The 72,089-nt window shown below is 40.3% G+C and overlaps 3 protein-coding genes across 3 annotated transcripts in view; all 3 read right to left on the bottom strand.

The window, feature by feature from the left end:
• Positions 1-44,384: 44,384 nt before the first annotated feature.
• Positions 44,385-53,293, bottom strand: LOC111234574. Its single transcript, XM_022762767.1, has 9 exons — positions 52,952-53,293; positions 52,055-52,207; positions 51,608-51,713; positions 51,250-51,373; positions 48,160-50,658; positions 47,558-47,726; positions 46,868-47,030; positions 46,630-46,762; positions 44,385-45,633 (listed from the first exon to the last, which is right to left on the bottom strand). Exons 1-9 carry the CDS (start codon positions 53,014-53,016, stop codon positions 45,467-45,469), a joined length of 3,579 nt encoding a protein of 1,192 aa, XP_022618488.1. The 5' UTR covers positions 53,017-53,293; the 3' UTR covers positions 44,385-45,466.
• An 892-nt stretch (positions 53,294-54,185) lies between these two features.
• On the bottom strand, positions 54,186-60,878 carry LOC111226801 (alkaline phosphatase-like). The gene is made up of 11 exons (XM_022752134.1): positions 60,771-60,878; positions 60,110-60,226; positions 58,547-58,662; positions 57,975-58,149; positions 57,446-57,618; positions 56,925-57,050; positions 56,745-56,814; positions 56,221-56,355; positions 55,621-55,812; positions 55,375-55,491; positions 54,186-54,724 (listed from the first exon to the last, which is right to left on the bottom strand). The coding sequence occupies exons 1-11, from the start codon at positions 60,844-60,846 to the stop codon at positions 54,453-54,455; spliced, it is 1,569 nt and encodes a 522-aa protein (XP_022607855.1). The 5' UTR covers positions 60,847-60,878; the 3' UTR covers positions 54,186-54,452.
• A 3,155-nt stretch (positions 60,879-64,033) lies between these two features.
• LOC111234489 (alkaline phosphatase-like) overlaps positions 64,034-72,089 on the bottom strand; it is a 9,427-nt gene continuing 1,371 nt past the window's right edge. Inside the window, exons 3-11 of the mRNA XM_022762652.1 lie at positions 70,709-70,824; positions 69,470-69,644; positions 68,319-68,491; positions 67,018-67,152; positions 66,857-66,932; positions 66,265-66,399; positions 65,918-66,109; positions 65,534-65,650; positions 64,034-64,308 (exon numbers count right to left, since the gene is read on the bottom strand). Coding sequence (XP_022618373.1) covers positions 64,034-64,308; positions 65,534-65,650; positions 65,918-66,109; positions 66,265-66,399; positions 66,857-66,932; positions 67,018-67,152; positions 68,319-68,491; positions 69,470-69,644; positions 70,709-70,824 — 1,394 coding nt within the window. The remainder of the gene's footprint in view (positions 64,309-65,533; positions 65,651-65,917; positions 66,110-66,264; positions 66,400-66,856; positions 66,933-67,017; positions 67,153-68,318; positions 68,492-69,469; positions 69,645-70,708; positions 70,825-72,089) is intronic.

Here is a 72,089-nt window from a genome sequence, read left to right as displayed (position 1 = left end):
CATAACAGCAGCTTACCTTTGTGTCAGCCCAAGGCACTGAGCACTTTCTCCCTCCCTACACCTCCACTTTGTAGCCCATGCCAAACACTGTCACCCCAAATCTCCTACTAACCTGCCTCCTTATGGCAGCAGTGCTCAGAAGGCGACCGCGGTGGCATGGCGGAGCCACATGGCACCATCTGCTTCAGCAGGGCTCATGGTAGGAGGAGAGGGACGGGCTTCCTCCCTGCCTCACCCACCCTCTCCCCTTTACCTTCTTCATCCAAATCCTTCATCCTATGTCCCGTAGATCACCCCCCCCTACACTCCCCAGCACCACTCCCCTTCCCCCCCAAAAATAATCCTCCTGATAATTTTCAAGGAATGAAAAAGTCCCTCTGCGCTTGGATTTATGAACTCCTGCGGTAGCCATAGCAACCCACTGGCAACTTTGTATTTGGGGAGGGCAATAAGGGGGGTGATGAGGGTGTTTGGGTGGGGAGGATGGTACTAAGATGTGTGTGTGTGTGTGTGTGTGTGTGTGTGTGTGTGTGTGTGTGTGTGTGTGTGTGTGTGTGTGTGTGTTTGGAGGTGGTGGGAGGGTGGGGGTGTCTTGCAGAGAAAGAAGAGGCATTGTTGTATTGGTATTCAGGGTGTCAGCAAACCAGAGTAATTGCTGGGTCTTTATAAAGGGGAAGAGGTAAAGGCTTGTCGGGGGGTGGGGGGGGGCAACTCTCTAAATGCTCCCAGCACATGTCCGGGGGGAATGAACACTCACTCTGTTTATATTGCCTGTTGACGGAAATTATTTTTATAATTTTTTTTGGCACAACAGTGATAGAAGGGTCAATTCAATTTGTCTGGGAGCAAAATAAGACATGGCACCTTCTCTTTTTTTCTTTTGCTAAAATTTATCCTTGCAAGCACTTATGATCCCTTCACTCTGCTTTTAGGTGCCAAGATAGAAGTTAGCCAGCCTTTTACAATCACCCTATGCTAAAACCTCTGTATCATATGCCACACGTAAATCCTAGAAACATAATGTATGTGATCTGTTTACTGTCTCCCTGACTGTGTATCTGCAGCTCACTCCAGGATGTATATATCTGCTTTCAGCTTCTTATCAGGCGCTCACAGCGTTCCCTGTAAAGTACAGACTCAACCACTATAGAGATGTACTTGCTGTGAAAAGACAGAGTGAGAGAGAGAGGGAAAAAGTGTGTGTGTGAGAGAGAGAGGGAGAGAGAGAGGGGGAGATGGAAAAAAAAAACTCCTGACACCTCAGACTCCACTTCACAGCCAGTGAAGGAAGAAAGTGAGCGAGCCGCTAAGCCTCCCCTCCCCGCAGCCGCCTGCAAGGTGGAGATATTACCGTTCACATTTGGACAGATGCGAGGATCCCACTGTGGTGTGTGTGAGTGTGTCTGTGTATGTGTGTGGTTATGCAAGGTTAAGGCCTTCAGCTGTCACTGAGATTTCCACATACGCTAAATATCTATCACTGTTTGATTTTGCTAAGTAAGATTTCTTTTTATTTGATACGAAAGTGATTTTAGAATTGATTCAAAGCGCATCTGTAAACATGTCCTTTATCCTAAACTTTGGGAAGCATGTCAATTTCTGTGCGGTTGTGGTTGAGGTAATTGTTTGCATCTACCTCCGGGAGAGTTGGAGACTTGCTGGGAACAATAGACGGATGCTGGGTTTTATGTATCCCAAATGGTCAATCTAGGGAGCCTGTAAAGGGTTTTGTTATGGTCATATTTCTAAATGCACAGCAGGATTATTTCTGAGTGTGAGCTTTGAAAGGCTTTATGATTGAACTGCTAAGGGGAACAAAACAAATATACTGCAAAAGACAGGAGCCCTATTGGGTGTAATACTGTGTACTTAGAGAACAGCGAGACAATAATAGCATAATCAAACATGACATGATCTTATTGCCCTCCAAATGTCAACTGCTGATAGCAAACATTCAAGACCACTTACTCAGAGAGTAGCCAAGCAAAGGAGAGAAAAAAACAGACTACAGTGCGCACAAGGCTGAAAAAGCATGCAAAATAAATACTCAAAAATAAAAACAGCTGCAGTCAGCATATGAACCCACACAAAATGGATAACCAGGAGGAAGTCTGAGTGACTTGTCCAAACCCTAGTCTCATGTCTTATGCACTTTCATGTTGCATTATATTTAATTATAGATCATACTGGGGCAGCCCTTAACAGGGCCTGCTTGCCTCACAGGTACAAACAGTTGAATAATTCAGTAGCCGGCGTGTAGGATAGGATGTGGTGTGAGTGCAGCAGGAGAATAAGCTTACTGTTATTCAACCCTCGACTCCATCTTGCTGCGGGACAAAATGGAGATTCAGTGAGGTTAAATGGCAGATTTTTACAAGCTTGTCCCTTGCAGCATAAACTAACCAGGACATCTTTCAGGTATCTGATGGAAAAATACCAATGTTATGGTTTACGAGACACTGACAGCAGCTAGTGGCTGCTGTTTTATTTTTAATGCCAGGACAAGTTATTGGCAAGCCATTTATCCGAAAATCAATTGTAACACAGAACAAGCTTTAGAGCATTAAACCATGTCCAGGTTTTTTATACTACACAGTTTATTACAGGTTGACAGTTCACTGCTATCATTTTCAGCCAAACCCATTACTGTTATCTTTCTTTTATCCCGTGTAACCAATATCTTTTTACACATTCTAGTCTCATTCTATTATGAGAAAGCAAATTGCAGGTGGAACTATAAATAAAAAAATGGGAGTCGCATTATGGCTACAAGGAGGGAGAGAGAACACTCATTTTTTGCATTTCTGTTTATAGCAGGAATTAATGGGTTCTGGGATGACCTGAAAGGGATGTTAAATCAGGTGGCATGCACAAGTGATATAATTCCTGGGCTTCCTCAGTAAATAATAAGCATGTGTTTGCTGCTCATGTTTCTCAAAAATTACACACCATGTGTTGTGAAATGAAACCATGAATGACTGAATATTACTAAAAATGAGGAATAACCACTGAAAAGGATTGAATGTAATAAAAACCCAGTGTTTTTGTACAGAGTGGCCGCATTTACAGAGCTCCCTTTTGAATAAAAAATTAGTGCTTGAGCGGAATATAATGTATAATTGAAGAGTAATTTGAGATGACTTGTGTTGTGTACCAAAAGTGGGACCAGACAGAAAACTGCTTCTTTCATTTACACAAAACTTGTGGCCATCTTGACTGGATTAAGGATCTACAATGACGTAAACAGAGCTGCTCTTCGTCGAGACCGTCACTGTAATGTTTTGGTCATTTGACTGAACCCTAATTTTATTGCTTTGCATTTCCAGAGTTAAAGCTTGTCATAAATTGCATTGTGATAAATGTTATACATGTACGTATATAAAATATTTATCACAGTGTCTGAGCTGGACTTAGTTCATGGATATGTACTGTATTATTTTGCCTTTTGGAAGAACCTTCATCAGATCTGACCTTTGACCCCAAACTTGCCTGAGTTAGACTTTTTGCTTGTTTACAATACACAACATATATGTGACTTGTGCAGTTACACACGATATACATGAAAAATATATTGTGCAGTTAAAAAGCAAAAGACAAACATTTCCATGAAACCCATTCAAATATTTTTTGTTTGCTGTAGTTCACTACCTTGAGTTCAGAAAGGGCTTGACACCAGACTGTGCTAGTGAAGTCTGAAATATATTGTGATAACATATAAGTAGAATATGTAGCTTGCAAGAAACATACAGTATATGTAGGGAATAAAGAGCCATTTTGCTTTGTCTGTACAAGACTGACATAGCACACGCAGTCAATACTGCAGGAATATCGCAGCATTGTAATTTTACAGTACAGGCACACTTTGAGAAAAATAGGCTACAGATGCAATATCGGAATAAAGAGGATGCTTGTTGTAGCATTTTAATATTCCCAGCTGCTGTCTTCACTGACTGTACTGAAAGACAGCTATAGATGCACAGCGGGAGTCGGGAGTGGTGGGAATGTGTTGTGCGCTCCTCGGTGTTTCCTGCTGAAACTTTAGAGTGAAAAGGAAAACTTATTTGTGCCATTGTCTTTCCATACAAAGGTGGCTGCTCATTTCTGCCAATCACTGACAGGAAGTGAATATGTAGCTTTTGCCTGTGGTGTGTGGGATATAGGTCCACTCCAGGCGTTTAAATCCAAGTGCAACATTGGCAGTATGACTTGTATTATACTGTTTGTGATCAATGAAAAAAAAAATCAGATACCATGTGTTTTTCTGGTATTATAACTTAAGGCATATAAATCAGACCTTGGCCGAGCCAAGATATTGCAAATTAGGTTATAGTGGTAAATGAAGCCAAAGTTTCTGAGCCTGATTTGAATAATGTCTTTAAATTAGAACTTTAAAAGGAATTTAGTTCTGTTTGCTTATTTCCAGACCAAGGGGCATAATTTAGACAAACAAATGAGAGACAAATGACAAGTTTGAGCAGATAGAGAAAGAAGAGAGAGAAAGGAGTGGATGCAATGAACAGGAAGCATCCGGAATGAATTCCCAGAGATGACCACGCATGGCTGGGCTGAACTGGCCTGGATCCGGGAGGAGGAGGCTGGGTAGGGGGGAGTGGGGGTTGAGAGGTTCCTGCACGTCCAGCTGGACAGAAAGAGAGAGAGACAGAAAGACGACAGAGAGAGAGAGACAGATAGAGAGAGAGAGAGAGAGAGGCCCCCGGGCGCTGACAGGTGTAGCCCTCCACTCCAGCTGAGGCCTCACAGCTGACCTGGATCTCTGCATATTTCTCTCTATGTCTATGTCTCTCTCTCGCTCTCTCCCTGTCAAAACACATGCTTTAACTCTGAGGGTTACACACACGACAAGCCACGGTATGTTTCAACATGTTCGCTATTCTTCATTTAATATGGCAAGTCTCCCAACCAGGCTCCAGCACAGCCACAATTCATCACACAATTGCCTAAAGTTAAAAACTAGCACCCATTGTTAAACACGAGAAAAATCTGCCCTCATGCATCCATCCTGTGTCTTATTGCAGATAATTACTTCTTGACTGATGTGCAGTCGGGGCATATAGGAGTCTACAGTGACTCTTAAGAAGTCAGTTAACTTTCCACAAGCAGGAAGTAAGTAAAACTTTGATTTTCTTTTTCCTCAAAGCAATTCCTCTTAGGATCAAACACAATGCAGCAGCAAGCATAATAAAAAGCGGGTCTACAGTGGTTAGATCTGTGTATTTCACTCTTAAAAGCAGCTGTCTGAGGAAAAGCAGAAAGACTTCTTTTAATTTTTTGTCTTGGTTGGCGATGACAAGCAACAGGAAATATTGGAACGACATGAATAATGTCTTTGGATGAATTCAGTTAAATGACCTGTACCTCCAGGCTAACTGGACCCCGCAGAATCACTAAACGTACTCAGTGAGCAGGAATTTTACTTGACGAAGTTTGAGTTGAGACATAAACCTCATAGACTGTAACACTGTCATGGTGCAAGGCTTAAAACAAAGGCCCAAAGCTGACTACATATCTCTGTATTTCTCACAGCACTGGTTTTGTTGGTGCTGATGGTTCTGAAAACCACATTTACTATAAACTCAGTTGCTTCTAAACTACAAAGAAAAAAGACCTTCCCCTTTCTTTCTTTGGTCTTGCTAAGAGGATGAATATGCTGGAAGTGACTTTTTCACTCCAAAACACAAAGCTTCCGCTGTAATTGAAAAAGAATAGAGGTGACCTTTTCCTTTTTTGTGATGGAAAGGAATCTCAAAATTTCCCACTGAATCTGACTGATAAAGCAAAATGTAACATGCAATGCAGAGGGTGCTGATTTCCACAGCAGTGGTTTTAAGTATTTATGGTTAATGATTAGATTTGCTTCTCAAAATCAATGAAATAATGATTAGCAGATGTGAAAATGATACACATTTATGAAGGCTCAGTCGGCTCTGGTCAAAGAGACCAGGTCCTCATCTTGTCCAGTATTCTAATATTAAGATATATATGTAATATAAAGAATTATCCCTTCCATTTCAAAAACTTTTTTTTTTGTACCAATTAGTGTTTCTCTCATCATCCAGACCTTTTTCTCATGCACTGTTATTTGAAACATCAACACGATTAAAAGTAGCCGAGAATTAATTTAATTTGCTTCACTGGGTTGTTACGTGAGGCGACTCTTAACATGATGAGTAAATGACTATTCCAATATGACAAGTTAAAATGATAAGGTCAGTGCTGCTGAACAAAGAGGGACCATTTTCTGTCATTCGACAAAGGACTAGATTACACTCATGTTAAATAAACAATGAATTAGAGCGAGTGAACGAGAACAGATTGATTTGCAGTTAGCAGCACAGCAATTAATCTTACACCGCAAGTGAGGCTGCAGAAAAAAAAAATACGAAGAATGAAAAAAAAAAATACAATGAGCACCATTGTTTCATGTCACTGTCAAATGTAGTGAGTGTAATGTTCTGTACTTATTACATGCTTTGTCTTTCCCTGCCTAACAGGGGTTTCATACTAAGTTGTATTAAAATTTAATTTCCTAAAAAGGAGTATGACAATCTGCAAATTGGATAATTTTATTTGTTTCTTTTGCAGGTTTTTGTGAGAATATCAACATTGAAATGAGCAGATAAGTCTATTACCATATTGTCGCTCAATTTAAGACATTTTTTCAGACAAGGTTACTTGCTTTCGAAAATAATTTTAATCACAATCAAGATGTCAGAGTTCATGTTTAGATTAGTTATCACACAGACATTTTTGCAGAATTGCAATTTAACTGTGGCTTAGTAAGATTTTTTTTTTTTTTTTTTTTTTTGCCACACCATTTATGAATCCTGAAAGCAAAGGCATTCCTCGTGAGGAAACATATCTGCACACACGTCTGTGAATATTTGGCACCAAAATGTGCAACTTTTAATACTTCAGGAGCAGGCATTTTTGTCTTAGTTGTGATATTTGACTATTTGGACAGACATGCAAGTGTGTGCATCGGTGCATGCTCACACCCACCCACACGCACACGCGTGCATCCCTTAAACCAAGCATCTCCTTCTCAACACACACCCATGCATCCAACCACACGCACATGCACACGTTACACTCATGTGGATATTATCAGTGGCGCTCAGCTGAGGCTCCAGGCCTGTCCGGTCCCCACGGCGTAGCGGTGACCAGGGGAGGAAGAGCTTATCTCGGCCCCAGGCCCCTCCCTCAGCCCCATGCCTTGGCTCCGGGAGCTGGGAGGCAGATGCCATGCAGGCCCCCAGTGTGGCGTGTTTCTGTGGCCAAAGCGTATAGCGTTTAATGCTTAAGGGACAGGCTTTTGAACCAGACAGTCCATCTTGTCTGTGTGTTTGTGTGTAAACGTGTGTGTTTGTGCAGACCACACAGCAGATGGAGGTAAAGGCTTTTAGTATGACCAACTCCCCCTGGCCCACCTGGACTCGATCAGAGCATTTGGTACTCACTCACACACACACACACACACACACACACACACACACACACACACACACACACACGACTTAAACCGGCTGTACTCCCTGGGTAATAATAAATGGCACTGAATTATAACCAGGTGTAGCGTTACTCCAGAAAAATTCCTTCCTTTAAATTCATAAGTACATGATCAGTGGGAGGGGATGTTATCATATGTTGATGGAGATGAGAATCCCGAAGATGATGACTACAACAATAAACCAGGTGACGCTGTCTGAGACAGCAAGGGCACCTTTAATACCAAAGTTCACACTATTTTTGGAATTGATTTCAGATAATACCAATTCCCTTGTGAGCAACTGAAAGAATCAGCCACCCCCTCACATTTACAATATGTTCTCACAGTCACGCTGCACCATCATCTCCATTCATAACAAACTGTCTCCTCATTGAAGTGGAGAGCATTTCACAGGACGACAAGGGTGAGAACAGGTGTTTTTGGAATGCGCAGCTGAAAAACTCCAAATTAGTCTTAAAGAGACGAGGTTAACAGCTTCCAAAAGCTCCTTTCGTCTCAGCAAATTATGCTAAGTATTCACAAAACATTGGTCTAAATATAGGGTTGGAACGCGCCGCAGATTAGCTTGCACAGTGATGGGTCTATAAGACGGCGGCATAGAGCTGTCTTCGGTCTTTGACTGGCAAGGCTTTGAACCCCACAGCTCAAATTCACTCCGCAGTGGGTAAATATCTGCAAGTGCATGTGTGTGTGTGTGTGTGTGTGTCTTCCTATTCGCCAGTCTGTGTGTCTTCATACGTGAACCATGAACGAATGGTTTTTCTGTGTTCTGAGCAAATCCTGTGTGTTCAAATGTTTGGTTCAAATTGCTGACATATAAGTCACACGGGGCACTGCAGTAGAATAAAAATGACGCCACTGGAGTTTATTTTAGAGCAAGAGCACCTTCCTCTTGGCTCTTTAAAGGTATTAAAGAGAAACTGACACTTTTGCTCTTGGGGCTAGCTATATCACAGAAGCTCGAAACGCCCTGAAAACATTGAATGGTTCGACTTGCTCAAGTCCTGTTTCAGCGAAGACACTCATGCTCTAATATTGGAGTCTTTCCTTTGATGTATAATCACACATGCGCATGTCTACCACTCACACACTCTTGCAGGCACAATACATTTGCTGAGATAAAGTGACTGCAGTGTATGACCCATTTTGCAGATGCAGGGTTTTGCTTTCATAACGATGGGGTGTGAGTGAGCGCGCGTGTGTATGAATGCATAACCAGTATCATACACCGGGATGATGCAGCACGACAGGCTTTTAAATCTTGAAAAGGAAGTGCTAGGCTGGTTTCTGGTAAAAATGCTACTGTCACACGTCCAGTCATAATGCCGTTAGCCATACTACCCCCCCCGGGGCGACAGGCAAGCCAGTACTGAAAGTATTCACAAGTGGCAAGAAAAGGGGAAGCATTATCTTGAGTAAAAAAAAAAAAAAAAATCAAAAAATCTAGCGCAGGGGGTGTTGTGAAATACATTTCATGTTCCTTAAGTGTGACAACAAGCCTCGAAACCTCTGAACATGCTCCTCAAGCAGTTAATAATCATTGTTTCACGGTTATGGAGGAGCGAGGCGGAGATAATGTTTTGTGTCGAGATAACGCGTTGCCTTATTCCTGCCGCCTCCCGTTAACGCACGAGACAAATGGAATGGGTGCATCGCCTTGGAGCCATCCAAATGAGGGTGTCTGCCATGAAGTGAAGTGAAGTGAAGGAGGAGGAGGAAGAGGGAGGAGGGGGGTGCAAGTGCCACAAAAATCAGGGAGCGGCTGCTCGACCCTCACGGCGCATCACGGCAGCAGTCAAGTGAATGTGAAAACAAGAGAAAGCTTTGCGGAATATTGATTTAATGCCGCAGCCTGAGCGAGGGGAAGATGCGCGCTCCAGATTACATGCGCTCTATTTCCCAACCATACAGAACCTTGAGTTCCTCTGTCTCCACACTCCAGAGAACCAGAGACAGAGAGAGAGAGAGAGAGAGAGTGCGTTGTTTTATGTGTTGTTGCCCTCTGTGAAGTCCAACTGTGAAGAAAATCAATGTGGAAATACAAAATAGGGTAGAACAGCATAAATATGTAAAACATATCATGCTCCTTTTGTTTCTATACATGTAACAGAGAATATCAAGAGATCTTTGCGGTGTAACCGCAGCACCTATATGTTGTATCCCTTCCTTTCAATTAGCTCCCTGACTCCTAAATAATGAATTAGACTCAGAACTTATTAGGATCAAAAAATGATTTAAAAGGTTGGTTTAGGTCTTTTCAAAGTATAGTGTGGAATCACAGGGAAAGAATGAACCCAGTGTCCTTTTTTGGAAAGTGAAGGTGAAAGTGTATAGTGCCATTCACACATTTTGTCACGTCTTTTAAAACCTCAGTGGCTATTATTTAACAGCTTGTGTTTCCTTCCCTATTGTTTTTTTTTATTTTTTTAAGGTTTTAATCATTTCCATGTGAAAAGGACTTGCATTTGAGGCCTACCTGTGATGATTGCTTTGTTAAGTATCTTATTAATACAATTCCTGATCAATGTGCATCAGTTCATCAGCCAACAAATTATCCAGGAAAACAACACTTCAACAAATCAAACTATATGAGCCACAAATGAGATGATTTATTCCTGCTCTTGTAATCAAGTATAATCCTGCTGCGATGCTTTTTAAAAATGTTATAACACTTCCAAAGCACAAACAAATATGCATGTGGGTTGAGTTCACAGAGATAGATTTCACAATAAAATATTTAAAAAAAAAAGTGATCAGTGCCATATGAACTGAAAAACCAACCACTGGAAACTCTTGCATTAACTACATTTATGGAAAGAAGGTTGATTAAGATATTATTATCAATAATATTAAACTGCCACAGTTATTGCTCTCTTGATGTATTTTAGATGCTTCCTAATAGATTTTTTTTTCTATGTTAATGTCATCTTTACTTCTACTACATCTTTAGATTATATTTTGCCTTTTTCAGATGAAAGTCTACTCATCTTCAAGTTGATAGCTATTCAAAAGTTGATAGCAGACTCACCAGACATTTTCATTCATTCCTCATTTCTATAGAGGAGGAAGCATAATGTGCACATTTCTCCCCGCTGCCCTCCGTGTAACTCTGTGCGTCGATGACAAAAAACAGAACATCTTTGGAACAATTTGTTACTTAATGCCCCCCCACCCCCACCCCCCCTCTGGCTGCTGAAAATTATGAACAGTGAGCCGCACTCACATTCTTGCGCACAGCCAAGTGAGGAGGCGCCTCCGCTCCCGTCCTGGGCCAATGGCGCACAGAGCAGCCTTATCATACTTATCCCCGGCTGGCCAATGGCGCACCTCTCCCCGGCTCACATGATGCCTTTCAGTGCGCTCCCTCTCTTCTCAGCGCTCAATCCCGGCGAGTGCGGGCATCACTGAAGACCTGACACCGGCGGAATCGGACGTCCACTGTCCACGGCAGAATTACCCAGGTGTTCTCTTATGCAAACTTTATCGCCATCTGATGAAGCTGACCATCCTGTCAAAGAGAATCACCCCGCTTCGCCGGAGGAACAGACTTTTTTCCGTCTCCAGTCGATCGGAGAGGCGCAGGGGCGAGACAATAACGCCCAGAAGTTATTGAAATGAATCGTAAGTAGGCGATATTACGCATATTTTTTCGTCTTTTAATCGCTTATTTATTGTTACCATTCCGGAAAGTAGTAGTTATATTTATCGTCTTTTTGTAACCGACTTCGGTTCTAAATTTATGATTGCATGTGTCACTTTTGCGCCGTGTGCTTTCGGTCCTTTTTTTTTTTGTTTATATTCAATTGAGAATGAACCGTTTTTAACGCACTATCTGCTTTTTTTTTATCGATAAACAGATTTGACTTCACTTGGTACTTGAATGATCTCTAAGTTCCTTTGGTCCTGTCGACATTCTTTGTGCGTCTCTGTGAATTTTCTCAGTGTGGACGTGTGGCTGTCTCCGCGCAGCGCCATAGCATGAAATATAGATAAAAAGCACACGGTAAACCCGCTGACCCCAGGCAGAGAGGCTGTGCAACCGGTCCACACGGCTCAATGAGGACAATTAGGGAGGGAGGGTGGTGGTGGTGGGGGGGGGGACAAGAGAGGGAAAAAAAAGAGCACTTGAAGTGCACTAAAAACAGGGCTGCACTTCTCTTCAACCAGCCAGACAGGATAAGGGTGGATCTTCAGCAACCTTATGTGTCATTTCCAATGCAGGATGTGACCAAAAAACGTCCCTTAAGTTTAGACTGAGGTCAGGCTCAGAGAAAGAAGGTTGAACTGAACTGCTTGATTTTTAGAAATGATGTTTTGTGTCAAATTCCAGAGAATCTGACACACTCTTTGAGGTCATGTCATTCACTGAACCCTTTTATGGATTGGAAATGAGGAGGTAGTGGGGTCAGGGGGGTGGGGGTGGGGGTTGGGGGGGGGGTTGTTGCAAAATTTATGTACATTTGGGAGTCAAAGCAAAAATGGGTGCCCTCTGATTTTCCGTGATTTCTGCACAATCAGAGGGAAAGAGCAGGGGACCGGGGCCATTTGATGTTTTGAAAGGCTTCAGATGGCTTTAATTAGGACCTATAAAATCTGTCTGCCCCATTCTCTGAGGCGGCGCTCTGGAGAAGCGAGAAGGGAGGGGAACTGATGAAAAAAAAAAAAAAGAAAGAAAGAAAAGCAAACCGACACAGAAAGTCACTTCAGCGAAGGATCGTCTAATCAAATTTTTATAACCCTCCTTTTTTCTTCTCGTTGCTCCCTCCCTTGCCTCCCACCCTCCCTTCCTTGATGCTGGTGGTATGTAGGCAGCCCTCTTATTCCCCCTTTGTCTGACTGCTGTGTTATCTACACTCACCCCCCCCTGAAATCCTTCCACCACCCTCAGCCTTAGTACCGCCTACAGTCGGCCCGACCCCAGACACCTGAAGGCTAGACATAATGATCAAGAGAAGTTCCAGTCTGTCTGGAGCAAAGCCAGTTGTTTAAGGTTTTCTTCTTCTTCTCCTCCTACTTCTTTTCTTCTTCTTCTCTTTTTTGTCCTCCTGCTGGCCTGGCTGGCCCTGCCCATGCCTCTCCCTCTTTCCTTGTCTTCCATCCACAATCAAGACACGCTATGTTGTTTGTGAGTTCGTGCGTGTGTGCATGTACGTGAGTGTGTGGTATGAGGGTTTGCAGTTCCATCGCTACTGCTACTGCTTCTGTTGCTGCCTCTGTGTAGCCTATATGGGTCTTGGATGGAGGGTGGGTGACTCACACAGCTGCAATACACACTCATGAGGAAACATCAAAGACTTCTTCTGTGTGTGTGTTTGTCAGTGTGTGTGAAAGAATGAGATTTCAGCAATGCTGCTCTGGCGAGCGTCTACAAGAATATAGGTATCGCATGGTGCCTGTAGTTATTTAATTTCTTCTATTTTGTTCAACTGCACTGTGTTAGTTGGCTCTTTTCTAAAATGTTGTATTAATTATACTGTATCACAGTTCCGAATTTCTCTGTACTACACACAGGAGACTGAAGATTGATGTTCTCCATGTTTTAAGTCTTTCCAGTGTGATGATGTTAAACCTTAGTCTTGATCTTGGAATTGAAAAGGATTATGGTGTATAAAACAACATTATCTCATTATTAATGAACAAGAGTTGTATCCTTTGTGCTTCAAGAATAAACATAAAGTCAAATCCCCGCTTGAAGATTCCATTTTTACCGAACTGGAGGTTTTAAATGAGGCCCTTGGATACTGTCTGTCGCACCTTGACTCTGATGGTGGGCGTCTTTGAGTTGGAGCTTAAAGCTTGGTGGCTTCTGAAGTAAGAAAACGCTAATTAAAGGTGGGAGTTGGTGGAAATGCTTCAATCTGAGTATCTCTTTGAATGACAAATACATCTTCAGGAGTGTTTTCCTTTTGAGGAGTATGGGTCTTTGTTTTCTTGACGTGTGTTGGTTAGGGATTACATCATTTGACTGCTGCTGGGTTAGCTAGATAATACGCTAGCTTGCTTTATGTAAAACGGTTTGGAGTGGAGTCTTTGTTGGACATCTTTGCTTGACAACAGTGGAAATCAGAAGTAGAGTCGCATGTATTGTTTTCCTGTTTCTAATTTTTGCATATTCTGAGTTGTTTTTCTGAACAGCGTCCATTTTTTGATAAACTTGTTTGTTAAAAGATTATCCCCTAACAGCTGGAACGTGTTCTCTCTGTATCCGCAGCCACGTAATCTCCTCAGATGTGATGTTTTGAAGAACAAATGTTCGTGAAAATTTGCACAGGGCTCCAGTCAAAATCCTACCACTTGTTTGTGTGTTTTCTGAAAGCTGACACTGTGTATCATGGCATCAAGGAGACGGAGGATGTCTCTTCTTCTGCCACCACCCTTTGAAGGGGGAAGTAATAAAAAGCTCAATGGGTGCAGCAAGCTGTTCTGCCCTCCTACACTTTCAGTCTTTCTACCTGGAGATGAATAGGAGGCCCCTCCATAACGAAGGGGGAGAAGAGAACATTTTATTGAAGGCTGAGGATGTGGGGGGATGCACCATAGCTTGAAGACACTTGGTGTGAAATAGTCCAGTTGTGCCAGTTTACAGGAGAGCACTGTCTACTCAGTTTGACACAAGAATAATTATTATTTTAGCTTTTATGAAAGTGTAATTTTCTAAAACAGCACTAACTCGTCAACGTGTTTGAGTTCAAATGATATAAATTTATTAGGTTTAAGTAGGTCAAAAGGGTGTTACGTAAACATTACCAAATTGTCCCGTTAAATCCCGCTTGAAGTAAAAATACTGTCTTCATAGCATGATAATACAACACCCATGATAATGACATCGGACAATCACAAAGCCACAGATTAGGATTTTCGGTAACCAGATTTATGCATGAAGGAGTGAAGTCATGGTCAGGAATGTAAATGGCGGAGTCATTCAATTACCACCGTGCCCTTTCCTGGGAAAAGTCCCCAGCCGTGAAGAGGTTAATTGTTTTTGAATCTCCATCCAAGGGGAGAAAATGGGCGAACAGGAGGGATAATTGAGCTGCTGATAGTTGAGTGGGTTATGGATTACTGCGTCTTTCCAGAGGAGAAAAGGGAAAAGGAGGTGAACAGGAGAAGGAGAGGAGGAAAGAGAAGGACGGGATGTGAACGGCCCGTGTTGTGCGATGCAGCCGCAGGGATCGTCTGGCCCGCTTAGGAAGAGGGGAGAACTTCAATCCTGACCCTTGACCTCTCGCATGCTCCTCCCTGCTCCAGGTGCAAGCCCTCACTGCTGGCAGCTCACACACACACACACAGAGACACACTACAAGCTATTTTTTCACACACTCTGCAAGCACTGGGGGGGAAACGCCGTATGAAAACGCAGATCCTTTTCACAATTTCACCCCCCTGCTTCTTTTTTTTTCATGCCGTTCTATTGTCAGGGGTTAAAGATCCAAGCCTGCTTGTTGGGTTGAGGGGACTGTTGTGATAATGTCTGGCCTCTTTTTTTCTTTTTCTTTTTTTTTTTTTCTCCCTCTGAAATATTTTCTCTGCAAGAAAATGGATGACTGTCTTTAAATGGGGGAAAAAAAGATGATCTGACACAGTGCAATAATCACAGGAGTGTTAATCAGAGGGATGTCATGTATAATTACTACAGTGTTTGATAACACCACAGCGAACCACCTCAGGCCATTAGTGAAAGTTTCTCGATGCTATTAATGCGCGTTAATAAAATTCAAGAAAACCCGGATGGAACGAGCCCTCTGCATGGCACACTGGTTAAAGCGCTGTAAGGTTAATGAACCAATTTACATACTTTCTGCTGCCATCTGGGTGGAGTGACGAGGCAGATGCTCCCTACTCCGTACTGTTGCTGTTGTGCTGTTCAACATGGAGGAATGTGACAGGTCCGCAGAGGTCGGTGAGCGCATTTACCATTAAGCCTGTTGTCAAAAACATTTGTGAATGAAGTGGAAATTTTTGCTGCTAAAAGACTGTAGAAATAAGCATCGACTTCTGCTGCTTTTGTAGCATGTGTTTGATTTTATTTAACCCTATGGGTAAAGCTTTTCTTTTGGTTTATGTTAAATGCGGTTGGTATCGAATTAGACTACAACTCTCAGGTCAGCAGCCCGAGCAATTGTTCTTCATAAAAAGTGACACTTAAGTGTGGATTATACCCTGACCCCTCCCCATGTCAGGGAGAAGGGAGTCATCTGGGCCTCAGGCAATGAGTAACTTGACTGGGGCGATCCACGAAAAATCACTATAGACGATGCTGGAGACTGTGGTAAAAAGAGGATTAGTGTCTGTCCACCTCTCTGTCATCCTCATCTGGGTGATCACATTACAAATAGAGAATTCTCGCAGCGCTTTTTTAGCAGAGGAACAAAATGAGGTCTGTCGGCGATCAATAAAGCAGTGTGAAGGCAGAGGGATATACTTAAAAAATCAAAGGCTCTGGCTGGCATGGCCATCATCTTGCCACGTCTGCTGGAATCAGATAAGGGAGCAGGGCCTTGCACGAAAGGTTGTTTGGCCCCAGGGCAGCTTGACTTGACGGATATCCCTCCTACTGGCACCCATTGCAGGCTGATTTCATCTGCAAATGGGCAAAACCAAAACGTTTCAGGATCTATCTGGTCCCTCTCTGATACTGTACATGTGAACGAACAGCTGAAGGGATAGATGGGTAAAAGGGAGCATAATATATAATCCCTGCAGCATTTACGGGGAGAAAATACGCAGCTATTTCTCTAACCCCTCTGTTGTCCTCCATAGATGACGGCTTTTACCTCATGCTTCACTTACATGATTTAAAGAATAATAAAATCACCCTGGTTTTGGTTTGACAATGTGTCAGAGCTGGTGCGAGTGTTCGTCTCAGATTAGCTCTTTGTGCCGTGAGGAGAGTGGAAAGACGGGGGGTGGGGGGGCAATACCGCTGCGATCCCAGTTGAAAGAAATCATTTGCACAATTTCATGAAAGCGGTATTTGTCCAGTCGGATGGTTCTATCAAAGCCCAACAGCCACGGTGGAACGTGAATTAAATGACGGGGCGAGCTACAAAGCCGGCAAGATGTCGGGTTAGAGTCATTTCTCAGCTGAACGCTCTCCAGGTAAATGCAGATAATGCGCTCTCGAGTTTTTCTTTCTCTTTCTTAAAGAAGTCTCATTTCCACAGACAGCTCAGAGCTGACACCAGCGCTGCCAGAGCTTCTGTTCTCAGAGCTAAGCTTGTACAACATTTATGTGGTGAAGATGAAAAGACATCATGGGTACACTTTACGCCTGTAAATTCATCCCTGAAAAACCAGCTCAGAAATGCCAGACTTTCTTGTTCTTCTTAAAGTTTTATCAGTGATTTTTTTTTTCCCCTAATGTCACACCAACTCTCAACTCTCTAAAATGCTCCCAATTCTGACTTATAAAACTTTAAATACCAGTGTAGAAAACTTGCATATGGGGAGATTTCAGGTAAGTGAACAGGAGATATAATAAGAGGTTGAGTGCAATTTCTGGGTGAAACCTGCTGTTCTCTTGCTGTGCAGATAAAAGATTTGCCTCCACCGATGTCTGTTGTTGTCTTCAGTTTCAGAACCCCCAACAGTATTTCCTGGTGACTCACTTCTTTCCGAGCCATTTATGCTTGAAAACTTCCTAAGGATGAGCCACACATATTCTGAGTTTTATCGTCGATGAGGGACCATTGGGCATAATGAAGTTCTGTCTCCCAGCATGAGTTTGTGAGGCTCATGATTACAAATGCTCCTGTCATTGTCTCCTATCATCTCCTGCCTAATTGAAGACAATATAACGAGACAATGGGGTCTCGCTCATCATTCTGCATCAGTGGCATGCTCTATGGAACGTGCCAGTCTGTTTAAAAGCAGGGTTGAAGTTGGTGTGTGTGTGTGTGTGTGTGTGTGTGTGTGTGTGTGTGTGTGTGTGTGTGTGTGTGTGTGTGTGTGTGTGTGTGTGTGTGTATGGATACTTGAATGCGCTCGAGCTTGTTTAATTTGGACCAAGAAGATGGACAATTAAACTACCGCTCCCGGGGGGGCTGTTCATTTTGGTCAGCTTCCCCACTTCATGGCCGTCCGCCCTTGTAAACGCTCCTGGATGTGTCTGGGTCATGCGTTAGGGGGTGGAGTAGGGTTTGTAGGCGGGAAGGGGATTGGGCGGGGGGTCTGCCTCTGGAGGGGTTGTCTCAGATGATTAGGACAGCCAAGTGTGGAGAGTCCCTCAGTGCCTGGCCTCCTTCACCTCCCTAATATGCTCTGAATAAGTCCCCCTCCGCTGCGCGTTTGTTGTGGGGTTTGGTGGGAGGTGGGGGGGGTGTGTGGGGGGGATTATGTCTGGCCATGGTTTAGGAGTGTTTGTCATCTGCCCCCTCGAGGCCTGCACCGGCTCCTTTGTCTGAGCGTCAGGCATCGGTACAATGTCAAATCACACAATGTGCCTATGCAATCAGGGCATCTTGGGTTAGGAACTGACACAGGATTTCATGTCTGGATTTTTATTTTTTCTGTAACTTAATTTTAGGGTCGAGAATTAAAACAGTTTTTATATTTGTAGTAACTTTGCATATTTAAGCTTATTTTTTGGTTAAAAAAAATCTACAAATCACTTAAATACTGATTTAAAACTATTTAAAAACAGCTACTGAATCACACACACATCACTCCATTCTGTAGTTACATCATGTTCTTCTTTTTTATTAGCCTGACTTGCATGACATAGATGTGGCCTAGTATGAGAATATTCTCAGAATATTATCAGGTTCAAGCCCATTTTAGCTATGAGTAATATCGGGTTTTGTTATGAGTTACTGAAAATCAAAAAGAGATCTCTGCTGGAGTTACAGTCATTCAACGAAAACTGCATCATAAAAGAGGAAGAGATGCTCATTTCTCTATTGAGGCATCAGTAAACCAGAATGCTTTGCAATCACAGCCTGCATATTTGCTAATCTATGATTGCTAGTGCGATAACTTTATCAAGCTCTTTCTAACCGTTTTATTTTTTTATTTTTTTATTTTTTGTAATTTGGACAATGAGGCACTGTGGCTTTTTGTGTGCCCCAATCTCAATATTAAATTTGAAAAAATCTGCACAATGCCATCACTACTTTGCTCTACTTTATGCGAGAGCACTTTGAGAGATACACCATATTACTTAAGGAAGCTGACCTAGATGAGGCAGGTTTATAGGAAATTACTTGACAGAAAATCTCAAAATTCATTAAACAAAATCATTGATATTAGTGTAATAGTATGTTAGAATTTACTTCAAATACTTGCTTTATATAAGTTTATATTGAGAGCCCTTGTCCCTGGTGTCTACATACATAGTCTGGAGTTCAGTTTAATGGTCTCAAAGGTGTTTCTATGGTTTCACACAGTGCATCTCTGTATGAAATTTGGAAGAATGATTCATTCATCTCCACACAATGGCTAACAAAGAGGGCACTGAGCCCCGGCCAAATATCACAAGTTACATTGAAAACAAACAAAACGCTCTTGCTGTAAACTGTGGATGCAAAACCTCCCAGTGGCTGATAACAGCGCTGCAGGATTTAGGCACTGTGGGAGAAACGGCTTCTGTGGCTTTGCATTCAAGTCATTTGGCCATGTAGAGAACCAGGAAATGACACACATTCCTCCTTTGCAGTAACAAAATGAACCTGAATCTAGTTTCCTACTATTCCTGAATAATTGTGTCTAAAATTTCATTGTTAATTACTTCGCTAGAAATCGTGAAATTGATTTTAAGTCTTGATTTCACTGTACGTGGGGGACTTTTATTAAAATCAAACACAATGCACCTTTGGATTAAACTTAAATTTTCTTTCATTCCTTTATGCCAGACGACTTCCGTAATAGCTAATAATAGAACATAAAATGCACTATTTATACGTGGTGCTCTGAAATCATATCTCTCTGTGGTTTTAAAGGCATTTGTTTAATTTTGCGAATAATTTTTGAGAAACACAGTCGCACACATTCACATTACCTCCGTACAGGGACAAAACCTCCCCAGCCCGAGCATATTTCTGAAAATGTTAACAAATTAGCAGAAACATTTAAATCTGGGCATTCTGAATCATATTTTTCCCATTTTCAGTCTCAGCTTTTCTCAAGTCAATCTTGTTGCTAATCCTGGCTCACAAAGGTACAATGCAACGACTAATTATATCACATTCTCTTGTCACAATATACAATTGCTTGTAATGTGCACTGCCCAAGGACCTCCCCTTCTAATTTGCAGATAAGTAAATATGCCAGGTAGATGAGTTTTGATGACACCCAACGAGCTATTTTCGATCTCCCTCCCTCCCTCTTCTTTCCCTCTCTTGAGTGGCAGTTTTAGGTGTTTCTCCCACTCCTCAGTTCACAGTCTCACAGGCTCTTGAATTGACAGAAAATATTTCAAGCAATGAAAATATCAGAAGTGCACTTGATCTGCCAGTTTTTTTTTTTAAGCTTCTAAGTAGTATCCACTTCATTTGACTGTGCCTGAAGGTACATTAAAGCCATTTTCATAAAGATTTCCAAATAAGCCCTTGAGATGTTTTTTTTATAGCTGAGGTTTTAAGGAGTAGAGATAGACACATCATTTGGGAGTGAGGGAGCAAACTAATTACAATTGTGTGTGTAATTGACTTTTCCTGGGTTCATGGTGAAAGTCTCATCTGACCAACGGAAATGTCTTCTTTGCTGCTTTTTGTTTTAGCCCAGTATTACACTGCAGTAGAGGGAGAATGGTTGTGGCATCAAAGCAGTTTCATACTCAGCGTGATTTTTGGCGGATATTGAACGCTTCCAAAATTAGTCGCACCAGATCCTACAACCTTAAAAGGTGAGAAAATGATGGAATGTAATTGAATAGTGCTCACACCGACTGAAACACAAATATTCAAACTCTCCCGTTTGATTTTATTTTTTCATCTTTTGTAGACATGGAAGGTTGTCGGAGGTGAGGGTTAACACACTGGCAAATATATCAGTCTATGCAAATCATCTATCAAATGGAGCCTGACTTTTTTATTTTTTTTTTTGGTGGTACAAGAAAGCAAATCCAGCACAGATGATCTCTGTGCGTGCAGGAAGCCTTGAGGTTTGCATCATTTCTGCCACATTCTCCCCCAGGTCATTCTAGCCTCCTTACATGCAGAAACGCGCGCACACACACTCTCTTGCACGCACACCACCGTTTTTCCTCACAGCGCAGCGGGAGTCTGTCTTTATCTGTCCTATTGATTAATGAAGCAGGCGCAGCGGGGTATCCGAGAGAGGTAGGAGTCTAGATCAAGGCTGTGAGCTGCATCACTGGCAGTCACACCACACTCACTTACACATTTTTACACACACGCACGCACACTCACGCACACACACACACACACACATTCGCACGTACTCTTTCACTGTCTCTGTCATGTTCTCTCTGTGTCTGTCACAGCAGACGTGTACACACATGCATACTGAGAGACATGACACACCCAGCAGTGCTGACACACACGTGTCGTCATAACTCACAAATGCATCATATCACACACACACACACACACATTCGAAATGAATTAGCATTGCTTTGGCTGTGCGGGTGCCTAAGCTGGAAAAGCATTTTCTATAAACATAATGTTTGCAGATTAGTTGGGGTTAATGATCCGATTGCCTCGGAGCTGCCACAACGTCTGTGCGCGTGCACATGTGTGTTTTTGGCTGAGGGGAAAAGGCACTGCTCTGCTGTGCTGCCTCCCTCACTTCCAAATGAGACATGCCCCAGGCACCATTACAAGAGCAGTATTTATGCTATTAGGGAACTGGGTTCACCACGCTAGCAGTGGTAGCAGAACGAAACGGCTAAAATTATGTCTTGACTAACCTCAATGGGCAGGTCCAGTATTTTCTTTGCATAAATGAGAAATTACAAGTTGTGTGTTTAAAGGCTATTTTTACAAATCGCCTGTTGGAATATCATGTACATTATTTCTGAGCCATATAAATGTAAAAGCCAAGGAATAGAGCTGTTTTTTTTTTTTGAAAGCGTTTGTTCTTTCAGAGCAGAAATAAAAATCCAGAGTCAGAGTTTTTTTTTTTCCTCTTTTTTTTCCCATCTTTACTTTGGTGTTTAAAATTAGCTTCATAGTCCAAACCAGAAATAGTCCTCTGCAAACGACTCTCTACATGTCTCAGTCAACTGGAGTTGGTGGGTTCAGTGAGGGTGTAGTCCTTCCAAGTCCACCACCCTCCTCCCCACAGACACGCTCTGAGAAGCCCCTCTCATGTAATGCTGAATGGACAGAAAAGTACAGAAATGAAAGAGAGCAGAGTAAGAATGACTGAAAAATGACTGCAAGACCCCTACTCTCTTTTCCTTTTTTTTTTTCCCCGAAGCGACCCTCCCCTCTCTCCACCTACATATTTTAGCTCCTATCCCTCCCTCCCTCTGTCCTTCGTTCCCTCCCTTCCTCTCCTCCGGCGTTCCTGTCGAGGCATGCCTCTGTCCCCGCCAACCAGCATCGTCCGTGGCAGGGTGAGGGGGCAAGAAGAGAGGAGGGGAGGAGGGCAAACAAAGGAGCACTGTTGCTGCCTTGCCTTTTTGGGGAGGGTCGACACCAGGATGGAGGGGGTGCGGGTGGAGGGGTACAGACGGAGAGGGAGAGACTGTGACTGAGGAGGTTTATGATTAAGAATAGAGATTAAAATGAATGGGTGGGGAGCAGGGGTGTCTGTTCTGTTCACAGTAATAAAGAGGACAAGCAGTGCCAGTCATTTTTTCACACGCACCCAGACACACACACACACACACACACAAAGAGTTGGCAGACTCTTAGCAATGCTGCAGTTAGTGTGAGTGAGTGTGAGAGATAGGGGAGGGATGGGGATGGTTCATTGTTTCCTGGCCATTGTACAATATTTGCTTAACCCTCGTGCTTTATCTGTGCAGCTGCATGCTACAAATGAGATGGCGAAAAGTGTACGATGGCGCCTGTCACAGCTGTTAGCAATTTCATCTGTGCACTGTAAGACACCCCCCTACACACACATACAGTGCACACAAACTCTGTCAATTTACAAAGCGGTACAGCCGTGATAAAATCATTCTCTGAACAGTACAATTACACGTCAACTTAGTCCATGCAAACAGACGATGGACAATGAAATAGACACAGCAACGAGCCAACACAGGTATGCAAACTGTAAATGGAAATCACGCAGTCATATAGGTATATAATAATAACAATCCTATGGCTCTTCTTGCCACTGTTTGCCAGTCACTACTCCCTGACCCCTTCATGAACCTCGTTCTTTTGTTACATTGAGCAAGCTTGCTCCACTCTGCAAATATTACACTGACTGTCGTCGCTCAGCTATCGCTCAGGTTTTCAGCTTTATGATTTTAAAATAGTTACTCAACGCTCGGGACGGAATGCCACATAACAAAATATATCTTGACTTTAAACGTTCATGTAAGCACATGCTGTTTTAGGTCATGAACTGAATCAATTTGTTATCTCTGCGCATATCTCATTCATACATTCTTTCTACACCATGAGTAAGAAATTGTTTTGAAAGATAACTGAATTTTGGAGCCAATAACTTGAATCCCACAAGGCCCGACTCCATGAATGGAGTGTTGTTTATTTATTTATTTTGCTTGATGTGAGATGCTGGTAGAGATGTCTGCATTCCACTCAAACAGTTTCTTAGTTGTCGGTTTCCTATCTCTGTCCTCTTCTGTTTCAGGTTATGAAAGGAGCTTGCACAAGAAGAAGAAAACCGAATGAATGCTAGCAGCCATAGCCTTCACCGCAGAGCGGAAGGAAGGGAAGCAGAAAAGCCCCAGAGCAGAATGCAACGAGGAAAAGACAAGAGTGATGAAAGAGAGGTAAGAAAGCTCGGTTTGCCCCGAGGTTAAACATTGTCTTTGCGTGTGTGTCTGTGTCCTCTGTTGCCCTTCCACCTGGCTGCATGAGTCAGATGTGTACCTGGAGTGAGTTTGGTGTTGGCATGAATGTGTGTGTTTTTGTCAGTGATGTGTGTGAGTGTGACTGTTTGTTTTTATGTGTGTCCCTGGCGTTGAGGCACAGCTGCCAGGTGAAGAACTTACCATCCTGTCTGACTCACCTGCTGCATCCCAAACTTCTCTATTGTCTTTATCTCTTCATCTTTTCCCTCTGTTTTCCACACGTTCATTTCTCTGTACTGAAGAGGAACAGCAACCTTTATTTTAAAATGCAGAAATCATAGTGGGATTAGTTAACAGGGTAACATTTTTTTTTATCACGAGTATGGCCTTTGTTTGACACATTTTATTAAATATCATACACTGACCAGTGATGTCATTTGTTAAGATTTGGGTTTTTCTCATTAATCACTGCCACAGAATAAAGAAATTAGATTTCTTTGCACATTTTAATATTTAAATTAATTAATTAAGTATTTTATGAACTTAATTATGACTTTATCAGCAATTTTATTGAGTTCCCTTTGATATTAAGTAGGCATTGTGTGTCACTTTGCATTGAGGAACTACTGAAACAATTTTAATTTTATTCCAGAAAAATACAAAATTTTGTATTTCATGTATCCATTCATAGCCTACTGTGGACATGGATACTGAATATCTGTATATAAAGTAAGCTAACAAGTGATGTAATATGAAAATGTCTTTATCAGTATTGACTTTAATGAACCCATATCCTCTTCCTTTGTTATCAAAGATGTTTTGTCCTTTCCTGTTTCATGACAGAATACACAGAATCCATTTCATGTTGTAAGGATTTGACATTTTCTCTCCAGCATCCATTAGAATAAAAAAAAAAAAATCCAAAATTTCATGGATGCAGGGAGGAAAAAAAAACACATGACCTTGGAGAACGGCACACACAGGAGTGAAACTGGGAGAAGAGCCACCTTATTGTCTTAACTGTGTTTCAGCGTTTCCCAAAGTGAGCGGTCTCTCAGAGACTAATCTTCTCGCTCTCTCTGTGTGAGGCTGAAAGCGGCAGTAAATCATTTTCTACCATGCAGTCATAGCCTGCAATGGCTGCCACCATACACAGATAGGGGGATGGTTAAAGAGGGGAGGCAGCAAGAGGAAAAAAAAAAGTAGTTTTTCTGGGTTCTTGTCATCCTCCTTTCTGATGATACTCTCTTCCACCTCAACCTCCCACCCAGAGGTTACAATAGCAGTGGTGTGATTTTACTTCAAAGATTTTGTTTCGAACCAGTCCGGCGTATCGTACTCTCAGAGACAGATCCAGTGCACTCCATTTCAGTTCAGCTCGACTCATTTCATATCAACCCAGTCCAGCTGAACTCAATTCTCTCTTCTAGCTCTTCATGTTTTGCAGTCTCACTCACTTATTTTCAGTCTGCCTGAGCTGTGCAATCTTCTGTCTTGTCTTCTGTTCTCACATTTTCAACTTTTTGTTCTTTGTTCTTTTTTGTTCTTTCTCTCTCAAGCCACCCCCACCCCCACCCCCACCCCTCTCTTTCTCAGGTTTTTGCACATGCAATAAGTTTCATCTTCATTTAAATCCTTCCAACACTGTCTTCTTTTCTTCCATTTGATGTTGGTTTCTCAGGTAAGGCCACTGCTGTTGCATGGCCCAATCTTTCTTCTGTCCACAGCCACCAAAAAATAATTTTCATTTCATCATTTTAAAAGACAGGAGATGATGAAAGAGAGCATGTGGGCTGTGGGGCTGTAGAGCACTGGTTTAAAAGAATGGGAAACTGTCCCCCAAAGGATTGTCTAATGCCAATAATAATCAGTTTTAATTACTGGACTTCTTCACATTTCAAATCTCTGTCCAAATAACTCTAGTTGAATAAGACAAAGTTCTTTTTTAATGGAAGTGATTTTGAACTCATTTGAGGAAGAAATGACTTCCCTGGGGACGACAGAAAATGTGGAGGATGTTGTAAGTAAGTATCCAGACATGCCACTGTTCTTTCTTCTCCGCCCTTTTTCCTCTCAAGTGTGTCTGTCCTCTGCTCCGGTGGAAGAAGGTCTTTCAGGAGCAGCCAAGTCTGTCTAAGCTGGCTTAAAAAAAAGCTGCAGGATTCAAGAAGCAGCATGGTTCTCTTTTGGTGTCCATTTGTGTATACGGAGGCGGGGTTGCAAGGCTCAAGCCAAAGTGTGTCTCACGGTTTCATATTTCACAAACCGCATATGGGAAAATGACAGGCAAATGAGTCACTCTGTCAAGTCATATTGATTCACTGCAGGACAGGAGGGACAGAGCGAGTAATTGTCGGTTTCATGCTCACGCAAAATAACAGACAAATGATGGACAATGGTTTACAATGGTGAGGGGAGGAAAACATACTCAGGCGGGGAAAGGGCATAAAAACCTGATGGACAAGTGTCAGAAATGGTAATGGACAGATGGATGGATGGATGGATGGATGGATGGATACGGGGGGGGTAGAGATAGAAAAATTAAACAGAGAAACATGGTGAGCAGCCAAGCTTTCAGAGAGAGTAGAGATGAAAGAGAAAGATGTCTGTGGAGACGATTTCTAAGTGAACACGAGAGAATTATCCATGAGAGAGGTCCACAAAGGGGAGAGATACTGTAGAACTGGTAAATAGAGAAGTGGGGGGTGAGGGCCAATGAAGCGATGCCTCTAATGTCTTTATAAGGCCATAAAACACTGCACTTCCTGGCCTCCTTCTAATTGCTGAGAGGAATAGGATGGGGGGGGGACTCGACTCTACCTGCCTACTAAATGAGGCCCCTAAATCCTCACTGCTTGGCCTTGAGGGCTTTCTTTGGGATTGCTATGCCAGCAACATGGACGCAGAGGGAGAGCAATTCAAGGAAGGTCTACGTTTGAATATTCTTAATAGTTCTTTCACTTGAAATTGAAGTTGAGAGAGAGAGCGAGAGAGAGAAATACAAAAAGGAGAGAGGGAAAAGTTCTGCACTTTAATGATCCCCTTATATTTGACTTGCAAGAAAATAAAGGTGAATGACAGACAGGGGAGACAGAGGAATCCAAAGACAGAGCTACGAGTAAGAATATAATGCACTTAAATACTATTGCTTACAATAAGCACTTGAAAACAAGGCTGTGAAAGAGCGGGGGGGGGGGGGATTTTATAGACTCAGCAGGAAACAACCATAGAAATGGCTACGCTTCCCCAAGGAGCTGTATGCTGAACTCTTAAAAACGTGAAAAGTAACGCTTGCCATCATTGGAAAAGAAAACATTTTCATTTCATAAACTGCTTGTCTAAGGGACCCTGCCCCAACCTCTAACACTCAAATCAGCACAGTAGAGAACAGAGCCTTCAGAGGAAGAGAAAAGCTTTGTTTTTTGTTTTTTTTACAATTTGTTCTAAACTATGCCCCAGATACCTGCAGATGTACTTGAATGGAAGAGCCATTAATATCAATATTTGTAGTGACAGTCTTATGAAATGCTTTGGAGCACACAAAAAAATGTGCCTGCCAAAATAAAAGCCTTTATCTAAATCCAGATATTTTATATTTACCCGCAAGTCCAGAGATGTAATATTGATGGGCAGAAGTGTAGAATTCAAACAGACAACAGAGGAATGTTGCCTTTTTTTTAAATCACTTTGATGAAATCATTTTTAAAATGCTCAAACAGATTGAAACAAAACTGCATATACTAACAAATAATGCTATGTAAATATATTTTATTGTACAATTTCTGTGCATTTATTATATATTTCTATAACAGTCTACTATCATTATCCGTAGTGTGTTATTGAGTTTTATTGAAAGAATATTCAAACCTTTGCTTTAACATCATTCTGCACCACCAAGCCTACGCATCGTGTGGTTTTCCCTTTCCATCCAGTCACCCTGTATATGCTGTATATTCAAAATGAATGGTGACTTCAGGCAATGTGACTTTGTTTTCCAAAATGTAAATTCCAGTCTTAATTTTTATCTTTTGTCAGTGCCTTATACTGAGTTTATGAGCTGTGCGCATAACTTTTGCTGATTTCGATGATGGGAGTCCGGGGGTGTATTGTGTCTCAACTCCCCACGCTACAGGAGCTGTATAACAGTTGCCTTTTTTGTACTGGGTTTTATCAGTGGGTGCGAGAATGAAAAGGAGTCAAAGGCAGCCCCCTAAGCTTTCCATAATGCGTCCCGAGAGGAGACAAAGGCCTGCATTCACTGCTGGGTGTCGATAAGACCTATCATTAGTCTGCCATTGGAGGTATTACCAACACACACAGACGCACTTATACACACACACTCTCCTGCACAGAGTGCAGTATGGTACTTATTCCTGTACCCATTCACTTTTTCCACACACACATAAATATTCTTATTCGTGCCAGAGAAGTGAAAGAAGCATTCTGGCTTGAATTGAATCGAATAAAGGCAGAGGAGTGGACCCCCTGCTGCTTTCCCATCACAACAGGATTCGCTCAGCCTCACATGGCTGGGGCGTCCACACTCGCGTGTGTTCATCCATACATGGCTGCAACTTAGCCAACAATAAAAAATGCACATAACCCTGTTTATATATACTGTCGTTCTATTAGTCATTAATGATGAAGAATTTCAAGGTTAAAACATACATGTTGCATTTTTAATCATTAGTCTTATTATCTTTGTTAGATTAATGGTGGTTTATTTCCATAAAATTGCAATAAGTGCAATCATTGGCTTTTATGTCTGTGTTAATGTTATACTGTATTTCTGCCACAAAACCCGTATGGCTACCTGCTTTTTTGTGCTGTTTTTCTTTGTTATGTTTTGCGCTGTAAAGTATGTTGCGCAGTAAAACATACCAGCAGACACGTGTGGTTAAATGCAGTTAAAAGCTGGCGCAGGCTGCCTGCCATCTTGATGATAGAACTCTTTGTTTATAGTAATAATACCAAGCTCTCAGAATTAATGTAGTATTGATGTATTGATGATAAAATGCTACACACATTACATTTACTTAACAAGACAGGAGTAAAATTAGGTGCAAGAAGAGAAAGATGGTTGGGTTTCCTTTTAGTGTTTTTCCTCTGTGTGTGTGTGTGTGTGTGTGTGTGTGTGTGTGTGTGTGTGTGTAGACTAAGGGAAGGACGACGGCACTGCTGTCGAGGTCCTAAGTAGATGATGGACCGTAGCTCGTATGCCCATTCCCTCTCATTAGCTCAACCCCCACCCCCACCCCCTGAGAATGTATGAGTTTACTTACCTTCCCTTGCTCTGCTCTGAGTTCCCGGCCAAACGCCAAGCGTCGGCTCAGGGTCATTAGCCTCGCTGCTGGGAACAAATGGCCTTCGATAGCATCTCAGCTAATACACAACAGAAGCAGATTAACCCCTGGATCCTTGGAGGATAACATATTGAAGGAGGGGAGAAGGGTGATGGTGAATTATTTTTTACTTTATTTTTATTTTTGGCTTTTTCTTGGCTATTAGAAGCAGATTTTGAGTCTTTGCTCTTTTTTGGGGGGGTGGCGGGCTTGGAATCTCATTGCACTTCAGCTAAACATCACAGTTGTTTGCCTGAAAACAAAAACCACAGAGAGAGAAGTGGGCAGAGGATCAAAGCCCGAGGAGGATTTGTCTGGCAGATAGTTGCTGGGATCTTGCCTGTGTAGACTCACTCTCTCTGTGCACACCACTAGGTTGCCCCCTCACATTGCCAGCTTGAAAATTATAGATCATGAAAAAGGAGAAAAGAACAGTGCAGTCACAACAGCCTCCTCCCTGAAGCAGACGCCTCCCTATTACACCACACGGGCGTGTGTGTGTGTACACGCACGCACTGACTTGTCTTTCCCATCCTTTCATCTAAGTGCCTACTTTGTGCACATTTTCATATTGGTATTTCATTGCGCCACTTTTGATATGGTAAACAATTCACCCACTTTTTTTTTTTTTTTACACATACAGATTGTTATCAAAAGAACCTCTTCAGGAACTTTTAAAGTCTGTGATCATTTACAAGTCCAATGGCACAAGAGGAGATAATCCAACAATAAACAATATAAAATCAGATTGACCGTGGTAACCTCAGTGAGGAAATCTCCACACAGTACTAAAAAGCCTACGTTTATTTCCATCTAAGGTCAGTGTGTTCACCAAAAAGTTCTTTCCATAAGGCCTCGGTGAGGTTTGTGGGCTGTTGGTGGGGGGGGTGGCTCAGATGTCTGTTTTGAACAGAAAGACACGCCCAGAGGATGGATATAATTAAGACTAGTGACTTTTTTTTTTTTTTGTAAGTAAGGAGGGTGTATGGGTGACTGTTCTGGGTGGTCTAGCTCTACATGCCTGTACTGGTTTTATTACAAACAGTCACAATATGGTAAGAACACAAACATATTCTGACAAAGCACAAAGATTAGCATATATAATACATTCAGACACAAATAGCACAGAAGTGAAAACAGCCATGTCACTTGTTTCCTGGCCATGGTGGTTGTCAGAACATGGCGGAGTAGATTTATAAAAAATAAATAAATACACTTTTTAAAAAAAGGCAGAATTGATCAAAGCAGTTGGCAGACATACCTGACATTCATAGAAGTGTACTCACAAATGACTGCTTTACTTTACAGTGAACAACTGTGAGTCAGTGACCTCTGTGTTTCATCATAAATCCAACTTTAGCTGTCATCTAAGTATCTTACAGTTTCAGCCAAGCCTTTATTTAAGCATTGAATAGAGGCCAGATGAGACAAGAAGGGCTTCCATTTATATACAGTACAGAAGGTTACCATAAAGACCATATATATATTTTGGTTTTCTCTTATTGCACTTATATAGCTCAAAGTAGAAAAGACAAAGACAATTCTTGTAATAAATTGCAGGATTTTTCTCTTACTCCAGTTGAACTTTTAACTTTTGCCGTGTTTGTGTCGTTATCTGCCCGGTGCGCTACACAGGACCACAATTACAGAATTTGTCTTTAATTGCAAGAAGGTTCATGTTCATTAATAACTTCTAGCTAGGTTTATTTGCTTGACCCGGCAGCCTCTCTACAACAGTCTGTAGAGAGAAAAATCTCCCCTGGGTCACTAGAAATAAGGTTTTATCATCTTGTGACTGTTGCCCTCTGACTCTCAAACTAAATGGCCACCGACAAATGAAGAAATTAAAAGACAAATGCTACTATTGGGGTGAAAAAAACTAGATGTACAGGATTCAGTATTCACTAAGTTTGTCTTATTTGTCAGGAGTCAGTATAAAAATTAGACACATCTAATTGTCTTTTTCTTTTTTTTCTTTTTTTTACAAATTGGAAACAAACTGTAATTTATATGAGGCTTCCTTCACTTTGTGGAAAAAGAATAAAAGCTGCAAGGCCAGTCAATCCCACAACAAGGGCTTTTCAAGCAGTAAATCCTGATTAATAGCATCTTCTCGTTAACACATAAACACTCTGTGTACCATCAAAACGTCCATTAATTTGGAACTTTTTTTTTTTTTTTTTTTTCCTTTCGCGTGAATTGCCTCATTTAGCTGGCAGAGAGAACACAGATCTTTATTGTTGCATTTTGTTTTGAGGGGGCCTAAACTCATGGGTGGTCCCAGGGTTTTTTTTTTTTTGTCATGTACTGAGCAGCACATGGATCTGTTAATGAGAGAATAAATTGGTGACTCCGTGCCGAGACCTTAATGATGGAGGTGCCTTCCCCAGTCTCAGCAAGTCTGCTTACTGGAGCAGAGAGAGGGATGGGAGTGGGAGAGAGGAAAAACAATGAGGTAGAAATGGAGAGGTGGGAGGGAAACAATGCAGGAGATGGTTAAAAAAAACATAGTCAATGTAGGAAGGAACATAACATAGAAAACAGTAGTAACTGAGGGATACATTAGCTCTGCGAGACGGAAATAGTAAATTGCATGTATGTTCTGGCAGATGCTGTAAAGTGAACAAAGGGTAACTTTAGAAACGGGGGGGGGGGGGGGGGGGGGGGGCAGTTCTTAGGCGGCATAAAAGGTTTAATTTCTCCTTCGGCTGTGGTGAGCAGCTTTCCTGTGCTGCCCTGTTTCACTGTATTTAACATCAAAGTGAAGTATGAACAATTGAGGCAATTTTTCATCCGGCCAAGGTCAATCATTGTTCTTTCTGTGTGGATGTAGATCCGGCTGAGAGGAATTCAGAGGAACCATATTTCACTGGCAAGTCTATTTTAGCAAGTCACCTTTCAGCAACCCTTTTGATTTTCTTTTTTTTTTTCTTGTGTGTGTGTTTTCAGTTTACACATATGATTTCTAAGAATTTTCAGGTCAATTTATTACAGCTGTGGTGTTATTTTTTAGCGTGGGATTTATTAGAGTTGTGTCTAGACTGCTTGAAATAATACATGGCACTTAGCGCATGCATTATGAAAGAAAAAGTAAGACTGATGTTTGGCTAAAAGATTACTGCTACATATAATAAAATGTCATGGTTGACGTTGGCCTTAGATTCTGCGCTCAGATTTGTAGTTTTGGATCAGAGGGCCTGGTCCTGGATCAGATTTAAGTACCCAAACTCCACTCCTGATGTTTACATAAACCAAAAATATAACTGGTTAGGACATACAGTACTTAGTATGCTTAAACACAGCACATTTAGACTTGTAGATATCTTTAGTAAGGGGCACTTGTGCTTGCCACATCTAATCATGACACGAGGCAGAGTTCTTGCCAAGGACCAAAAGGTTCTTGAACCAAAGAAGAAATAAGTTAAAAAGGACTTTGAGGGACTTAAAACTACAAACAGCAAGGTGCTCAAATCATTAACACAGCTAAAGTGGCTTTAAAAAAAACATTTAAGAATATGTCCTCCACAGGAACTTTAATGCGCTTATTGACCACAAAAAGAGCACAGTGTTTGTCTGTCTCCCTGTCAGTGACTCATTATCAGTCACAATGGGAGACCAGATGGCACTCAAATCAAAGAAAACATCAGGGGATGCGGAGAATAAACACGACTGACTCACGGAAAACTGCAATATGATTCAATACTACTGCTGCTACAGCTACTACCACCATCACCACTACTACTACTACTACAAATATTGATAATATGTAGGATTTTTTATACCTCGAATGTCATTATGTTTTACAGTGGCCAATCATCCCATTGTAATTGGGATAGTCATCATTTTCACACTTTTCTGATGTTCTTTTAGGGCTATTCTTGGTCAGTTAATTGGGCTTAATCATAAACATTTTGATTCACTAGATGTTCAATAACAGTCTTTGTGAAGTTTTTTATATGAATGTATTAAACAGGCTCAACAGCAAAAAAAGCTATTTGAATATGTCAACATGAGTTTTCGCAATTTAAAATTTTATAGACCAAACAATTAATTGAGTCACCAAGAAACTAATATTCAGATTAATCAGCAATAAAAATAATCATTAGTTGAAGCTCTAATTCATTTGTCTCTTTTTGTCTGTGGTGAGTGTGGAGAACACTAGCAACAAGGAAAAGACAGACTTTATATTTTTATCATCTTGTTGAAAATAAGTTAAATACATGTTTGTTAATTATGTTTGTGTACTCAGTGTCTTTTATCAGACACTGTAAATTATGAATAGGAAAAGCAACGTTAGTCACCCCCTGCTCCATCTCCAGGTTGTGCCTTTTCTCCCTTTCCATCTGGTCAATCTAAGATGTTATACTCAGAAATTCTTTTTGATAATTCATTCTGTCTCAGTGCACATCACTCCCAGCCTCATCATGCTGTGGGCACGTCAGACACTCAGCTCTATATAATACATTACAGTCAGTGGCGTCATTATCCTGAAATTCTTTATTGTGTTTAGGGCACCACATTAAAGCACATCAGTGACATTTCAGCTTTATTAGAAGAGACATAACAGCCATCACCACTCAAAGTCACCAGCATGTTTTGTCAAGATCTGATTTTACAGACTGCAAAGTGGCTTCAAAGGCTGATTCCATATGGTTTTGTGTTAGCAGGGCTCTTGTTCTTGTGGCATCACAGTGTTTTTCTCTTTAAACCACCTTAACGTCCATCCTTTTTTTTTTCATTATATTTTAAGATGAATCGCGTGTTAATGTGCACACACGACGGCTCCTTGTCATCATTTCTCAAGACCACCCAGAGTGTTTATAGGAATTGGGTTGTGAGTGGGCTTGTTGGACATATATAATCATGTGAGTTCTGCAGGAAGGGGGAGTGCAGACTTATTATAGCTAATACTGTTAGACATATCAGTCAGTGTTGTTGAATAATTTCAGTGAATAATTTAAGACACATGTCAACTCCACACACATATATTATTTGGAAATGGAAGTTATAAACTGCTTTGTGTGAAAGTTTGGTAATAAAACACTGTTGGTTACAAGGATTTGTTGAATAGTGTGTGTGTGTGTGTGCCTGTTTGTCTTGTAGAGTGTACGTGCGTGTGCTTCCTTCTGATTCATTCACTTAGATGGCTCATTTTGTGTATGTGTGTGAGTGTGTGTGTGAATGACATTTTAATAACATGGTTTACCAAACACCTGAATTTATCCTGTGCTTTCTTCTCCTCTGTTTTCTTCCCTTGTCCAGACACGACGGAGGCACGCACACACACACATTCAACGGCACCTTGAGTCTGTCTGCGGTGTACCACCAGCCTGCAACACACACAAGCACACACACATGCCTGTTACGGTAAGAATCAGAGACCACCGAGCACGGAGTCAGGAGGATAATAATGGTGTGAATGTGAGAAAACAAACTCATTATCCACTGCTGTTTTCCTTTCTGAGTAATTTAAAGACAAATTGACTACTTGGATAGTAGTCAATCTCTGAAAAGTAGTTTCTTTGTGCTTTTATATTTTTTTTCATTCATCATTTTACATTAGGAGTAATTATGTGTGTCTGCTGTCATGCTGTCATGTGTCCGTGTGTGTGCATACAGAAAAACCTGCTCCTTTTTTCTTCTGTTTCCATCAGTCAAAACCAATCACCACAAGTCAACTTTAACAGCTGCACCACATATCCCACAAACCCCCGACAAACTACCCCCCTTACCCACCCAGTGCCCCTCCCAGGCTTCCCAGCATCCTGCTTCGCCCTCCCTCCCTCCCTCCAAAAAAAAAAAAAAAAAAAACATGTGTGCTGAAATTACAGTGTGTGAGGCGGCATTGTGGGAAGCCCTCCCTCTGAAGTGCTGCATTTGCCCTTCTTGTCCCTCCTTATCTTTTTCTCATTCCGCCACTCTTTTGGATGGGTTCGGGTGGGGCTTATTTTGATGTTCATTAAACTGTCAAACAGCCGCCCATGTTAATTTGCATCTAGAGTTACAGTGGCTATAGTTCAGATTGAGGTTAACAAGGTATTAATGCAGTCCTAAATAAGATTGGCCTCTTTGTATTGATTAGTTTTTATTTGTGGGCCTTTGCAAATTACATTCATAAACTCTTTGTGTTTGTGTATGTTTTGAACACAATAGCTCATAAATAAACAAAAGACATAATTAATATCCATTGCTCTGTCCGGTATATTACCAGGTTATCACACTGAGGCATGCAAAAATGCAATTGTACTACTCTTTGACGTAAGAGTCATTGCTTTAAATGTGGTCTAATGGCCAACATTTCCCATAACCATGCAAATATATGCTCATGTTTGACTACTATCACTCATGGACTACACAGTAGTATTTCACCCTATGCACATTTGAGATTTGAATGCCCGATGTCTGGCAGGTCTTTCCCAAAGAATATTTTTTCCCTAAAGACACAGCAGTTTGTTTGCAATAAATAGAAGAGAAACTTGGTAGTTATCATGAGTAGTGATTGCTGCAAAGGAAAGACTTAAACAGAAAGTCCTGCAGTGAAACAGATTTTGTGATAAATTGGTAATGCATAAAGATTACATCGCAAAAATTGACAGCAGGGTTGTTTATAGCAGCAAAGACATGGGTAAAATATATAAATGAAAGGAGGATATTCTAGGATTGCTGCTTGTAGGTAAAGCTACTTAAATCAGAAAGCAGCCCCATCATCTTGGTTTGTAGCTCCAGGTTAAGTGATGGCGCCACCCTCACAGCGACCGTGCTACTAACCAGCTTTAATGACACACTCCATCAGTTTGGCTGTGCCTGCGCGGGGCTAGCTTGGTTAACAGTCGGCCGAAGTGCAGCATGAGAGCGCCTGTGTGTGTGCCGGCTATTAAAGCACTTGAGAATCAGAGACGAAAGGACTCGCACTGCTAATGGATGTGTCTATTGATGTTCCCATTTAGCAGCACACTGTAAACGATAGGGCAATGATTGTGTTGAGGACGGAAGGAGGTGGAGGAGGAGTGGAGAGCGGTTTGGCTGGGCGATGATAATGACAAGGAAGGTTATTATTTGGCGCCCTGCGGAGTCTCTCTCTGCTTTGTGTATGTGTGTGTGTGTGTGTGTGTGTGTGTGTGTGTGTGTGTGTGTGTTTGTTTGAGAGAGAGGCACTCTTCCTCCATCTCTCTCGCTCCTGTCGCTCTCCCAGCCTATTGGCTATTATTCACTTCTCGCTTTTTCTCCCCACTCTGCTCCTCTCTCATGACATTACTCACTGCTGCTAGTCTACATCAATTGTGGTTGTCTTTCCTACACATCCACCTCTATTTCTGTTTTCACAACCTCCGTCCCATTTTTTTTGTCTAAATGCACAGTGTGATATTAGATGAATTAGCAGAAAGAAAAGGAAGTCAAAGACAGAATAATGCACCAGCAGCGGCAAAATAGTTTCTTGTTATAAAATTTTTAGGACAGCAGGTTGCCCTTGAAATATTGATTTACCCACTAGTAGATATTTTCTCTCAGCTCTGTGTGTGTGTGTGTGTGTGTGTGTGTGTGTATGTGTGTGTGTGTGTGTGTGTGTGTGTGTGTATGTGTGTGTGTGTGTGTGTGTGTGTGTGTGTATGTGTGTGTGTGTGTGTGTGTGTGTGTGTGTATGTGTGTGTGTGTGTGTGTGTGTGTGTGTGTATGTGTGTGTGTGTGTGTGTGTGTGTGTGTGTATGTGTGTGTGTGTGTGTGTGTGTGTGTGTGTGCGTGTGTGTGTGTGTGTGTGTGTCCTGTCAGTTCCAATCAGCATGTGTGTGATGATTATGAATACAGGCAGCCTGCCTGCAGGTTTGGCAGGAGACCACCTCCAGCTGGACTCAGACCCCTCCTCAAGTGTGTCTGTGTGTGTTTGCGTGAGCATGGTTTTAGACGTCAGCCTGTATCTGTCAGTGCTCTGACAACCAACCTAAGGATGAAATAACAAAAAATAACACAGGAGGAGGGAACCCGGTTTCAGCATCGGGGGAATTCAACCCTTTCCTCTACTTTTTGAGATGTAAAGACCCTGTACAGATTGAAACATATAGAAATTAGATGTGTGAAACAGGTATTGCTAGTTTTGATAAATTCTGGCAAGTACTGTAATCATCCCCATTTTTTTCTAATCCAGCTTGTCAGCGCGTGTATGTGTGTGTGTGTGTGTGTGTGTCTGTGTATTTTCTTGTTGACTGCATATTGTTTGCTAGAAGATTGATTGTGTTTAAATTTGTAAATATCTGGCCATTGTGGTAAAAGTCTAAATTCTATCATTCTGTGTGTATGTGTCTGTAATCGCAGGGCAGCTGATAAAGTGGGAGACGCCATTCCAGCTGTGAGGAGACGGAAGAAGTCAACACACACACTCACACAAATACACACACACACACACACACACACACACACACACACAGAAACACAGAGCCGGAGGCGCGCGAGCAGGTGAGCATTAAGTCAGGCAGCTAAACAGATCACGTCGCGGTATGATATCTGCAGACAGGCAGACAGAGGAGGCTGGTCTGTACCTGCAGGCAGAGAGCAACAACTCACAGCACCCACGCCAGGAATGTCCTCCCCCTCCTGAGAGACAGAGCGAGCGAGTGACTGAAGGTGGGAGAAAGACAGAAACTGGGGTTTCCACAGTGAGGTGTGTGTGTGTGTGTGTTTATGCAAACCACATTTTAAAGCCTGAACACAAACTGGCTGCTGAATTTTCTTTTTCTGATCTGAATAGCTTCAGTGTCACAAAATATTTTAACTCTTGACATCAAGCAGATGTTTTTGGCGTTGATTAAAATACTAAATGTTTGACATTTGTGTCACTGAGATTTGAATTGTGACTACCCAGCTTTTCCCATATAAAGTGCATTAAAAACTTTTTTGCTTTGAAATAACTTTAAATCTGAAAAACAATAGAGGATGTGGATATTATATGTAGTGAGTTTTATAACCACATTTAGGGTTTTTTTTTTTTTTTAAATCTTTTTTCTTGTTCAGTTATTATTTTATGAAACAAACCTTGTCTCACAGATGAGAAAAAATGCTCTTCCGCCACATTTTTTAAGCCCAACATTCCTCCTTTACCTCAGGCGATGAAAGGACATTTGACATTAAAAAAAAAAAGATCAGCACTTTCACACGCTACTGTGATATCAAGTGCAGATGGTTCTTTTATTTTGGAGTAATTCGATCACCTCCTGTATGATGTCTTTCTGGAATTACGATGGTGTTATGACAGGGTCCTCAGCACTAATTGTGAAACTTTGACAGTATCTGTTACGCAAACTTGTTCTGCTAGTTTTCTGTTGTTAGCGCTCCTCAGCAGCTTTGACATTTTTAGATTTTATAGCTTTCTGTCATTCACATGCTGCTCAGCATGTGTGGCCTTTATCTGTGGTATCCTGTATCACATTCATACTAATTCCCCTTTGGGAGATGACCACTACACTTGTGGTCTCCTAGTGTTGGCCACCGAGTAGCTTCTCTGAACCAACTGTGGGTTATGTTGTTGCTTAAGAGCTGCAGGAGTTATGAAATAAGTGCTGTCAGTTCACTTCTGCACAGATCCAGCAATTCACTGCCTCTTAAAGTCACCAACTTCTTCTCTGTAATCTACTCTTGTCCTTGAATTGAAGTTGTTTCACTCATTAGGAAGATCACCCATGTTCTGTGATCAACATTATTCCTTGGCTGAGGTTTTGTTCTTGTCTTTTTCAAAGCTTTTTATATTTAGCTTGAAAAACGCCTCTTGAAATTTTTACAAGTCACATCTCTCACCACCACATCCACTTATCTAAAAATGATTCAGTGGTTAAATGTCAGAGCTGTCCGTGCCATTAAGGCCAGCATGTTTGAAGGAAGGACACCCTTGTCTGCCCTCTCCCTCCTCCCTTCTTATTCCTCTTGCTCTCCCCTTTCTTCCTCCTCTCTCCCCCTTAGCTCTCTCACCCCCTCCACCCACCCCAGTCTGGTTTGAGGGCTGATGTGCAGACCTTGTCATTCAGATTAGGGCCACATTGTCAGCTCAGGGCCCTGCTCTCTCTAGTTGCGTGTCCTGGATCTTTCTTCCTACTGTCACCCTCGTCCTGCGGCCAGAGAAGACCTTATAAAGCAACATTCCTTCTCATCCACTTCTGTCAATTCCAACACTGTCACTCAAATCACGGTTCGGGAGAGTATAGAGAGGCTGAGTTAGCGGTGTCCCTCGCAGCAAGGACTGTGCTTTTTGGTCTGAGCTTGGGAGACGTGTCAGCAGCAAACAAACTGTTTTTTTTTTTTTTTTTTTTACTTGGTTGAAGTATTTTTAGTTATGATGTAGTTTTTGCTCACAACTGACAAGCTTTTCAGAAGAATACATTAACTGAGATGCACAGGAAATGACAGCAGAAACAGCTCTTGTGATCTAAAGGAGAGAAGAGAGGCGGCACATTCTCTGCTGTCAGGCTTGTGGTAGAAAACTTTTAAAAAATCTTCAATTATTACTACTTAGTGTGTTGCTGCTTTATAGTAAAGACTGGACACAGTGTAATTTTAACTCTGTTTTCTGTGTGAAAAAAGTATTAGGCAGTAGATGAGATATCCACCACATCGTCTTAGTCAGTCCTTATCCTGCCCAGTAAAAGTGTCCCAACACCATATTTATCATCTGACCACATCTTGACTCACTGCCACAGCTTTGTCACATCGTATCTAATGCTACAGCAGCTCTGTGGCATTTTATTTTTGTGCTTCTCACAAACTCTGCGTTTTTTTTTTTTTTTCCATGAAGAGCAGCTCTGATTAAACACTGCGTAATAAAATCTTTCATGCAAGCTGCTGGACAGTTTCTTTACTGGTATTAGCGCGAGAAGAAAACCAAAGAAAAACACCCAGTCTTCAGCCACAGTGACACATCATAGTGAAAACAACAGATGCTATTGATCTGGGTGAGTCGACGGTTTCATACCCAGTGTCTTCCTCAACCTCCACCTTGCATGAAGCCCTCAAGGCATGCTAGTGTCTCTCTAGAGGCTGCACCACGGTGCTTCAATACAGCCTATGATGACTGGCTGCAGCCTCCGCCCAGGTGCTTGTGTTTACTAAAACCCACTATGAGTCATGAGTTTCAAGATGACTTCCCTCTTCTAACTGTTACTTGTAGTGAAATAAAATTTGTTCCCATACATTAAGAATGTCTTTAGTGTCATAATGACCATGTGTCATTTGGCGACAATCAAATGTCGCCTTTGCCAGGATTTAAGAAGAAGTAGGGCACAGCCAGCTCTGCTACTTTTTAGCTGCGGTAGTGGAGAGCACAGGAGGCAGTTGTTTTAATAATTAATTGCATTTGATTTATATCTTATCATGTTTGTTCCTTGATATTAATGCTTTTCTGTCTCTTATCCTCAGGTACAGTATGTAAATGGCAAAGAATGTGGGGAAAAAGCAGTGTGATGTATGCATGTATATGTAGCAGCAGGTTTTGTTCATGTTAAAAGTTGAATGGAAGACCTCCAGTACAAATAGATATGGTATTATTGTTCCCTTCTTTAAGTCTATAGACGTAGATGTAGATGTGCCAAAATGGAGAGCATGGTAAAACACTCATGATTCTTTTAGTGTGCTCTGTGCTCAGAGAATGAAAAAAGGGGGATTTAGCATGAAGGGAGAGAGTTAGAAGCCTCTCCGCCCACACTTAAGACTCACTGCCTCTGCATCTCTAAGCAGACTGTCATCTCTGGTCACCATCAGGTCTGTGCTCGCCCCAGTGAACATTCAACGCTGTCGGTGAGTTTGAGCTAAATTGAAAAAACCATCGACCGTTGATTGTACCCTGTGGCCAGGCTTTGTCACTCGGTGTCTCCAAAAAGAAGGGAAAAGAAGTCAGACACGTGCAGAAACCTGCACACAGGCATGGCAAATGACTCCTTGACCAATCACATGAAGAGCGCTGCGTCCCTCCTCCACAAAACAAACAAGCAAAAAACTACTTCCAGCTTCCAAACCACAGCAAAGGTCACAATCAACATTCATTGCTGTCGGTGGGTTTAACTGTGTGGAAGAGCTCACTGAACGATGAATGCAACTGTGTCCCAGATTTCATCCAACCGTCACAAGGAATAGCATCACGATATGCTGATGATGGCATTATTTATTTCTCCGCCAGCACACACCCACCCCCAACCCCAACCCCTTCGCCTCCCACCAACAACAGGCGCACACGGGCGGTGTGAATTGACAGGCAGTTCAGATTGCATCTCGATCACGCCGGCTGGGGCGGAGGGGTCTGAGTCTGGCTACAGCAGCAGGAGGAAGAAGAATAAAGATGCAAGAGATAGTTGGGGAAAAAAATGACCTTTAAAGAAAAATATACCAAGAATGTATGGCTCGCCTTGCATCTAAGGTTTGATAAATGATTTAGTTGTAAATAATACATGAAAAAAAAAAAAGTGAGAATGTGTTGAATTATGAACAGATGCATGCTAAAATGATTGACCTTTTTGGAATAAAAAGGATTTAGTCATTAAAATTCTGTATTTTTTTCACCACCAGGTAGACCACCAAAAGATGTAGATGTAAATATATTAAAATGGTTTAATTACTGTTGAATTCAGTTTGGTGGAACAAGAACTTGAATATCTTGAATGTGGTGTTGAACACAGCGGTTTATATTATGTGTTAAAATATGTACCTGCTTTTCATTCATGTTTTATATGTTTTTCTGTAGGACAAAACATTAAAGAACCATGAAACTCTACAACTTTACTGTGTATTCCTGATTGTTATAATACCGTATGCCATTTGATTTGGTGTAGTTTATCGAATAAATTGTCACAAGTTCTGCCCTCAGTGATATGGTAGGTATTTTTTCATTTGATCGTTCTTCTTTGGTTAAAGGAGATGTGAAAGTGATTACAGTCATGGCCCTTTCCTTTACACATTCAGAAGAGTAAACCTATCTGCATTAGATTTTTCCTATTGATTAAAAGCATCACACCACTGATGTGATGCATATTTAAATACAGCAAACATTTAGTATTACCACTAATTATTAGCTACTTTTTTTAAACATCTCTCATCCTTGGTTTGTGCTTTTGAATCATACAAGATTTCAATAATATTACAACCATTCAAATTTTACTGCAGTATTTGTTGTCTTGTATGCTATTTACAAATATTCTTTACACTCACAATGTTTAAACATAACTGGGGGATAAAGTAATAGGCCTATATAAATATACTGTAAATTACTAAAATAATTAGTGAAAGTTGTCTTAGATATTTTTTTCTGCAGGAAATATGTACACTCTTTATAGAAATGTGTTTTTGATTCAACAGATTAGTCACCAATTCTCACACACAACATGAAAACAACAACAGTACAGTTATAACATAAATGCACGCGCACAGCCCCAACAAGCCGTTTGAACAGTCAGCACAGTTCAAATCAAAACAACTTGCAGCACATGATGATAACAACCTTTACAAGAAGCTGACTTTCTCACTCTTAATCTTGCCTGTTCACACTGTCTGAATTCACACAGAGCTCAGTTTAACCAGGCCTACTATGTAAGGACAATATTCCAATTCTCTATCATTTTATTTTGCATAAAATTTTTATTTCAATTCAAATGTAAGAGGAGGGATGTAATGTTAGTGTAAAATTAATATAAAATTGTTTTACTCCAAAACAAGTTAAAACCAGCTGCTTATCCAGCATGCTTAATTCAGAACACATTTGGTAAAATACAATTTTAGACATCTTGTAATTTCACTAAATTAGGTTTTAATTCTTTGTATTTTTAATGAGCAGAATATATTTTGCAATGTCTGCACTTTGTCCCCTTTTGTGTGTGTGTGTTTCTGCTAAGCTCATTGTTTTGTTTTTTTCCACTGAATGAGACAATTGCAAGTAATTAAAACAAGACAGTAAATGCTAAAAGTGTGCTGCTAAAACACCAATAGATAACTGACTGCTGTGTGAGTATGAAGCTTGTTTGTGAGATATGCTGTTCTACCTTGGAAAAAGTCTGCAGGAAAGTACCCGAACAGTATTGTGAAGTGAAGAGTGCTGCCACTGCTTGACCAGCAAAAAAGAAGAACATTGCTGGTGAAACTGGAAAACCCCCTTTTTTTCACATGGTCTTTTAGTTTCAGCCACATAACGGTCATAACTGTGATTTTTATGCTTTCAAAACAGCCCTGCATTACATTAAATGTACAGTATCACCAATATTTATTCTGTACATTTTCAGAACAATTATCTTAAAAGAATACATATTGTGACATTTGTGCATGAAAAATCAATTATACAGATGAGATATCTAGCTTTGCTCAGTGAGGTAATTTTATGTCAGTTAAGTCAAAGAGGCTCAGTGCTGACGTAAGACACGCACAAGGACATTCATGTTGTTTACGGTATAAACCACAATTATGTTTGTAAAAAAATATCGGCTAACCATTACCAAGAAGCTAAAGCTCTATGAAACTGAATGAGTCATGATAACAGTAACTGGATACCATCATGCCTAAATTCGGTGTGCATCTTTGAACAAGAAGAGAAACTTGTTCTTGCAAAGCAATTACAAGCACAGCATTAACACCTAAACTGCATTTTTTTTTTTGTAGGATTGAGGCAACTGAAGCCCTTGTTGGCAAAATGGTAAACATCAAAATAAACCTAAACTTGTGAAAATAAATTACATCAACATTCCTGTTAAATAGGGGTGTTAAACATACAAAGAATCTATAGGTTTCCATGAAATAACTGCTCCCAACACTGACACCAAACACTCATTTTAATTGATTATAGTGATTACAAGCTTTATACTGATTACTACTTCTAGACTTGGGAGCAAAGTTAATGACTTCCTTTGTCCACTAGAGGGACACCAAGGAACAGAACGTTAAAAGGCCAAAGAGACATCCAGTTCAGGTTTATGTCCTCTGTATTTTTTTTCACGATTGCAAGTAAGGGGGGAAAACATAGCAACAGCAAAAGTAAATGATCATAATGAAAAAAGAGCATTACATTTAATTAATCCAGAAATTACATGTATGGTTTACACAAGTGATAGATGCATTTTGCCAATCAAGAAAACTTATCACACACATATCACAATGAAGAGGCTTTATAACTATGAAAATCTGAAAAAGTTGTCTACGCACTTAATAAGTGTACTATAAAAATGGCTTTGAAGTTGAATTAATAGAGATAATTATCTCCATGCAATTAATTTCATTAGTTAATTCAATAGATCAGGTTTTACTCCTCTCTATGATGGTCTCACGCCAACCTGGGAGGTGAGAATGTAAAAAAATATATATTTATAAATACAAATTTCTGCTTGTAATGGCTAGTCTTAAAGCCTTTTGTGTCAAATAAAGACTAAGTGCAGCTTCCATTTAAGTGGCCATGTGTTTTACCCTGAGGATACAATGAATGGTTTTGAATGAATTGGTTAAAATTGGATGTAACTTTCATAGACAAATCTGATTTGATTTGATTTTGTTGGTCAACAAAAAAGATCTGCAACCCCAGTGTGAATATCCTACACTGGTCACAGCATGTGAAATATCACAAACTAGTACTGCCACTAACTTGAACATATTAACATTTTAAGCACTTATGTACTACTGACAAACTCTACTGCCCTGTTTCTACAAAACATGTCTAAAAACTGTACACATGCAAACACTAATTACTGTTGGACATTATCACATCATCGACTTCCCTCCTATACATTTTTTAACAATAACAAAATGGCACAGTAAATGAAATGGAAATCGAGGCATGTAAACAAATTATATTTCTTTTTAACAAACATTAAGTTTCTAAAACTCTACACTTCATTGTTGTTTCATTCATGAAACCTATCATACTAAGGACCAATAACTGGCCTTTATAACACTACAAAAGTAATGTGATTAGCTACCAGGCCTCCTTTGTAAATTCCTCTCGCCCATCCTCTTTGGAAAATATTTTCAGACATTATGTTTTGACTTTTTTATGTGTAACATAGCACCAGTTACTTTGATTATACTGCATAAGATATTTGAATTTGGTTGTGGATCAATCTGAAAAAGTAATTATTACTACAGCAGTTGAGAATGAAAGTGTCCCACTGAGAAAAATGTTTTTGGAAAACAACTTTGTTGTCCTTGTTAGTCATGACTCATAAAGACCTGCTTTATGCGCAATTATAATGCTCCATCCTAAGTTTTTTGTGGAAACATTACTTGTTGTCTCATCTGAGCAGTGTATTGAGAAAATGCATCTCCAATCCACATATACATACAAAATGAAATTAGTGCAGAACAGAAATCAGGCAGCTTTGACATTTACAGGATGTCTACAGATATGAACAAGTTCAATTTAATGCTTAGACATTTTCGACATTTTCAGCACTTTTAATGACCAACTGACACATTTACTAAAAGCACAGATTTTAAAAGGACCCAAACAAGCAAGATGATCTTCACTACCGAGTTCAAAAGATGTAAATATTACAAAGGATGTCACATGTGTGACAAAGTGTACTTTGCTGAGGATGGGCGTGATCAGAGTTCATTTGTAGCAGAAGGACAATTACCTCATCCCACCTTTGAGTGCAACATTGTTCAACCAAGAGCTGCTTTATAATTTGAACTAGTGATATTTCCCCTTCTGTGCGTTGGTCGTTTGCTGCTATTCAAACCTCTCTCCAGTGGGGGTCGCTACTGTCTGATATCTGCTGGTCTGAGCTGTCTCTCACCCTCAGCCATGAAGATCTGCATGGCCCGGTAGAGCAGATGGACGCCCAGCTCCCGTTTTTGCCTCACCTGCCAATTGGACACCACACCATAGAAATCCCCTCGCTTCTGATTAGTGAGCATCTTCAAACCTGGAAAGTGATTGGAGAAGTAAGTTGGTTAATGAAAGGCTGGAGCAGCACAAGAACAACGTTGTCTGTGTTTGTTTTTTCATTTGTGTTTATTTGTGGCTCATCTCATCACAAACATGAAAAAACACTCGTACAATAAGTATAGTCATCATGAAACTTCTCTGGAAAAGATAACAGCAATGCCTAACATGGTACATTATCAAAATGCTGGTAGACTGAAACTGTAGGTTATCAAAATTAACATCTTATAAGCTTAATAAAATAAGCTGCCTAGTGTATTAATCAGATTGCATGTGCTTATGTGTCCTAAAAACAGTGAAAAGGGACACTGAAATTGTGAGTTTAGCAATAGTCAAAACTTGCACATTTCAAAAAGAAAACAAGACAAATAGAGCTATATATGTCACGTGATATGTAAAATCACATTTCAAGAACATGCTTAACACAGACTGTCAATCAGATATAAGATAATGTGTTGCATATGTCAACTTTTGACTGCACTAACTCAATGACTGCATTTATGACAATAGACAAGCAACAAACCAAGCATCCTTTCCTGACTATGGCCCAAAGTATCAATAACAAAAGCTACCTGTTGTTTGAGTAGACTGTCACATGAATTTAACCAATAAAAATTCTGTAATGACCCCACTTTGTCTCCTCTAGACGTCCCTTATGTTGCTCCTAACAACCACATCGGTCTCCTGCATCTTTATTTAATTGCTCCAATAATTTTTCAACTGAGATAGATTAAGGTAGAATTAAGTTTAGAGATACAGCATCTTTTGCCAGCCAGTCATTAAGTCCCTCTACTTATGTCATATTATATATTTAATATGTGAGCAATAATTATCTGAAAATTATAATAAAATAAGCTTTGACAGGGTGATTTAAGAGCCTGACAAACAGCAGCTGAGACGTTCCCCAGTGGATTATATCAATGTTTGCCACTTCATAGAGATAACTGGTGATGAGTTTCACCCTGCTTGTACTCACCCATGGCCTCCACCATGCAGGCCTCTCTTGTGTAAGCCTCCACTGGAATGACGTTCTGGAAGCAGTGCAGAGAGATGACGCCCTGCCCGGCGTTCCACACATTAAGGATGTGCTGCACTTTGGGGCACAATTTCTGTCACACAGAAGAAAAGGTCAATGTTTTATCTAAATACTTTATATCTCATTAATTTTAAATTCATTTTAATTAACTAAGACTGATCAGTGTATACTGCCCTACCTTGGAGGTTTTGTCGCCTCTGTAGTACTCTAAAGCTTCATACAGGTGACTGTAGGGACGGGAGCGTTTTCCTTTGCCCACATAAAATACGGAGTGGATAAATGTCTGGAAACACTCCTGTGGAGTCATGGAGTGACTGCGGAACGGGAGGTTTTTCGTCACTCTGACAGAGAAGAAAGACAAAGAGCCGTTTAATTATGTCTTCAATTATAGTTCAATATTACAGGGCTATGGGTAGTTAAAACTCAATAAGACATCAGTCGTACTGATGTGGAAACTGAACAGTGATTTCTGTACTATTGCTGATTTGATTTGATAGATTGTTTTATTTCTACATGCTCAAAAGTCAATAAAATCAGACAATTAACCAGTTTTGCTAGATCAGTTTTAGTTTGGTTGTAGCCTAATCTGTAGAAGTGTGTTAAAACACGTATTTTGCTTGTTTGTTTCAGTGTTTTGATCCTTGTGGTGAACTCCCAAGGAATTCAATGACAAATCAACATGACTGGTACTTCATTGTCTAAATGAAATAGGTCTGATGATTGCTTCTCACTCACTCCAATATTCATAGCGTCCCCTTCTAGATACAAACAGTGGATTGTAGAAATCATTTTCATGCAAAATAGGGCTGGCAACATTGCGCAGAAGAAAGCAAAGGACAACACCAAAGCAAGATGTGAAACAGCAGACCTGGGGTCGAGCAGCAGGTAGTTGAAGCTGGACTTGATGATGCCCTCCCTCCACTTCCTGTTTTGATCTGGTTGGTCAAACTGCTGGCACAAGGCCTGCTCGTCTGCCTGACAATCAGGCAGCTTGAAGGTCTGCAGGGCCTGACGCAATTCTGGACTGTAACCTAAATCTGCAGGAATTAAAAAAAAAAAAAAAAAAAAGAACAAATGAAAACGGCTGTTTAAGTGACAGTGATGATAAGCTAAATGATATGAAGTGTATAAATATGCCTCATTCATTCAGTGGCTCTAATCTAATCTACCCACAAAGCGACTGAATCCCCCAAACAGTTTTAATACACATAATGTGTTTAATTTTCCATTTTGATTTACTTCTTTCTAAAAGTATTTTTTATGGTACATATTTCACTACTTCGGGACTAACATTTAGTTAAATAGAAACATATTATGTTTATCATCTCACACACTCCTCATCTCACCAAAAAACTGCTCACAACCCAAACCACGAGTTCAGGAATAATACAGCCAAAGTTGGTATATGGTAATCAAGTAATGGTTGGTAAACAGTAATTAAGAACTTTAAATAAAGAGTATGAGCGTCACCTGATTGCGGCTGGTCTATTTGCTTCTGGTGATGCGGTGATTGTGAGTTTGACTCCTGCAACAGACGCCACAGCCTTCGCATGTAGGTGGGCCTGGTGCGGCTGCTGATAGGACCTGGACTCTCCCCCAGCTCCACTAACCTCAATCTCAGCTCCTTGTCAGTTATCCCTTTTGTCTCTGGCAACAAACCGCCCTCACCCTCATCATGTTTCTCTTTCGGTAGTAACATCTGGGGCTTCTGGTTCTCCTTGCCTCTGTTGCTCATCATGTCAGTCTGCATGGAGTGCCAGTCATAAAGGATGGTCTCCTCGCTGCTGGCGGTGCTCATGCTGGAGCTGAGTGAGGTGTTAACTGTAGGCGGGACATGGATCTCAATCAACTTGTGGCCCTGTTCTGTGTCAGTGTAGAGGTACTCCACTGGTTCGTCCAGATCCTGAATGAGCGGACGCCCTCCAGGTGTGTAAGACAGGTTAGCCAGGTGCTGTGGCCGGCGGCAGCTCGACAGCCTGCTCATGCTGTACCTGGGTGTGCATCCGGTGCCGGGGGTGCACGGAAGGTCAGAGTCTTCCCTGGACCTCCTTGGGGAAAAATAGCTGGAGCTGGATGAAGATGACACAGAGTCTGGCTGAGAGCTACATTCCTCAGCGATCCAGACTTCCTCATTTTTTAAGCTGTCCACTCTGTCCTCAACAGGGGCATCAATTACATCTCCCTTTGTTGTTGCCTCATCTGTACTTGTCAGATCATCTGTCATAAAATCCCTACCTTCATCAAGATCCATTTCTTGGCCTTGCATAGCAAGTACAATCTCTGCAAGGTTTCTTTCATAAGCATCCATTGAATAGTCCTCATTTTTCTCCAATACAACTGTATCAGATAAAGTCTGTGATTCAGTGTCACTGCCGGTTACGCTCTTGGAGAGGATGAAGGTATCTGCTTGGCTATTGCTTACACTTGATCCAGCTCTCAGGGTGCTGGACTGTGTGCCTTGGCAATCTGCAGGCACGGAGTCTCCTCCTGCGCTGCTCCTTGAATAGGATGATGTATAATTAGGTGCATGTGGTGAACTGTAATAGTCTTCACTACTCTGAGACCTGGGTGTCTGGCGGCGTGTTCGAACTGGTGTAGGTAGGGTCTCCTCAAACAGAGAAGACATGACAAGGAGGCTGTCAGGCATTCTGCTTGTTCTCAGGGAGCAACGACTCAACCTTGAGCGAGTCCTGCCAGTTACATATGGACTGGGTGTGAATGGAAGGTCAGCTATTTCCTCTAATACCCCACCTGAATCGTCAGATTTGGTGTTTGATGTTAGTTTTGTAGCCAACTTGTCATCATCATCTTTGCTTGTAGTATTCACAACATCTCCACTACAAGCAAATGCATCATTGTTTGAGTGCTTTATTTCATCCAAGGTCAGTTTATCAAGGATACCTGGTAAATGCTCTATAGTTTCAGATTTTGAACCTATCTGGGGTTGAACAGGTGTGAGATTTCCATCTTGCCTTGTCAATTCAGAAACAGAGTCAGTAGAAATCTCAACATTTTTGTCAGACTTAGCCCCAAAAGAACCTTCCTTTCGTAATACCTGTCTGGGGTGTAAGGAAGCATCCAGAGCACTGGTGTAATGGTCACTCTCACAGCTACTGTAATGACTACTAGTGGTCCCACTGCTACCGCTGCCCCCACATGAACGTGTTGGCTGTTCAAGTAACTTCACCTGCATCTCTTTTACATTTCCCCCCTCCTGTTCATCATCACTCTCTTCCACATTACAACGACTGATGACTGTTTTCTCCATGTCCTCTTCTGTGCTTGCACTGCTCTCCCTGCAGAAAACATAAACGTGGTCCGGCGATGTGACGTCAATGCCCTGCTTGTGTAAAACAGTGGCCATGCGTTCTGAATCCAGGAAGTCAGAGTACTCAGAAAGGTCAAAGGACAAGTCGCTGGGGCACTGGCTGCCATCAACAGCAGGCTGCTGCTTGGGAAACTCAGGACTAAAAACAGGGAAATATTCATCTACATCCTGGAAGCTCACACTCTTGCGGCTCGCTCGCCTGGAGGGAAATGCTGGAAGTGTGTCTCTTCTAGAGGGAGAGATTCTGCCATCAGCAGTAGCAGCATGTTTATTTGCTTTTGATGTGAACACACCATCATCGATAAATAAATCATCCTCCTTAAGAACTGGCATTGGAGCTACAAGTCCCATTGCAGACATGCGAGTGCTTGATAATATGGATGGACCTTCAGATGCCCAATGTACAGAGGAATTGTTCCAGTCCTGGCTCTGATGCCTCTTAGTGTCCATATTACAAAGTCTGTTATATGATATTCCTCTGCAACTTGGCCTCCTATTAGTGTCAGACAAGTTTAAAAATGACGAGCGCCGTGTGCTGCTCAACGGAGCTTCGCCAAAGTCACTTATCATAGATGAGCAGGAACTGAAGCTGTAGTCCGACTCAGGATAACTGGACATGTCCGTTTGGTCTGAATAAACAGCTGTGAAGAAAAAAAGGGGACATAAATTAACAGAGTTCCTACAAAAGTGAAGAATTACCAAAATATAACTAGAACACATCTGATCTCATATTTATGCACTGCCAAACAGTTTGGCAGATGATCAGCCCTGTGTTTCTTTTTTTCATTTGACTGGAAAAAGTTTTGAAATAAATTAGTTACTCATGGAAGGTTTTGACAAAGTATTTTCTGCCTTGGTTCCCAACATTATTTAAGATACATACAACATCCAAAATGAGTACTTACACATAGGTTTTAAGTTAAAAATTCTGAGGATTTAAACAAGTTAGCACTTTCAGAGCTTTGAAAACAATTAAATAACAGTGGTATTAATATGATATGACAATCAATGGCAACCAAGTACAATATTAAACACCTGACTTGATAAATATTACTGTAATTTATCCCAGTACAATTTCTAACACCACAGCTTAAGTAAGATTTAAGTATGTTTTCCAGTTATAGAAATAATACAAGTTGGACAATAAAAAGTTGTATACAAGTGTGATTTTTAAGGATGAATGACTTAAATAATCCCTGAAAGGACAAAAATGTTATAGAAGACTATCTTACAGTATTGGAATTGAGGCAAGTCGTCCTCCTCTGTGTCCATGGAGCTGGCCTGGTACTCCTGAAGGAGCAGGGCACATTTTCTATTCTCCTCTTGCTCTGCAAGCTGCCCTGGTGTATTTCCTTCCTGCATGGATGAAGGAGACAATAGGCATAAACCAAACTGAATCTGGCATTAGGAGAATTTGTAATCATTGACACAAGAACAAGCAAATTTCCAGTTATTTTAAATAATATGAAGTGTTTATGAGTGCATGTCTGTTTAACTTAAAACCAATTTTTTCATGTTCTGTCTCCTGAAACTTAGCCCATGCAGTGCCCCTTATGTAAAATTATTTATGATACTAAAATGAATTCTTACCTTATCTTTAATGTTTGGGTCCCCTCCATTCATCAAGAGCATTTTCAGATTTTGATAACATCCCCATAGTGCAGCAACATGCAGAGGAGTCAGGCCCTCTGATGACCTGGAAGAAATACAAGTAAAAATACAACTTTGCCAAACAATACGTTATCATTATGCTCAGAGAATTTCATTCGTTTTTTGTGTCTATATTTGAACATATTTCCTAATGGAAGATGATACTGGAGACAGCATAATGCTGCCACTGTAGGCTTATATATAATGCAGAGAGCGTGTGGAAGATTGCTCAAAAATCTGTATGACCTTTATTTACACTCACATTTATTGAACAGATCTAAGGAAAAGTAATTTTAAAGACGTGGTTTCTTTAGTAGTGAAGACTGTGATGAAGAAAATGATCACATTGACATAGTGACTTTTCATCTCAGTTTTCTGTAACCATACCTGATATTAGGGTCCGCTCCATATTGCAGCAACATTTTCAAGCAGCGTGTGTTCTTCTCAGTCTCTTTGCCAACAGCCAAGTGTATGGCAGCCACTCCTTTACTAGCCACAAAGTCAGGACGTGCACCTTGTGAGAGAAGCAGCTGCACAGATCTGCCAAGGAAAAGCAAACAGTACTGTGTGTTGCTGTATTGCAAGCAAGGGTGTGGTGTTCCATAAAATGTTGCAGGACAAAATAGCAGAATCATTAACACGATAATTCTGTATGCACATAACAGTTTACTGAATATCTCGTATTTTTGAGACTGTCAGGAATGGTAGCTGGCATTTTTAAGGGTCTGTTTGTGTCACTGTGATCTCCTTTAACAAAGCAGTTTCTATATAGTTTATAACTTCACCATGATCTCTGGATTTTAATCATTTTCCATATAATATAGTTTTAATGTGTTTTCAGTTGCACCAGAAATTCAAAAAGCTTTTAACTTTACAGTTTGTCTTTATAATTGTAAATGACACCAGTCTGAATAACTGAAAAGAATTGTGTGTTGTTACTATATATATACTACTATCATCGTTTAACTTATCTGCACCTCCTGTAGTCACTGCACCACTGGAATTACTGGCCTCACCGGGTTGATACTGTATGGTTATTATAATCAAGTCTCAGTGTTCAGCTGTACCGAACCATTGCAAAACAATGCGTCAGTCTGACATTACAGCTTCAACGATGATCAACAAGAACACACTTTAGAGTAAAGGCTTAAAGTACTTAAATACTTGCATGTTGTAAATAATTTGGAATTGCAGATGATCGTGTAATTATCGATCCTGGCGTCGCCTCTTTTTCGACAGAAGGCATGTCTGGGCAAAACAAAGAGAGAGGGGGCAGAGCATCACCTGGGTTCTCCATCGTTCACAGCTTTGCACAGTTGACTTTCCAGCCGCTTCGTCTTTCGATCCATGTTCAAAGCTGTCCATTTATAAATGATCTATAGCTGTGTATCGGCATATTCCGGTTTAGCCCACAGCCTAAATCCGTGCAGCGAGCTATCGGTAACTTTTAATCATGGCTAATGTTAGCTTACCTAGCTAATAGCGACTGAGAAGCTGCCAAAACCTACTAACTCCTCGCACACATCGAGCTTAATTTTTCTATACAGCTAACCGACACTTAACTATAAAATTATTACTTCTGCCTCTTAAATACTTCGAACCATATTGTTTTCAAACTCTAAAAACATTCGCCAATTGTTTATCCACGTAAACTGCGTGACTGTTTGGGTTAAACTTCCCTCCAAACACACGACTCCTCCTCGTTTGAGGACAGCAGATGGATGTCCCGCCCACCAACGTCTCTGATTGGACGGTCATTTCATTTTCACCAATCAGGTTACTTGAAAAGGAGGCGCAGTTTTAATTGATACGCTTGTCAGAGGCAGTATCTTCATCACTCTGGTACGTCTTTCATTCACTAAAACCGCACAAACTATGCTTGTTTTAGTCACTCACGCTGTTGTAGCTTTTGTAGAGAGCCATACTTTGGCATTAAATTATTAGAGATATTCAGTACTTTATGTGCTAAATGAACATCTGCTATGTTTAGTTTTGTTGTGTTGCCATTATAAGCAAAACAGATTACCTCACAATAAATAGTGCATTTTGGTTCGCCATTGCATATTTAGTATAAAAATGATGTTTGAGTAACGAGATCATGATAATAATCCACTTCAAAACTGTAGTACTAAGGGGTGGTGACAGAAAATCAGATGATATTCATATACCACCCTTTGTACAGTAAGCATTTTAACATTATGTGTAAAGTGTAAGCGAACAACACCAAGCTACTCTTTCAAGTAGAATGGGGATTTGGGATGTAGGACAAGGTTGTGCCCACAGATTGAAAACTTAATGAAAATAAATTGGAAATTCGGGTGAGTGAGGAGGCTATATGGGAAGCTAGAAGAAGATGAAAATTACTTATTTGTTTGGGCCAAATGCATTTGCATTTTCTTATTTTACATCAGGTGAGTAACATCCACTCTTGGTTCAAGCATGGTCTATACACAGCAGAGCAAAACGACGTCCCGAAACACCTTGAAACATGTAATATCATTAGGAAATCAATCCTTAATTCAAAATATATTATAACAATTATATTTTCATATAAATAAACTTAAAAGTCACGGCTCTATGCAGTAGGCTAATAACTAATGTTTTTGTTTTTTTTACAACAAGGTTATCTGAACAAGCAGAAGTTGTCAAAGTTGTGCGACCATGCAGCTTTTAAATTCCACACAAAAAGTACAATTTAAAGATTTTTTTTTTTTACAACCGAAATGTCTGATTGTACAGTTAATCCAATTTCAGAACAAATTCCCAGGAGACTGTCATCCCAGACTTAGACAGAGCAGAGAGAGAGGAGAAGGAGGCCCATTAGGAGGAGTAGCAGGCTTGGGTGGATAACTCCAGCGTGGTTTGGCAGTGTCAGTTTGCAGTTGTCGTAGGGCTCCAGACAGGCAGCGTAAGCCATGACATGGGCGATGTAGCTCTGCTCCTGGACTCCATGGAAGAGGTGTGACATGGGACCTTTGGCAAAGATGGCTACATCCTCTATACCGTGGGTCTCTGAACCCAGAGGGACAGGAGCTTGCTGTTGATAGTCATTATCCGCTGAAGGACAATGGGACAAAGGAGCACCAGATTAGCTGTATCAGAGTTTTCTGGTTCATAAACAAAGACGAATTACAAACCTACAGTGAGAACATAGAGGAGTACTTAAAAAAAGGGGATATCTGACATTTTGATTAAATTCAGTATAGTTAAACTGCAAAAAACTGCATATTACGAGTGTTATAATGTTAGAAATTGTTTGCAGAGCTACTGTAGCATAACTGTAAATTTGATAGTTTTTGGACAGATTGTCTTATCTGTTAAGACAATCATCTATACCTTCAGAGGATCACACTGACACATATAATATGACTTATTTATGTTGGTATTAAGAAATTCCTCTGTTTTTATTTGTGGCTGAAAAAATATTTCTGTCATCTGATGTTTAAAGCTTTTGTCGAAAATACTGCAAACATGTTGTTGACAAACAATTACTTGGTGCACTTCATATAGACGATTGTTAAAGATGTTACATTGCCACTTAAGGGCCTTAAAGATCTGATTTTTATTTATTTTTTTATTTTTTATTAAGTGTGCAGGTGGTGGATCAGTGTTTCTTTGTACCTCTACAGTATGTATCCTGTTACACCACTAGATGGAGCTACTTTATTACTTTGTCTTCTCTCAAAAGATTATCAGTGCACACTTACATGAAACTGACTCATTCACATCTGGGCGAGTTCCATTGACAATCTGGTATCCTGGTCCGTTTCCATACACAGCGGTGGTGAAGTGCTTCTTATCATCAGCTAGAGAGCGAGACACCCCTGCAAATCACAGAACAAATTGGTATCTACAGTTTTCTTTAAAACAGTTACAGTTACAGATGCCTTTCACTTTTTTATTACAAAACCTCCCTCAACTCAGGCTTATCAGACTCTAAAAGTGCATTTTACCGAAAACAGAGTTTCCTCTCGCAGAATATCCTCCGAAGGCAAAGACATGGGAGTGATCAGCAGTGACCACAGACAGGGTGTCCAGCTCACTGGTGAGTTCAGCGGCTCGCCCGATTGCCCGGTCAAACTCAACAGCCTCATACAGAGCTCTTTTCGCCTTTCCTCCATGGTGCCCATGGTCAATTCTCCCACTTAAGGTCCAAAAGGAAGTCATTGATAAATGAACATAAGTAGCAAGCCCATCCTATTAGTGATTCTTCATTTTTTTGAAATCTAAGTCATATTCCTCTTATTTATAAATTTTTTGCATTCAGATATTACTGTGATTGGGACAAAAAAATGATCATGCAACTTCAACAATCTGGCCTAAGTGAAAGATTCCTAAATGAGATATCTACTATTTAAAAACTGTGATCTAAAATGATGATAACTGCTGTTAAAATTACCATAAATACTTAATTTTCTCCCTTTCTTTTACTACAGATGTAGGAAAGTGAATGTGATGTAGCAATTGAACATTGAACACTTTGAATTGACAGTTTAACACTGACTTGATATTTAATGACACTTTGAAGACCTACAGAAAACAGTTATACTTATCTTCCACAAAGAGGAAAAACCCCTTGGGGTTCTTGCTGAGAATCTTTATTGCTTTCTCCATCATCTCAGTGAGGGATGGGTCCATGGACGGATCACGGTCCAATTCATAGCGGCAGTCTTTGGGCTCAAATAGACCTAGATGCAGAGAGAAATTACAGGCCTCATCTTTTAAGATCTAACAAATGCCAAATTTTAAAATGTGTGAGCTCTTCTGTGAAAAATGTACTTGTCTTATTGCTCTAAATTGCAAATCTGGACTGTAAATGAGAAAAGCATCCAGTCTTTCACACTGAGAGCCAGTAGATTCATCCTAAATACCCAATACCCTGAACAGCAGTTCAGGTCATTTAAGCACAAACCTTTAAGGATTTTACTTGATAAATGACTTCAGACTTGTTACTGATTAATTTTCTGCCAAGGGACAAATTTCAGCAGAACCCCTATCCAACAGCTTGGTGGGTCACATAACGTCTGCATCCTTAATTATTACAATGACATAATATAATAATAATAATAGTTCTTACCCATCAGGAAGTCTGTATTTGCTGGATTGACAGCATCAAAATCAGCTTTGTTCCAAACATATTTAGCATTCTGTAGGAAATAAATAGACTTTGTAATAACTCAGCCTCAGAGGGAGAATAACATTTATTCAAACTCAATCACTCAACCTGATGAGCACACTTGTAAAATCTACAATGTACCTTTTTGTTCTTACTCCACTCTATAACAAGATTTTGTCCATCGTTTCGGTCTCCTTTATACTTTGGATACTCTGGGTCTTGTATGTCTCTGGGAAACATGTACTGACGACCTCCCCCAAGAATGACCTGGATTGAGAGACATGTGACAATTTATACTGTATATATTTCAAACTCCATATGTTTTATGTTCTTAGCAGATGCCCTAATCCAGAGTGATGATTACTGTTTGTGGGATTTATTATCAAAGTAGTGGTGAACCATTATTTGGGATGACAGTAGTTTAGTTTGGACAGTCTTATCATTTGTCCAAGGAGATTCTCTGTAATCCTGGTTATAGAAAACCAAGTAGTAGCAAGTCAAAGAAAATTAGAGTAACTGTTTGGTCTTGAACATGACATTTGACCACTCACCGAAGAGGTTTTATCTGGTTTACTGACTAAAGATACTAAACATGCCCAGATTTTTCATTGTTCATTGTTTCACTGTATTTGTTACACATATAGCTTTATATCAAGGCTTACATTTATCTCTGTGTTGTTAATCAGCTGATATGCAATGTCATGGCATCCATTTTGGACAGCCTCGAGGGGGAGGTCGGAGTCAGAATACCAGCCTCGATCGGCAGAGTGAGCATAGGTGGCACTGGGAGAGGCGTGCTGCACTCGAGTTGTTGTGACAATTCCCACAGATTTTCCTAAAAACGAAGCAATGTGATCATAATTAATTTAATGTTTTGTAGACAACATGCAAATTCCACCTTACTACATATTGTTGTGTATTTGGAAAGAAAGACAGTTCAACACTGCAAAATGTCCTGAAAATATTTTTTTCAGGGCATATTTGATTTGATACAAGTGAGGTTGGGTAAAAAGGAAATTTTTTTAGTGACAGCAAAAAAAAAAAAGAAATAACAGAATAATACTGCTCTGTTTGTGCAATTCTCCTTAATGAATAACACACCAACAAGGACCAAAACAGTGTCAGAACTGATCCAAGGCTAAATTAAGCCACTATAAAGTAAAGCTTTGTGGAGCTACACTATATACCTACCTGCTTTCTTGGCACGGTGCAAAACAGATGTGACTTCATTCCCAAAAGTAGCGCTACAGTTGGACCTTGGGGTGGCAGCAGTGACACCCACGGTGCCATAGTTAGCCTTCACACCACATAAGTAAGCTGTGGCTGTGCCAGCGCTGTCTGGCATCTGCTGGTCCACATTGTATGTCTGCAGGGCCAAATACAGTCACACACATTAACATGAACAGTGTTAGCAGATTTCAATTGTGTGTCCTCATTTTTGCAGCAGAGTTTAAGTTATTTCACTTGCCTATGTCCTGCCCATTTTTGTCATCTTTACACCATCAGTGCTGACAAAACTGCCTACATTTCACAATTCACTGACATTTTATAAAACCTGGTGTGATTTGTGTTACAAGTCAAGTGCAAGACTAAGAGCCAACTGATAACAGGCTACTCTGTCACCATGGCATGATATGCAAAACATACAAGTATATTGTCAGTTTGTTAGTGAACTGCATAACTGCATGTGTGGTATCCTGATTTTAACTGTTTAGATACACATTCCCATGTAGCAGTGAATGTGCTGGTCAGAGTGGGCCGACCTTTGACAGGGCCAGGTGAGGGAAGGTATCCATGACCAGACTGGTTTCCTCCCCTGATTTTCCTGCCAACTGGCCTTTGAGGATCCGGGCAGCAGTCACTGTTGGTATCCCCATACCTGCAAGCAGGTGGAAACACACCTGAGTGTTAGATAAAGTCAACCAGGGAGGCACAGAGCTGCCATTGTGCTCAGTGAACCTCATAAGGCTCAGCTGATGTGAGAGTTTAAAGGCTGGTGAAAGACATCTAAGTTATTTACACTCACAAATGGTGGACGATATGCAAAGCAAATACAATAGCATTCCACATTTTTTCTCCTCTACAAACCAGATTATACTTTCGTATATATCGCACGAAAAATCCATGGCATCTTGTACAACATTCCTTGTCTTATCTTTGGGCATTTTCACTCCACTACTTATTACAGATTCTAACTGGAAGAAGCATTAGCTAATTTTCTTTACTCACTTTAAGTATGTGTAAGGAACTACATGTAAACAATGCCATGTCATCATTGTCATATGTGTTATGATTATATGTCACAGCATATGTGTCATATGCTGTATTTCAACACAAATCAGTTAAATGCTTGGGCATCAAATTACTTCTGGTAGCTATAGTTAATGACAGTAGATGTCATTTCTCCATAAAAAAGTATGGCCATTGGATCATTAACACCTAGAACTTTGTAATTTGTTTTCATAAGCATATCAGTAATGGGGTAGTTAAATGTTACTGATCAATCCCAAGCATTGATAAAAATCTAAAACGTGCTGCTATCAGCATGTATGTGGGTTGGGGTGGAGGCAGCTGTAACAATAAATCCACACTTCATCTTTAAATTTGTAATTTGTGCAGTGGAGTTGCCAAATACTGATCTTGGATCATTGAGTAAGCAGAAGGAACTGCACAGGAGTGACTCCTTTATCTTTTTTGTGAGGTCCGAGGGTCATGGCTACAGTTAAAATGTCTTCTCAGGACATATGAGTTCATCTTGTTGGGTATCTTTAACCAGGATATGATTGAAAATATTGTTGGCGGAAAAAGTTCACTTTGCTACATGTTTTTGTTTACATTCACACAGCCTAATCTATATCAGTTTTTTTTTTATCAGAAGTTACTCATAATCTCAAGTAACTTGTATATTAAAGACCTGGCAACCAGTATCTGAAAGTTCAGTTATGCATGATGAACTTGTCTGAACTCTTTGCTGTGATTTGACCTCTTTGCGGCATTCAGATCAGTTACAGAAAAATAAGGGAATAGTGAAGGCTGTGGTTTAGCCTCAGTTCATTTTGTTACGCGTGGCTTTCCAAGCAGTAGTAACCGCTGGTGATCAGATGCCAACATTCATCTCCCTCTACCCATAAACCTTTTTTGGGGTCACATAGTACATTTTGTTCCCTCTTGGTGAACTCAACCGCAGAGATGATGAGACTCCCACTTTCAAACTCCGTTGGCTTCTCTTCACCTGAACAAACGAACTGAACTAAAAAGCAGGAAATGTTCCACAATTCAGAGAAACGTCTTAAGTGGTGGGAGAGAGCTCCTTTCACCGGACTCACCGTCCCCCAGGAAGAGGATGAGGTTCTTGGCTTGGTGGAGATTGGGCTGAACGTTCATGGCAGTGTGAAGAGCCTGCCTTCCTTTGTTGTTCCAGTAGCTAGCATGGAGCTCTTCTTCTATAAGCAAGGAAAATAAAATGATATGAAAAGCAAATTGAAATATGTACAGTGAGAAAAGTAATAAAGGACAGGCAATTTTCTTTTCTTTTTTTTAACCATACTAGAATAATGACACTAAACAAAACGGCCATGAAAACTGATAACAGATAGGAACATCAGAGAGACGACCTTGTCATGGAATTTGAATGCGCAACTTTCTTTTTTTTACATATTATCTTACATTACATTATGTCAAAGTGTCTGTAACAGGTGGATTTGTAATATAAAGTATGATATTTTAGTATAAGTATATTTTCATGCAACTGCGACATGTTCAATCAGTTTCAAATTTAAAAGAATTGCCAACTGATTAACAGTATTTTGGTGCCACCGCAAAACTCTTTCATTATTTAAAATAAAAGTCAATTTGAATATACTTAAGCTTCTGTCATTGTCTTTGTGTTTTCCTTGAAATCCACTTGTGTCATTCCAACGTGAAATCTAAAAGCAATTCTTAGTTTCTGAAGAAACATGTCAGCATCAACATATAACAGATTCTTACCTGAAACACACAATGTCGACTGCACTGAAATAAAAATCAATAATCCAGTGAAAATGAGCTTATGTTTGCTGGCCATGGTGTTGACTATATGTGAATGGGGAAAAAAGTACAGGAGCAGTGCACACATACTGAGATCCTTTTATAGCTGCACCCAAGGAGCAAAGGACACATGAAGGAGCCGTACAAAGTGAGCAAAGAAGTTATATTGAACACACACACACACACACACACACACACACACACACACACACACACACACACACATGGAAGAAGAGGCAGTAAACTGTGTATTGGCATCTAAAAAAACAACAGGCTCTAAATTCTCTTTGAGGTATTCAAATGTGTAGGTTGGGATTAATGATATGCCACATGACAGGAGTTTATGCATGTAGTCCACCATGTTATATCTCTCATGATAGCATGATTCTGATGGCAAAGGTGTGGAAACATCATCTAAGGTACATTTAAAGAAGATTTCTCATACCAGCTGCTTTTAGCTAAATATCAGGCTCTATACTTAATTTCAAGTCGGATAAAGTCCCTTTGTGCACTGAGTTCACAACAGACTGGTGCCAGCAAATTTTTTATTTTTTATTTTAAATTGCTTTTGATATGTGTCGTTCTCAGTACACTTGGCTAAAAATGATACATTCTATTTTGAAGTGGAGTATGTTTTATGTATCCGTGGGACTTATCAATCATTAATCTTAACTGTCATCTAATGAATCCATTATCTGTTTTGTTTTTTTAATTTTATTTTTGTCTTATTAGTTCCAGGTCAGCTGAAGTACAAATGCAGCTGGAATACAGAACATTATCTGGTAAATATTAACCAGCAGAAGCTTTAATAACTATTGTCTTATAGCCACTATAAATCATCATCTAATGATGATGATGGTGATTTCAGGGTTTTATGGCATCTTGCTTATTATTTTGCAATTATACAAATCTCATACAGCTCATATTTGAGATGGCCAGAATTTAGCCAACCTCTGAATAGTTTTCTGACACAGCAACCATTTATATGAATTTGTGGCAGAATTAATTGATCACATGTGAGTCTGTGTGTATATGGGTGGGTCTGACTGCACATCTGTGTAACGCTTTTCAGCAGTGTGGTTGAAAATCCTCAGCAGTCTTGCACTGACTGGCCTTGTGGTTCAGACAGACCAGAACAAGGTTGCACCATTTTTTCTTTTTTTTTTTTTTGTCAGCAATCTGACTTTATGAAAAGTCCAAAAACCTTTCTTTCTGAAAAGAGCAGGACTGAAAGACTCAATGTGTGATGTGTCCTTCGCACAAACATTGCTAAAATTCATATAAATCAAGTATATGATGACAAGTATGACATGGGAACAACATTTCACAGATTCTGTCTCAAGGATACTGTGACCTTGACTTTTTCCTAAAGGTTGATGCCGTGGAATTTGCTATAGCTGGGAATGTTTACTTGAATGTTTCTTACAGTGACTGATCCAATTAAAATTTTCTAGATGGATTAACTTGTGTTAAATGTTTAGCCTGATGAGGTCATAGAGAACAACTGCTTGGCTTTTTTTTTTAAATCAAAAGCTAAGTTAAAGGAGTTATTTGTAAGGTTTGCTATTGCTACATAGCCAATGTTAGCATTAAATATTTACTTACCAGTCTTGCTGAGAGCTTCAGCCAAGCGGTTACAATACGCCCTCTGAACAGTGCTACCTCTTCAGGTCAGCCTGGACCCTACAGTGACCTGGTATCAGAAAGTGACGAGATGGTCCCAACGAGCTGGGGCTAGCTGAGTTAGCATGCTAACTTAAGTACAAAAAAAAAGAAGTGTTAGAAATAGAAGCAAAACAAAAGGGTTTTTCTCCATCGCTGGAGACAGTTCTTGGCGAGTAAAGGAATGAAGTTTGATGCTGAACTTGTAACATTTCTTCTAGACTGGTAAGTAAACAGCTGTTAGTCCTCATGTTGGCTATGCAGCAATGGCAAAACTCACAAATAGCTCATTTAAAGTAACTGGGCAGAGCCCTACTTTTTCTTTGATATTTCTTTATTTAGAAATAAGTAACAGTTACAATTGAATGATGTAACAGTTAAATATCAGTTCCTTTTTAGGGAATTTTCAGAGGGAACCATAAAATAAGGTGTTACCTACAATAAGGTAACATCTTGCTATTTCTACAATGAACTGGACAATGGACTTATCCAGAAAAATGTATTTTTATCCTTATTTAAGTAATATTTGCAAAAACACAATATAAAAATACATCGACAATATTTGCTTACAAAATACATTCATGTACAATCCAAATAGATTATATAATGTATCAAGTGACAGACAATCTGACAGAAAACAGATTTACTATTTGGAACCAAATGAGGTCAAGGTACAAACTTAAAAAAAATCTTAAAAGCTACATGTTTTTCACTCCTTAAAGAGGTACAGTATCTCCATGAGTTCTTGTAAGGTCTGTTGGTGTGGCAGCTTGGCATGGCATGATGGCCTGTAGTTCCAGTTTATGTTACTGTCATATAGTCATTTATTCCATGTACATCAACAGCTGTGTGTCCCATATAAGTGTGCACAGGATGAACAGTGAGGCCTCAGTTTGCTTGCTGGTTTCAAGCTTTTCTGGGTAAAGCCTCAAATTAATGTGTAAAAGGTGAATTACAGCTTCTTGCAAGTGTTTGGTAGTTCTAAGCAAGCAGATCATGCTAGCAGAGATTGTATTTAACTTGAAAAATATTAATAGGATGAAAGTCTAACCAAAGTAATGAAAGAACCAGTTAGTGCAAGTTAGTAGTCACATTGCAAGTACAAGTTGGAAATAGTAAAATACTGTAAATGCTGATGCATCTGCAATGGAAACAATTGTATGGAGTGTTTCTTGAAGAACTGTTTGCATGTGAATTAATGTTAATCTTTGCATAAATCTTATAGTCTCTTCATGTGTTTTAGCCTGCAATGGCTGCCTGTTTGTTAGTATGCACTTGAAAAGGGATATTACATGCATGTTTAAGCCTGCATTTTGCATGCACGGTAGATTACATGTGCGTGTGGATGTACACTGAGTAATCAGCGAGTATGAGTATTTTTCAGTCATCCTATACAGTACTGTATATGTTTATCCCTGCATTCTGACTTGCCAGTTTGTGTGTATACAGTGAATGTGTGTGTAATGTGTGTATGAATGTTTAGTGTTTAAGTGTCTGTATTGCTGCATGCATACAATGTATTTGAGTGAGTGTGTGTGTTTTTTGTTGTGGGTGTTTGGGGGTCATCTGAACAACCAGAGGAGGCCAAGTGAGCCAAACAGGAAGCTTGAGGGTGTGTTCACACACCCAGCTGAGGTGCGGTTGTGGGCGTGAGGAGGGCAGTTTTTGTATGGCTCCAAACAGGCAGCGAAGGCCATGACGTGTGCCACATAGTTCTGCTCTTTCACCCCATGGAACAGGTGAGCCATTGGGCCTTTGGCGTAGATGGCTACATCCTCTCCACCATGCGTCTCAGCATCCAATGGGACTGCAGCCTGCTGCATGTACTCCTCATCGTCTAGAAAGAAAGAGTGTAGAATGAGAGAGTGTAGAATGTAACCAAACCCTGTTTTAGATCATTGTCTGCTTAGATCTGCTTAGAATCAATTGTAAATACAAAACAGATGCTTCAGTAGACTATGTCACCATAAATTAACCATGATGTCAATTCATATTAATTCCTTCATTGTGCCTTAGCATTGCTGTCACAAGAGATTGCTCTGGATTCTCTTTGTTTGTCAGTTCATACACCACTTCACTACATCAGAGAGCATCTTTAGATAACTTTAAGAGTACATTCTACATTCACCTCAGTGATGTTTTTGTGGGTTGTTTGTCCATAAAATGGTGTTTTGCAAATCTTCTGTAATTCACCTAATTAAACTTGATTATAACATTTTCAAAACCCAAAAGGTAATTTAAGTCCTTTTGATAAAATTACAGGATTTACTGCCTGACATTTCTAAAGTGAAGTGTACTGAAAGATTAAAATAACTTTTCCCGCCCCAAAAACAAACAATGCTGGAAAACAAGTATTAAAATGTCTTGACGTTATGATGTAAAAAACCGTCCTTTTGTGTGGTCTAGATAAAGGGTCCTTTTGCAGTATTTTGGATAATTTGTTATAACAGTCTGTTGGAAACCCTGATTCTCTTTCACTAATAATACCTCTACATCTCTAAAAATAACAAGTCATCCTCAGAACGTAGATGCTGACCTTTACAGTGATTCTCCAGATGGATACATAGATTAAGAGAGAGATGACTCTCTCACATCTAATTACACATTCACTTGAGGTGACAGATGGGTTGAGTGTGCACTTTTGAGACACAACTACTGGTTCCAAAAACATAAAATAAGGCCTGTCCATTTAAACAGACAAAATTGGGGGTTTTAAAAGGGTAATTTATCCCGGGATAGAGATATTTCCTTCTTAAAGTATACACACTCATGCAATGACTAAAGCGAGTGGTGCAGAACAGGAGAGGGAGGAACCAGATCATTGCTGTCCAGTGTTCCACAAAGAAACACAAACAGCCTTTTAAAGGACAGTTACATGTACACAATGGCGCCTGTGCACAGAACTCAAGAGAAGACAGCATGGTGCCATAAACATCATATTTCATCTTTGCTTTCCAGAGAAAAACACAGGCATGAGTCAGCCTTAACCACATCAGTTCACGCTGTCTGTACACACATCGGCACAGACGAGCAGCATCTGAAAGGCATTAGTTTGTACTCACAGTAATCCACCATTGTGATGTTTCCTCTGGTTCCATTTATGTGGACATAACCAGGGCCGTTAGCATACAGGATGCTGGTGAAAGGCATTTTGTCATCAGCTTTCTTTGGTGCCAGACCTGAACAGCAAAAATGGCAGAAAGGGTGAGTACTAATACATTGGTCAGGGTATTTTTTCACACAAAGGCAAAATGAGCATAAGACTTGCATGTATTTTATAAGACAAAAAAAATGTTTTAAAGAAACATGCAAGTTACAGAACCATAAGCTTTAATATTATGAAATCACCTCCATATATGAATGTCTAAAATGTATGGTTTGCATCTACATTTTCCTCCCCCTACACTTTCTCAATTTCAGGTTTCTGGCCAACATTTAAGGCTTACCAAAGATGGGATTCCCTCGAGGTGTGTTACCACCAAAGGTGAAGACGTGGGAGTGGTCAGCAGTAACCACAGTCAGTGTATCAGATTCTTTGGTTAGCTGTGCAGCGCGCTCAATGGCTCGGTCAAACATCACAGCCTCCGTTAGAGCCAGCTTGGCAATGCCATCATGATGACCATGATCAATTCTCCCTCGTACAATAACACCACAAAGCAAGTGAATTAGTTCATTCATTCTTTTATTCGCTGAGCTAAAGTATAAATCATCATGCCACCATCTTGACCATAATTCGTCATGATGCTGATAATGATGAGTTCTTAAATTAGAGGACTTTTGATATAATACTCATCTTCCACAAACAGGAAGTATCCTTTGGGATTCTTGCTGAGGATTTGAATGGCCTTCTCTGTCATCTCCACAATGGAGGGGTCTCGAGAGCCATTCCGGAAAACCTCAAATCTCATGTCCTTTGGCTCAAACAAACCTGGGATCACATACAAAAAAGAAGGAAGGAAGCAAATACACAATACAGAATGATTGATAAGATAACAGAATACAAACCAAAGACTTAATTGCTGTCATTTGGAGAAGCCTATTTTCTTTTTTTTTCCCAAATGTAACAACACTTTTAAATGCAGGACAGATCTAAAACAGAACATGTCATCACTGTCATTATTTTATCATTGTAGTAAGGGGTGATAATACCAGCTAATTTTGACTGTACAGAACACCACAGTACGTTACATGGTTGTAAAGATGAAAGCTGGCCTTACTGGAATCCTCTTGATAAGGTTTTATAACTTAGATAAGAATTGTCATCACCTGAGTAATGTTGAGATACAAATGTTACACACATACCTGTCTATCAGTCTCTATAGTGTCAGTGGTGTGTTTTATATACTGAGTAACCTGATTGTGAGCTAACATGTCTGCATACCCACCCATGAGCCGGTCAGTAGTTTTAGCATTAATCTCATCAAACTCCTTCCTGTGCCAAACATAGTGTGACTTCTTGTTCTGTAACACAAATCAGACAACACATGAATCTGTGACTGCTCATCTTTGCAAGATGTGGCAATATCTACGTATTAAATGATCCTACTGGTTTAGCCTTCAGCCACACGTCAATGAGGTTCCTCATGTCTTTGCGGTCACCCTTGCGAGAGTTGGAGGTAGGATACTCTGGGTCTGGGGTACCTTTTGGTGTCATGTACATCCTCCCTCCCCCCAGAATCACCTTAAAGGAATACCAGACACGATGGAATCATTACACAAATCAATCAAATCATTATACAAACTATAAGGCATTAACAAAACAGGGCAGGGGTTAATTAAGGTAGTTAATTATATTAATTTTCCATCAGACGTGTGTAAATCAAAACTGATCTGTGTGTGTTTGATGTGGATATCAGATATAAGACCCAAGTATGGCATACTCCAATGTGGACGTCCACATCTGTATGGTTAAAAAACGCTGCATTGCACAGCAACCTTGTCAGACAATGAGCAAAACTGGATGTCTTCACTGTCTATTTTATAAAAGCTTTTATTTTCAGAAAGCTGCTGGTCATCAGGTAACTGTTGTGTTGTAAAAGAAAGAGTTCTCACACACAACATGAAAACATCACAGCACAATAAAAAGTGTTACAAGCTATTAGCACAGAGCAGCATGAGCTCACCGCATTTAAACCAAGACCATATACAGTCTGTTTTCTTGGTGCACTGTGTAGGCCTAAAGTGAACCCATGAAGTAGTCTAGTGATGTGCTATAAGTGTGGCATAAAACTAAATGTGCATAAATACTCAACCAGAAATCATAGAAGTGGGGGCAACCACCAGCATAGCATAAAAACTTTTTATAACTTCTAACTTTTCTACATTTTAGTCAATGGTTTTTTGTTTGTTTGTTTGTTTTAAAAAATCAAAAAAACAAAACAAAACAAAAATTATATTGTCATGTATCTAAAATAAACGGAACTAAATCTGAATATAATTCTTGGACACATACCTTGCATGCATTATTCTCTAAGGTCCCGTCCTGTTCTTGTTTTATTTTTTTGCCCCTGCACCTTGTCTGTCTATCCTACAGCTGTCTTGTACTGTCTTTAATCATTTAACCAGGTCAAAGTCCTTGTGGTCTGATTGAACTTTGAAAATAAAATGAGTCATATTCCAATAATGTCCCTCATTTACTTCTGAGCATTAAAAAAGTAAGATAAAATGACATTGCATTATCCATCTGAAAATAAAATAATCAAAACAGGCGTACTATTTTAGATAAGCACAATCATTTCGGTAGAGTTGTAGTACAATAATAATATACGTAGTTTTTCTTAAGTTGAACGAATCAAATATCTTATTTTGTAATAATAAAAAGTGCCAAATGGAATTGTTCTTACATACATCAATGTCAACATTGGTGACCATTTGGGTGGCAATGTCGATGCAGCCCTGTTTGCGGGCACTGAAGGGAATATCTGCATCACTGTACCAACTTCGGCTGACAGAGTGTGCATAGGCAGCAGCTGGGGAGGCGTGCTGGACACGAGTGGTTGTCACTATACCAACTGATTTACCTGGAACAAGGCAGAGACACACTCAAATCATAAAAGTGTTGACAATAAAATAAACACAGTGTGAATTTGTTTATTTGAGTGGCACTGATTCAGACTGCATTCAAAGATCTCTTGGAGACAGACTACCCTGGATGAAGAAATAATGACACTTATTCAGTTCTCAGTGCGTGTAGCCACAGCCCTGGAGTCTTTTCTGGCCAAATAATGAAGCCCAGTGGAAGAAGTAGAAAATAAAAGAGTCATAGAACTTGTTACTCTGCAGGAAAGTTATTAAGCCTGCTGCCACAGCAATGAATAAGTGAGAATTTTTTCAAAAGCATTCCTTGTTTGTGATTCAAATAGTTAATAATTCAATTAAAATGCAAATGAACTTGCCCTCTGAAAACTTAGCTTTTTGGGCTTCAACCATTGAGGTTTAACTTGCCTATTGCCTCCAATAAAATATATCAAAGCTTTGCAGCTTCATAGGAAAAAACTAAACAAACACATCAGTACTTCTTAAACATGATGTAACCTAGGTATTTATAGCTACTGTATTATTACTCTGCTATGTACTACACTGACATAATGAGACAGAGACACATAAAGGCAAATTAACACAGAGCAAATATAATATATATGTAATGTTGTTGCACATAATGAGTAGTTAGATAGATATTCCCACACAAATGGCATTTTGTGAAATGGCCACCACCACAGAAGTGAAGGCTGGTCAGTGTGACATGATCTCCTCATTATATATTATTATTATCATTATTATTATTATTATTATATGTCGATGTTCTGAACACTGACCCCATAAACGGTGACACTCAAGTAGCAGAGAACATTCTTATCAGATGATTGTTTTATTCCTCATATTTATATTATGGCTGATACGGTCAGTGTGTATCTTCATATAAGAATGTAATTCAGAGCTGTTCACTTTTCCATTACACTGCCCACCCACTACTTAGCCAAAGTATTCATTGTCTTTACCTTGTGCCTTTGCGCGTCGTAATACTGAGTAGACCTCGTTACCGAAGGTGGTGTTACACTCGTAGGCCACTGCATTGGCGCTGAGTCCTACTGTCTTAGCGTTGGCCTTCACTCCACAGTGGTAGGCTGTAGCTGTGCTAGCGCTGTCTGCTACCTGCTTATCCACACTGTAGGTCTGTGGAGTAGAAACACAAACACAATTAAAGACCGAACCAAAATAAACAGCATTTCCCTTTTAGAAAATGAAATGTCTCTCCTTGTTTGTTGCTCGGTGCTGAGCAGAGGTGAATTGTCACTCAAGTAGTGTGAAATGGGAACAATGGGAGATTTTGTAGGTGGCACACTTAAACCAGGGAGACTATCAACCACTGTTGCTACGTTCATATGTGTAAAACTAGTCTTGTACAACAGGCAGAGGATATTCCTGGGAAAGGTCTACAACATTAACCCAACCAGAAAATTGTGCATTTTTCTTGAATGAGCAAATGCAAAATCTTGTTTGATTATAGGTTAGAACACAGAGACACCAAACAAACTGAATTATGCTTGGCCACAAGAATGAATTGAACTTTTGTAAGACTTTCAATCTGTTTTCACAGTTTTTACCATAATGTCAGCATTTTCACTTAAAGTGTTGATTTAGCTAAATCCCTGATGCTCTTTAACCTTAAAAGAGCAGGATGGTATGAGGCAAGATGTTACATGTTACGAGAAGAAAGCATGTGGAAAACTGACATACACACTAACCCACTGACCCCCCCCCCCGCGTCTTTGTTTGTCTCTCACTCAAACTCTTTCTCTTGTGTGTCATGCTGTACTGATTTACCAAACAACCACAGATATTTATTTATATGCATGAACTCACATTGTCATTATTACTGTCCTTTGTCCCATTTAAACTTACAAATAAACTTAAGCATGTGGTAGAAAAAGCTTTCACTATTAAAAGCTATAATAAATGTTAATCTGTAAACAGGCAGGGAACATGTATAGGTATTCATTGGTATATTATGAATATGTTTATTTTCATCCCAAAATACTACTGAGGGTAAAATTTTTAGGCACCAACCGTGGAAAAAAATGAACAGTAAAAAAAACACTGGGTATTTAAATCACAAAGCTTTAAATGGTGCATGTAGTGAATGATAAAGGTACTCATTGGACTATAGCAGACAAGAATTGCAGTCCACATTTTGATAACTAGTTGACGAATAGGGGCAGATGATCAACAGGTCAGACCTTAGACAGGGCCAGATATGGGAAGGTGTCCATGGCCAGCACCGTCTCCTCCCCTGATGCACCCTCCATCTGACCTCGCAGGATTCGAGCTGCCGACACTGTAGACACACCCATACCTGGGAGAGAACGATTTAAAGGTGCAATCATTGATATGCTCTGGCTAAATTTAGTTTAGATTCATCTGAGTCTACTGACATGTTGAATGACAAATTAAAGATGCAAATGTTTTAAGCATCTACGAATGTGTTCATATTCACATGTTGTTTTTGAAAGTTGAACTGTTCTAACCCCACAGAGCAATGATTTAATGAACTGTTCTCTGTCAAATTTCTCAACATTAGAATCCAGACCAGAAATATTATAATGTGTTTGTTTTAAAATCTCAGACTATAACTGCCATACTGAGGAAAAACACTGATTCAGTAATTCCCTCAGCAAACAAAGTCAAAACATGGCAAGGTCATTAACCTCAACTGAATCCACAAATGAACGGGGCAGTTAAAGCAGTGGTTTTCTAGGAGAACCACATTTTCAAGCAAATTCGTCACACAGGCCAAAACTGACTCTACCAGGCAACTATTCAGACCATTATTTGTAGAACATTTTCCTATACAGATACTGCTAAGTAACTATTCAGCATGTATTACATACAAGATACAATATATACCTTTTGATCACTTTTTCAAAAACTATTTTCTTTATGTGGTTCCCACCCGAGACTTTAAAAGCCCTAGTTGAAGAAGCCCAAGTCGCTGTGATGCAATGCGCTCTCCCTTAAACATCACAGGCTCTGGGGCAGGGCATCACAGATGAGATGCACAAAGAAAACTCAGCCCCGACCACCCAGAAATATAACTAAGAAGGTTTGATTTAAAGCAGATATTCTAGTAGTTAACAGGAAAGAGCACTCTTAAATCTCGGCCTCAAAAAAATTACTTTCATGCCTCACCAGCTGTAAATATATCACACGTGTGACAAGTCAGTGAATGCCAGACTACACTACAGAAGGATGAGAAATGTGGCATGTCAGCATATTCAGAGTGACAGCCGCGCCCTGCACTAATTACTATTGTCACCTTAAGTGTCACTCTACTACCTGAGCTCCTAAAAATACCATCTTCAAGAAGTCCTAATCTCTACACAACAAAATAAGTTGTTTATCACTGCCTTACAACATTAACATTAATTTGGAATTGGGTTCCTGGGCACCTGATGAATTTAAGTCCAATATTTCCAAGTAAGTGTTCAGTGGGTTTACCAAAGTTTGCTGCAAACAGCTGAACACTGTGTTGGAGATGCCATTGATGAGAGCACTCAAAGTGACCCAGGAGCGGAAAGATGCTGGAACTAAGAGGAACCGTCGAGTCACATGGTAATGATG

This window comes from Seriola dumerili, unplaced genomic scaffold, assembly GCF_002260705.1.
Source record: "Seriola dumerili isolate Sdu_G_001 unplaced genomic scaffold, Sdu_1.0 BDQW01000002.1, whole genome shotgun sequence".
NCBI lineage: Eukaryota > Metazoa > Chordata > Actinopteri > Carangiformes > Carangidae > Seriola > Seriola dumerili.
The sequence above is the reverse complement of the archived record's forward strand: the minus strand, read 5'-3'. Positions and strand labels throughout refer to the sequence as shown.

Excerpts from the sequence above, each read along its gene's own strand:
- LOC111226801 (XM_022752134.1), bottom strand. The coding sequence starts at position 60,846 with ATGGCCAGCAAACATAAGCTCATTTTCACTGGATTATTGATTTTTATT. Across the intron at positions 60,227-60,770 it reads GTCGACATTGTGTGTTTCAG|AAGAAGAGCTCCATGCTAGC; the intron begins GTAAGAATCTGT and ends CCTTGCTTATAG. Across the intron at positions 57,619-57,974 it reads GCACCGTGCCAAGAAAGCAG|GAAAATCTGTGGGAATTGTC; the intron begins GTAGGTATATAG and ends CTTCGTTTTTAG.
- LOC111234574 (XM_022762767.1), bottom strand. The coding sequence starts at position 53,016 with ATGGATCGAAAGACGAAGCGGCTGGAAAGTCAACTGTGCAAAGCTGTG. Across the intron at positions 46,763-46,867 it reads GAGGCGACAAAACCTCCAAG|AAATTGTGCCCCAAAGTGCA; the intron begins GTAGGGCAGTAT and ends TCTGTGTGACAG. Across the intron at positions 45,634-46,629 it reads CTGCATGGTGGAGGCCATGG|GTTTGAAGATGCTCACTAAT; the intron begins GTGAGTACAAGC and ends ATCACTTTCCAG.